Source organism: Pristiophorus japonicus, chromosome 12, assembly GCF_044704955.1.
Source record: "Pristiophorus japonicus isolate sPriJap1 chromosome 12, sPriJap1.hap1, whole genome shotgun sequence".
Taxonomy (NCBI): domain Eukaryota; kingdom Metazoa; phylum Chordata; class Chondrichthyes; family Pristiophoridae; genus Pristiophorus; species Pristiophorus japonicus.
Genome location: NC_091988.1, coordinates 58,328,484 through 58,400,572, shown reverse-complemented (window position 1 = coordinate 58,400,572; position 72,089 = coordinate 58,328,484). Strand labels below are relative to the sequence as shown.

The 72,089-nt window shown below is 47.8% G+C and overlaps 1 pseudogene; it reads right to left on the bottom strand.

Annotated features, from left to right (window-relative positions):
• Nucleotides 1-37,970: 37,970 nt before the first annotated feature.
• Nucleotides 37,971-38,207, bottom strand: LOC139277763 (U2 spliceosomal RNA; annotated as a pseudogene).
• Nucleotides 38,208-72,089: the final 33,882 nt, after the last annotated feature.

Here is a 72,089-nt window from a genome sequence, read left to right as displayed (position 1 = left end):
AGGTCACGTAAGTTTCGGAGGTGCGCTGTATTCAACAGATGCCGAAACTTGGGCCTAGAGACTGTGGCCCCAAGTTTCCACATGATTTGCTCCTGATTTTTAGGAGCAACTGGTGGAGAACGGAGTATCTTAGAAATCGCAATGCTCCACATTTAGTTTGCCCCAGTTCTAGTCAGGTAGAACAGTTTCACTTTGGAACAGAATTTTTTCTTCAAAAGGGGGCGTGTCCGGCCACTGACGCCTGATTTGAAAGTTTCCACAGTGAAAACATACTCCAAACTAACTTAGAATGGAGCAAGTGAAGATTTTTGTAGGCCTGAAAAAACCTTGTCTACACATTAAAAAATCAGGCGCAGGTTACAAATTAGGCGTCCGGAACGAGGTGGGGGGGGGAAGTCATTACATTCTACAATAAATCCTTAGTTATACTTATACAAATATTATACAAATAATTCCAACCTGAATAAAAATGTATAAGCAAAGAAAAGATTAAATAAACCATCTTCCTACCTGTGTGAAAGTGCTTCAGGCAGGGAGAAGGCTGCAGGAAGCCTCACAAGTTGAGGCAGCCGTTCCTGACGGCAGGGGGGGGAGGAGGCAGGGAGGAGGCAGCCGTTCCCGACGGCAGTGGGGGGAGGAGGCAGGGAGGAGGCAGCCGTTCCCGATGGCAGTGGGGGGAGGAGGCAGGGAGGAGGCAGCCGTTCCCGACGGCAGGGGGGGGAGGAGGCAGGGAGGAGGCAGCCGTTCCCGATGGCAGTGGGGGGAGGAGGCAGGGAGGAGGCAGCCGTTCCCGACGGCAGTGGGGGGAGGAGGCAGGGAGGAGGCAGCCGTTCCCGACGGCAGTGGGGGGGGGGGGGGAGGCCCCCCCTGCCGTCGGTCGGGCCCGTCGGGAAACGGCTGCCTCAACTTCTGAGGCTTCCTGCAGCCTTCTCACTGCTGCAAGAAGTCTCAGTGCTGATCATGGAAGGGCAATGTGGTTTTATTAAAAAATGTTAAAAATTGAACAGTTACAAAGAACTACAAAAATGGCCGAGTGCCAATGTTTCCTTCAAACTGCGCATGCGCGAACGCTCCAGGGTTGCCGGCACGAAAAAAACTCATTTAAATGGTACCCGCCCCCTCCTACTTACAAAATCGGCGTGAGTGGTAGGCTCCGCCCCCTGGGTGCTGCTCCAAGCTGATATCGAGCTGCAAAGCACTCGAGAATAGCGCGTTTCTTTTCAGGCGCCGTTTTCGGCGCGAAAAACGGGCGCCCAACTCGGAGGGGTGCCTGTTTTGCCGCGTGTGGAAACTTGGGACCTGTAATTCCTGTATTGGACTGTACAGCCACCTGAGAACTCACTTTTAGAGTGGAAGTAAGTCTTACTCGATCTCGAGGGACTGCCCATATGATGATTACTCCAGGGTCCGGGCTTCAACTCTGTTTGTCTGTTAGTTCAGGTGTTTCACAATATTAGGCTAAGAAACTCCTCATGTCCAATCCCCCGATAATATTCATCGGTGAATGGACAAGATCAGTCCAGACAAAGAAGGTCCTTCATGCCTGTAAAGTATGCACCTGTGAGAATGCTTACAGGTTTGTAGAGCTGTTGAGTTGTGAGTGGCTTAGCCAGTCACATAATGTTCACAAGACTCAATAAAACCCCAGCCAGTTGGGTTCAAGGGTTCCACGATGAGGCATGTGGTTGTGAGCCTGGTGGATGAACTGGTAATGTGTAGTGTGATTGTTAAACCTTTTGCTAATAAACCAACTAATTCTTAATAGCAATGTGTTGCTATGAACTCTTAAGTAACGAACCCATGAAGCAAATACATTACAACGCCCATTTGGTTTCATCCTTCCAGAGCACCAACCCTACCCTTTCCCCCATTACACCATTGATCTGTTTCCTGGCCTCAACTATCGTTTCGTGCAGTCCATTCCAGCTGTACATCAGCTCCTGTGTAAAGAAATACTTTCTGATGTCGGTGCCAAACCTGCTGTTTACGGGGCCAAGTTTTGGCCTGAGTTGCTCCTGTTTTTTTGGAGCAACTGGTTTAGAATGGTGCATCTTAGAAATTGCAATTCTCGGCATTTAGTTTGCTCCAGTTCCAGTCAGTTAGAACAGTTTCAGTTTGGAACAGATTTTTTTTTCAAAAGGGGGCGTGTCCGGCCACTTACGCCCGTTTTGAAAGTTTAGGCAGTGAAAACATACTCCAAACTAACTTAGAATGGAGTAAGTGTAGATTTTTGTACGCTCAGAAAAACCTTGTCTACACTTAGAAAATCAGGCGTAGGTTACAAATCAGGCGTAGGGAATGGGGGGGAGGGGGGAGAGGAGGAGGAGGGGGAGGGGAGGGGGGAGGGGAGGGGGAGGGGGAGAGAGGGGAAGGGGGAGGGGGGAGAGAGGGGAGGGGGAGAGGGGGGGAGGAGGAGAGGGGGGAAGAGGGGGGAGGGGAGAGAGGGGGGAGAGGGGAGGGGAGAGGGGGGGAGAGAGGGGAGGGGGAGAGAGGGGAGGGGAGAGAGGGGAGGGGAAGAGAGGGGAGGGGGAGAGAGAGGAGGGGGGAAGGAGGAACGAGAGGGGGGAAGGGAGGGAGGTGGAGGGAGGTGGAGAGGGGAGGGGAGGCGAGGGGAGGGGAGGTGGGAGGGGAGGGGGGAGAGGGGAGGGGAGAGGGGAGAGGGGAGGGGGGAGGAGAGGGGAGGGGAGGGAAGGAGGCTGAACGGCTGGGCCCAAGACTTCAACGCCGCCCCTTCTAAAGTCAAATCCTTAGTCTTTATGAGCTTCCTGAAAATGCCGGCATGATTAATGCCCTCGATTAAAAAGTCCCTTAAAATCTCTCCCCTGCAGGCATCGGAGGACTTACAGAGACTGGCCAAACGCTGCAGTTCCGCCACGAAGTCCGAGATATTTTGACCCTCCCGACCCTGGTGAGAGTAGAACCGGTGCCGGGCCATGTGTACGATACTTGCCAGCTTGAAATGCTCACTGATCAGCTGGCTGAGCTCTTCGAAGGACTTGTCCGCTGGCTTTTGGGGTGCGAGCAGGTCTTTCATCAGCGCATACGTCTGTGGACCACAGCTGGTCAGTAGATGCGCCCTCCGCTTGTCAGCCGCTGCCTCTTCCAGCCAGTCCTTTGTGACAAAGCTCTGCTGGAGTCTTTCCACAAAGTCGTCCCAGTCCTCACCCACACAGTAGCGTTCCTCTGTGCCACCGGTGGCCAGCCTCGTGGTTCGATTATTCCCGATTCTCGTCGCCAGATGTCATGTCTCTGCACCTTGTAACAAACTCACACGAGGCATGGATATATCAGACACGGTCACTCTGTGACCTTCACTTTATTTCCAGGACTGAAGAGTGTTGATCCTGGGTGGGACCTCCCCTTTTATACCTGGAAGCCCAGGTGAGGAGCTCACTCCCTGTGGTCAGGGTGTGCATTATAAGGGTACAGGTACAGTATGCATGAGTTACATACAGTTACATGCAAGATGGTGAAATACATGACAAACTGGCTGGAGTTTTATTGAGTCTTGTGAACCATCACATGACTGGCTAAGCCACTCCCAACTCAACAGCTCTACAAACATGTGAGCATTCTCACAGGAGCATACTTTACAGGCATGAAGGACCTTCTTTTCTGGACTGATCTTGGATGTGAGGAGTTTCTAAGCCCAATAGTGTGAAACACCTGAATTAACAGACAGACAAGGGTTGAAGCCACCAGACCCTGGAGTAATGACTGTATCCTAACTGCTGACTCATTTCACTCCCTCACGTTGCCAGGAGACTGAGAATTTCCTCCACAGCAGTTGCCGCCAGTGATGTCACCAGAACTGGCTCTTTAAACAAAGCTATTCCAAAGATCAACAGCAATAAATGAGCATTTTACTTCTTGAATGTTGCTTTTGTTTAGGATTGTTTCATAATTTTTCCAGTAATTCCTGCGAAAATGTCCATGTTTGATGTGTGCGGCATTGACAGAGAGCCATTCAGATCTGACATTTCGCTGACTGTCTGATAAGAAGTCGCTGGAAATGGAAATAGAAATACAGGCCCACTCTGGGCTGATCCAGCCTTCGATAATCTGAATGGACTCATTTTACAAACAGCTTTTTAATCTCGCCCTTACAATTTGATCGCAAAGTGGAGGAACTCCCACCTTTTCCCTTCTGTACTTATCAGTGTGAGAGATGACTGCTTAATACTGGAGCACTTTCCTGTTACTTTAGCTCCCAATGTCAGCATTAAGTACTCCCAAGTTCTGATAGACTGGATGAGCTGTGACCTAAAGCTTCATCTATCATTGCTCTTGTAGCCGTCCCCCTGCTGTGTTAGCCGTGGCTTAGATGGTAGTGCTCTTGCCTTTGAAGTTAGAAGGTTGTGGGTTCATGTCCCATGAAACGTTAAATTGAATCCCCATTTATCCTCTCGGCTGGACGTAAAAAATCCCATGACACTATTTTGAAGAAGAGCAGGGGGAGTTCCTCAACAAACATCACCAAAATTGATTGTCTGGTCATTATCACATTGCTATTTGTGGGAGCTTTGTGGATGAAATATTAAACTGTGGCCTCATCTGCCCGCTCATGTGGATGTAAAATATCCCATTCAAAGAAGAGCATGGGAATTCTCCCCGGTGTCCTGGCCAATATTTATCCTTCAACCTACTTCACTAAAACAGATTACTTGTTCAGTATCCCATTACTGCTTATGGGAACTTGCTGTGTGCAAATTGGCTGTCGCGTTTCCTACATTGCAAGAGTGACTACACTTTAAATGTACTTCATTGGCTGTGAAGTGCATTACGACATCCTGAGGTAGTGAAAGGCGCAATATAAATGCAAGCCTTTCTTTATTGCGCCAATGTGACATTTACATTTACCGTACCAGCCATCTTTGTGTCACTCCTGAGCGAGGCCAATTTTTGCTGGATTATAGGCAGTTTTGGACTTTTGACCAGCATGAACTGGCCTGAGACTGCACAAAACCCTTTCATGTAGAACCCTTCCAGCTATCAGAGATAACATAATAAGAACATAAGAATTAGGAGCAGGAGTAGGCCATTCGACCCCCTCGAGCCTGCTCTGCCATTCATCATCATAAGATCATGGCTGATCTTCTGCCTCAACTCCATTTACCTGCACTATCCCCATATCCCTTGATTCCCTTAATATTCAAAAATCTATCAATCTCTGTCTTGAATATACTCAACAACTGAGCATCCACAGCTCTCTGGGGTACAGAATTCCAAAGATTCACCATCCTCTGAGTGAAGAAATTTCTCTTCATCTCAGTCCTAAATGGCCGACCCCTTATTCTGAGACTGTGACCCCTGGTTCTCGACTCCCCAGCCAGAAGAAACATCCTCCCTGCATATACCCTGTCCAGCCCTGTATGAAAGAAGGTGAGGAGACACGTAGAGAAAATAAAAATGATTATTTAAAGAAACGTAAACGTGTTTTAATTTCTGTTGTGAGATTTTGTTTTGCCAAGAGTGGTCCAATTACCTGCAGGGACACCAGAAGATGTACTGACTGTGAGCACATTGTCTTACTGTGGTTTCAAATGGTTAACAAAAATAGACTGCAGCATTCATGTCTGAATAGCTATATAGCTCATTCTCTATGTTATATATGTAAACTTGTAAATACAATTTTTAACCACCAGAGGGTTCATCCCCTGGAGTCCCAAGGGATCCCACAATCTCTTGGGAGCAACTGTACATAAGGAGGCCTCGCAGGCTGGAGAGACACTCTGGAGACCTGAATAAAGGACTAAGGTCACACGTTACTTTGAGCTCACAGTGTCTGGTCAGATTCTTTATGCAAGACATAACAACTGGCGACGAGATACAGATAAGGAACAATGCAGAGAACCGTGGAGAAATTTTCGGAGGGAGATGATTGGGAAACCTTCATGGAGTGACTCGACCAATACTTCGTGGCCAACGAGCTGGAAGGAGAAGCGAACGCTGCCAAACGAAGGGCGATCCTCCGCACCATTTGCGGGGCACCAACATATGGCCTCATGAAAAATCTGCTTGCCCCAGCAAAACCCACATAGAAGTCGTACGATGATTTGTGCACACTGGTCCGGGAGCATCTAAACCTGAAGGAAAGCGTTCTGATGGCGAGGTACCGGTTCTACACGTATAAGAGGTCTGAAGATCAGGAAGTGGCGAGCTACGTTGCCGAGCTGAGGCGCCTTGCAGGACATTGCGAATTTGAAGGACACTTGGAGCACTTGCTCAGGGACTTCTTTGTTCTTGGCATTGGCCATGAAGTAATACTTCGCAAACTTTTGATTGTAGAGACACCAACGTTGAGTAAAGCCATAGCGATAGCTCAGGCGTTCATCACCACCAGTGACAATACCAAACAAATCTCCCAGCACATGAGTGCTGTTGCAAGTACTGTGAACAAAGTAATGTTGTTTTCGAATCGTAACATACAGGGCAGGACTCACATGCCTGCAGCTGCACATCCGCAGATGTCTCAGAGTCCACCATCAAGGGTGATGAATGCAAGGCCATTAACACCTTGTTGGCGCTGTGGAGGTGATCATAACTTCCATTCATGCCACTTCAAAGGATACGTTTACAAGGACTGTGGAACAATGGGACACCTCCAACGTATGTGCAGGTGAGCTGCAAACCCTGCTAGTCCTGCAAACCACCACGTTGCAGAGGAGGACAGATCCACGATGGATCACGATGAACCAGAGCCTCAGACTGAGGAGACAGAGGTATATGGGGTGCACACATTTACCACAAAGTGTCCCCCAATAATGCTGAAGGTTGAATTAAATGGACTCCCGGTGTCAATGGAGCTGGACACGGGCGCGAGCCAGTCCATAATGACCAAAAATACTTTCGATAAACTTTGGTGCAGCGAGGCCTCAAGGCCAGTCCTGACTCCCATTCGTACAAAACTGAGAACATACACAAAGAAACTGATTCCCGTAATTGGCAGTGCTACCATAAAGGTCTCCTACGATGGAGCAGTGCACAAATTACCACTCTGGGTGGTACCGGGCGATGGCCCCCCGTTGTTCGGCAGGAGCTGGCTGTGAAAGATACGCTGGAACTGGGACGACGTCCAAGCGCTCTTGTCCGTCGACGACACTTCATGTGTCCAGGTCTTAAACAAGTTCCCCTCGCTGTTCGAACTGGGTATCGGGAAGTTCCAAGGAGTAAAAGTGATTCCGGGGGCGCGACCCATCTATCACAAGGCGGGAGCAGTACCGTACATGATGAGAGAGAGGGTGGAGATCGAGCTGGACCGGTTGCAACGAGAGGGCATCATTTTGCTGATCGAATTCAACGAGTGGGGCAGTCCGATTGTTCCAGTCCTCAAGGAAGACGGCATAGTCAGAATCTGTGGTGATTACAAACTAACCATCAATCGTTTCTCCCTGCAGGATCAATACCCGCTACCAAAGGCAGACGACCTATTTGCGATGCTGGCGGGAGGAAAAACGTTCACGAAGCTGGACTTGACCTCAGCCTAAATGACGCAGGAGCTGGAGGAATCATTGAAAGGCCTCACCTGCATTAACATGCACAAAGGTCTCTTCATTTACAACAGATGCCCGTTTGGGATTCAATCAGCCGCGGCGATATTCCAGAGGAACATGGAAAGCTTGCTGAAGTCGGTCCCGCGCACCGTGGTCTTCCAGGGCGACATCTTGGTTACAGGTCGGGACACCGTCGAGCATCTGCAGAACCTGGAGGAGGTTCTTAGTCGGCTTAATCGTGTGGGTCTCAGGTTAAAACGCTCAAAGTGCTTTTTCCTGGCGCCTGAAGTGGAGTTCCTGGGGAGAAGAATCGCGGCGGACGGCATCGGGCCCATCGATTTGAAGATGGAGGCAATCAAGAATGCACCGAGACCACAAAATGTGATGGAGCTGCGGTTATTTCTAGGACTCCTGAACTACTTTGGTAACTTCTTACCAGGTCTTAGCACAGTTAGAACCACTGCATAAAGGAGATGAATGGGTATGGGGTAAAAGCTAAGAAAATGCTTTTGAAAAAGCTAGAAAACGGTTATGCTCAAACAAATTGCTTGTGTTGTATGATCCATGTAAGCGTTTGGTGCTAGCATGTGAACCGTCGTCATACGGTGTCGGGTGTGTATTGCAACAAGCTAATGAATCTGGGATTATGCAACCGGTTGCTTATGCATCCAGAAGTCTGTCTCAGGATGAGAGGGCCTACAGCATGATCGAAAAAGAAGCGTTAGCGTGTGTTTATGGGGTAAAGAAAATGCATCAATATCTGTTTAGGTTCAAATTTGAATTGGAAACCGACCTTAAGCCACTTATATCTCTCTTTTCCAAAAGTAAGGGGATAAACACGAAGGCATCGGCCCGCATCCAGAGATGGGTCCTCACGTTGTCTGTATACAACTACACCATCCGCCACAAGCCAGGCACAGAAAACTGTGCCGATACTCTCAGAAGGCTGCCATTGCACATCACAGGGGTGGAGATGGCACAGCCCGCAAATTTAGTTATGGTAATGGAAGCATTTGAAAGTGAGCAATCAACTGTTACCGCCCAACAGATTAGAACCTGGATGAGCCAGGACCCCTTACTGTCCTTAGTAAAAAAAACTATGTGCTCCACAGGAGTTGGTCTAGTGTCCCGTTAGAGATGCAGGAAGAAATAAAGCCGTACCAATGATGCAGAGATGAAATGTCCATTCAGGCAGACCTATGGGGTAATCGGGCAGTGGTGCCAAAAAAGGGCAGGGACACTTTCATTAGTGACCTCCACAGTATCCACCCAGGCATTGTAATGATGAAAGCGATAGCCAGATCCCACGTGTGGTGGACCGGTATCGATGCAGTCTTAAGAGTCCTACATGTACAAATATAACACATGTTCCCAGTTAAGCAATGCACCCAGGGAGGAGCCACTAAGCTTATGGTCCTGGCCCTCCAAACTGTGGTCCAGGGTCCATGTCGACTATGCAGGCCCGTTCTTGGGAAAAATGTTCCTTGTGGTTGTAGATGCGTACTCCAAATGGATTGAATGTGAGATAATGTCGGCAAGCATATCTGCTGCCACCATTGAAAGCCTGCGGGCCATGTTTGCCATGCACGGCCTACCAGATGTCCTTGTGAGTGACAATGGGCCGTGCTTCACCAGTCCCGAGTTCAAAGAGTTCATGACCCGCAATGGGATCAAACATGTCATATCTGCCCCGTTTAAACCAGCGTCCAATGGTCAGGCAGAGCGAGCAGTGTAAACTATCAAGCAGAGCTTGAAAAGGGTAACGGAAGGCTCACTGCAGACTCGCCTATCCTGAGTCCTGCTTAGCTACCGCACAAGACCCCACTCACTCACTGGGGATCCCCCCGCTGAACAGCTCATGAAAAGGGCACTTAAGACAAGGCTCTCATTAGTCCACCCTGATCTACACGAACAGATAGAGAGCAGGCGGCTTCAACAGAATACATATCATGATCGCACAAATGTGTCACGCGAAATTGAGATTAATGATCCTGTATTTGTGTTAAACTATGGACAAAGTCCCAAGTGGCTTCCCGGCACTGTCATGGCCAAAGAGGGGAGTAGGGTGTTTCAGATCAAACTTTCAAATGGACTCACCTGCAGGAAACATTTGGACCAAACCAAACTAAGATTCATGGATTACCCAGAACAACCCACAATAGACCCTACCTTTTTTGACCCCCCAACACACACACCAGTGGCAATCGACTCAGTGGTTGACCATGAAGCAGAACCCATCACCTGCAGCAGCCCAGCAGGACTCACCACACACAGCAGCCCTGCAAGGCCAGCTGCGCAGCAGCCCAGCAAGGGCCCAACAAACGACTCACCAAAACCAGCATTTGCACCGAGACGATCAATCATGGAAAGGAAGGCCCCAGATCGACTCACCTTGTAAATAGTTATACTGTTGACTTTGGGGGTGGGAGTGTTGTTATATATATAAATCTGTAAATACAATGTTTAACTACCAGAGGGCTCATCCCCTGGAGTCCCAAGGGATCCCACAATCCTTTGGGAGCACATGTACATAAGGAGGCCTCACAAGCTTGAGAGGCACTCTGGAGACCTGTAATAAAGGACTACGGTCACACGTTACTTTGAGCTCACAGTATCTGGTCAGATTCTTTATGCAAGACATAACCCGCCCCTCCCCCCCTCCCCCCCCCCCCACACACAATTTTCTCCCCTCCTTTTCTGATGGTACTGACTCAAAGGCAATTAAGGATTGGCAATAAAACGCTAGCCTTGCCAGCAACAACCACATCCCGGAACGAATTAAAATAAAATGCTGGGGTATGGTGACACAAGCTCTCCAGTTCTCCCCCAAGTCACCAGTCTTTATGTTTGAGGCTGGACAGTGAGGTCTATAAGACATGGGAAGACAATGCAGCCCAATCCTGCCCAATACATGCACTTTGTAAACAATCAGCAGTGGCTTTCACTGGCTGATTTCTCCAAATCCTAGCCCAGGAGGGCCGTGACCACCCTTACTGCTGCTCTCGCTGAGCTCAGCTAATCCAGTGGGGATTGACCCTGGAACGTTCCGATCACTCAATGGTTATGGAATAACTCCATTCCACACTAGGCAATGGATTTACCAAATGAGCCATCAAGGAAGCCTCCTGACATATGCAATTTAAGCAATAAGTCGGTTTACTTCAAAATATCCAAATTGCAGAAGTATTGAAACAAGACTACTGGACAAATGAGCACCAGGGAGCAACTAGTGAGCTGAAATCCTGCCCCTGCCATCTTATTGAACGTCTGATTGGCTCAGTTGGTAGCACTCTCGCCTCTGAGTCTGAAGATTGTAGGTTCAAGCACCACTGGTGGTCTTGAGTGTTTTAGTGCTGAGGGAGCGCTGCATTGTCATAGGCGCTATCCTTCGGGTGTTAACCCAAGGCTCTGTCTGGCAGTTCCAGATTTAACATCTCAGGGAGTCACTCGGGAAAGATCAGGGGATTCTCCCTGTGAACTGGCCCAGCACTTCTTTCGCTCAGCACCAACAAACCGAGCGTTCATCTCAGTTACGTTTGTGGGATCTTGCTGTGTGAAATGTGGCCGCTCTGCATTGTGATTCATTGTGCACTTCTGAGAGCCCTGCTGCGGTGCGATCAAATTTTAAATCACATAATGAATTGAGTTGAGTCAGTGTTGCTGTTCCAAGTTCTAAATACTGTGCATTTGGACGCAAACCCCTACAGCAAGCACTGAGTTAACAGAGAGAGAGAGGGAGAGAGAGAGAGAGAAAAGAATGATAGTTCCCATTTGTTCTGGAAACAGACCAACGAAAACTGCCTTCAACGTTGGGCAGCAGACGCACTCCGCAGGTGTCCTCACGGCCATCTTCACCGAAGCGTGTCCTCTTGAATTCCTCCTGTAGGAAATGGTGTCTCCTGGGCTCTGTGGAGCAGGCCCTGCTGAATGGGGCTTTTTTTTTTCTCTCTGAACAAATGAATCTTAGACGAGTGGAAAAAAAAAAAAATTGCCACCTGGAACACGTCTTGGGGAAGCACTTGACATTCAGAGCAATTACCTGCAGAGAGTTCTTCTCCTTTAATACCCACAGAGCGTCGCCTTACTTTAATCGCCGGGCCTGGTGAGGGAATTAGCTGCGGGCCTGCACAGCAAGCCTGGCGCCGAGAAGCCAAACTGTATCTGTGCGTCTGGAAACCGCATCGAGGGGGGGGTGGGGAAAATGGCGTCTGCCTCTCATTTCTCACGCAATTCAACCGGCAACTTCCTCATGGGTGAAGCCAAGGAATTCTCGATACCTCCACCAGAATGGTCAATGAAGGCCTTGTCCTCAAGAATTTCTTTCAAAAAAATGCAGACCTCTGTTCAATTTAAAATTAAAAAAAACATACATCAGAGTTTTGAAAACAAAATCCAACACATCTTGATGCAGCTGGCCTTCCGATCAGGGCCCCTGTCTTCTCCGTCATTTATTTTATTTTTTTGGCCTCCGGTTAGCTCCCCCCTCCTGAAGGTGCCCACTCATGCTGGGTATGGTTCCAAAGCCATGCCTTCCTAATAAAAAAATAAGAACTTAAGAATTGGAAGCAGGAGTAGGTCATTCGGCCCATCGAGTCTGCTCCACCATTCAATGAGATCATGGCTGATCCTCTACCTCAACTCTACTTTCCTGCACTGCCCCATATCCCTCAATTCCCTTTATATCCAAAAATCTATGGATCTCTGTCCTGAATATACTCAAGCCTCCACAGCCCTCTGATTGAAGACTTTTCTCCTCATCGCAGTTTTAAATGGCCGACCCCTTATTCTGAGACTGTGAGCCCTGGTTCTAGACTCCCCAGCCAGATGAAACACCCTCCTAGCATCTACCCTGTCAAGGCCTGTAAGAATTTTGTTTGCATCAATGAGATCATCTCTCATTCTTCTAAACTCTAGAGAATATAGGCCTAGTCTACTCAATCTCTCCTGCAAGTGGATGCTCTTTGTGTGTGAGCCAGAGCAGTGCCAGTCCGCACAGTGTTGGCACCCAACCCCAATCCTTTCTTCAAGTGACCTCCTTGCGCACAGGTACACTTTCCGAGAGAGCGATTGTAACTCGGAGGGGGAACCTTGGCTGACTTGTTTTATTTTCTTCTCTGTGGAGTGCTGAGACCAAATGCAGGACCCCCTTCTGCAGCCCTGACTGAAAGGATCTAATTCAATCAGAGCCCAGGGATTGAATTTGAGAGTGGTCTGTTGTACATCGCTCAGCTCCACATTGGACAGTGCGTCTAGTCAGTGAGCTATCGGGGGATGTTTCTGAGAATGAGTGAGACAGGGCATAGATGACCCATCCCTGCCGTCTGTAGTCCCACCCCACCCCACCCCCATTGAGTTCAATAGTTGTTGGAAACTGAGGTTGAGTGACAGAACACAGGAAGTTTCTTTGTCTAACTTCTAGATTTATTATATCTGATCTCAGGATGTGTGTGTGTGGCGCTGGCAAGGTCGCATTTCTTGTCCATCCCTTGGCTGAAGGCGGTGGCGTGCCTTATTCTTGATCATCTTTACAACCACTTCAGAGGCGGGGTCAACCAAGTAACGTAGGATTGGATTCTCCTACATCAGTGAACCAGCTGGGATTTTACATGGCCATGTTTTACCCGGCGCCGGCCCACAAGTTGCCAGACTTTATTCAATTCACAACTTACTGTGGTAGATTGGAACTCTTGGCTTCTAGATTGCTAATCCAGCACCATAACCATTACACGGTGGTAGAAAACGCTTCAAGGACACCCTCAAAGCCGCCTTGAAAAAAATGTAACATCCCCACCGACTCTTGGGAGTCCCTGGCCCAAGATCTGCTCAAAGTGGAGGAGTAGCATCCAAGAAGGCGCCGAACACTTCGTCGGGCACATGTGGAAGTCAAGCACAAACAGCGGAAGGAGTGCACGACAAACCAAGCACTCCACCCACCCGTCCCTCCAACCACCGTCTGCCCCACCTGTGACAGAGTCTACAGATCCCGCATTGGTCTCATCAGTCACCTTAGAACTAATTTTAGTGTGGAAGCAGTCTGGGGGTCTGCCTAAGAAGAGAAGAAGACACTGTGGTATCTTCGAAGAGTATAATATACCATAGGGTTAGCTTTCTGGCAGCGGGACGTCTCGCCCATGATTATCAGGAATTGGTGGGCACGCTGTCTGTGATCTTCCACCCAGGAGCAGAAAATTCAGATAGTGTGCCTGCGATCTCCAGATATACACACCTAGCAAGGAGTCAGAAAATCAACCCTGCATCGTCTCTTAGATCGTCATTCTTAAATTACGTACTTCAAACAAACACTTTGCTTTTACGCCATCATAAGGCCTTAGCATGCAATATTGCTTTAAATGTTATCGCTGTCAGCCTTGGCTCACTGGCCGCGCTCTCGCCCCTGGGTCAGATAGTTTCGAGTTGAGGTCCCACCCCAGTTAAACTGGAGCTGGGGAACTTTCCCACCCTGTTCTGGTCGACTGAAATTTTAATTTACAGACAGCAAGGACACCCGCCCCGAGCCGTGCAGGGTCCTCTTTAAATATGCGGATCCAGCTCCGATGATGTAACTGGGGTCTGATCTGGCATTTTAACCTGAGGCCTGAGCGTGGCTTCCCCACCAGGCCAAAGCTGTTGGCAACAGCAGCCAAAAGAGGCCCAGTAGGGTGAGTTTTTTTCCTTCAGTTTCCTTGTGGGCAAAATATCAAATATATAAGTGGGCTGCAACATCAAATTTCGATGTTTATCAAATAGATTTAATCTAATCAACAAAGAAACCGATCCTGTCATCTCCATGCATATAGGGCCAGTGTGAGAGCAGTGATTCCACACAGAGTGCAACAAACATGAAATAAAGCAATTTCAAAGTGATTTGACTTCCAATGCACATGTTTTTATTTAGTGAAATACTGCACTTTTCCCTCCAGTTTTGCCCCCTCCAGCCTGTACAACAACACCCAACAACTTGTATTTATCTAGCGCCTTTAACGTAATAAAATGTCCCAAGGTCGCTTCATAGGAGTATTATCAGACAAAATTTAACGCTGAGCCACATAAGGGAGATAGTAGAACAGGTGACCAAGAGCTTGATCAAAGAGATAGGTTTTAATTAGCATCTCAGAGGAGGAGAGAAAAGTGGAGAGGTGGAGAGGTTCAGGGAGGGATTTCCAGAGCTCTCTGCTTCCTTAACCAAATGGCCATTTATCATGTGTGAACTTAGACTGTTGTTCGACAGACACAGTGCACCGAACACTTCAGCCACCTAGGCCTGGATACATCGGAACATAAGAAATAAGAGCAGGAATAGGCCATTCAGCCCCTCGAGCCTGCTCCACTATTAGTGTCAGCTGTGGCTCAGTGGGTAGTACCCTTGCCTCTGAGTCACAAGGTTGCGGGTTCAAATCCCACTCCAGAGACGTAAGTGCATAAATCTAGGCTGACACTCCAGTGCAGAACTGAGGGAGTGCTGCACTGTCAGAGGTGCTGCCTTTCAGATGAGACATTAAACTGAGGCCCTGTCTGCTCTCTCAGGTGGACGTAAAAGATCCCATGGCATTATTTCGAAGAGCAGGGGAGTTATCCCTGGTGTCCTGGTCAAAATTTATCATTCAATCAGCATAACTAAAACAAATTATCCGGTCATTATCACATTGCTGTTTGTGGGAGCTTGCTGTGTGCAATTTGGCTGCCGCCTGACTCACTTTACAACAGTGATTACACCCCAAAAGTACTTCATTGGCTCTAAAGCGCTTTAAGATGTCCGGTGGTTGTGAAAGGCGCTATATAAATGCAAGTCTTTCTTTCTTTGGCTCTGCTCTCTCAGTGCTTTTTGCCTTTCCCTGTGCTTTATCTCTCTTTCGATGCATTTTCAACTCTTTCCCTGCGGCTCTCTGTCTTCCCGTTCCCTTCCTACGATCCCTCTCTCTCTCTCTTTCTGTACATTCTCTAACTATCACCCTCTATTTCTTGGACACGTTGGTCTTCACTGAGCCAGAAACTGTGGGGGGGAAAAAAAGGACTGGGTGGGGTTAATTGGACCACTGCCTCCCCCAGTGTCAGCCTCTTCGATATCTCTGTGATTTATATTCCCAGATGTAGCCACAAAACATTTGTAAAAATAAATGATTCAGGTATCGGGGGATTGACCACTCGTCTGCCGGCCTCTCGACTTCTCTTCCCACCACCCCCCTCGCTCTGATTCACATTGGCCCATCTCGACTAAAAGTAGCATCTTTGCTTTCAGTATCATCTGTTCCTCAGAAGGCTGGTAACCCCTTGTGCGCCGAAGGCCCATCGCAGCTTCCCTCAACCTCCACGCTTTCTCTCACATGGCCAGTTGTCTTTGAAATTGCCTGTTTATTTTTTAATAATTGGCTGGGTTTTGGCCTCGGGTTGCGATCCCCGGATAGCGAGGCACTGGAGCTGTCAGCTGATGCCGCGGTGGGGGAGGGGGGATCGCCTTTCTGTGTTTATGCTGGAGGTGTGTTGTTGGAGGCCGCCGGCCCCACTCCCCCACCCCCCCCCCCCTTTACCAATCCACATCTCACCCGTGCTGCACTTGCCCTGGGAATACAAGAGAGGGAAGAAGGCAGGGAAATGCTTCACTCATCACCCTGATGTCCTCAACTTAATTAGGAATTCACAACAACAGCCGTCTCTCAGCAGAGAGTTGTTGTCCTGGTTAAATTGCAGAGATGTCAATCATCGGGTGTTTGTAAATGGATACGTGAGCTGTCACCGTTGTTGACACAGTAGTGTAATTTGTCACTGATCATCCCTGCGCTTATTCTCCTCACCTCTTTGGCCCTTCCACTCCTCAAGGCATTGATAGTGCTGTGTAATGGCTCCAGGCGTGCTAGGCACACTCTGATAGCTCATCCACATCATCATCATAGGCGGTCCCTCGTATCGAGGATGATTTGCTTCTACGCCAAAAAGGGATGAGTTCACGGGTGTTTCAATGAAGGACCTAATATTCCAGGTCCCGAACTGCATGTTGAAGGGTGGAAGATGCCTGTGCGTGGATTTTTTTAACGTGTGGTGGCCGTTGCACACCGGCCATCACACGGGCTTGACAAAGCTAGGTCTTGTTCCAATGGCAAAGGTTAACCAGGACGACTGGAGACCTGCTCTGCCTCACGGACCTAGTGCGCACACATATCGCAGTGTGCTGCCCCTGGGCCCTCGCCTCTTCTGTGTCCCAAACTCACGCCTCCCCTGGGCCCCGATCAAGTCGGTCCATGATCACTTGCCACTCCTGCGCCCCAACCTCGCCGCTCCTGCTGTACCCGCCCACGCTCCAATCAGTGACCTGGACCTTGGTGACGTCCAATCCAGTCGCCCTCTTCATAGCCGCTGCTCTCCAGCACGTGCGGAAGCATATCACTTCAAGGCGCAGCGGTGTTATTTACATACCGTGGCTCAGTGGGTAGCACTCTCGCCTCTGAATCAGAAGGTTGTAGGTTCAAGAATTGCTCCAGAGACTCATTTGCAAAAATCTAGGCTGACACTCCAATGCACTACTGAGGGAGCGCTGCACTGTTCAAGGCGCTGCCTTTCTGGTGAGATATTAAATCGGCTGGACATAAAAAGTCCCATGGCACTGTTTTGAAGAAGAACAGGAGAGTTCTCCCAGATGTCATGGTCAATATTTATCCCTCAACCAACATCACCAACCTAGATTAGAAAGAAGAAAGAAAGGCTTGGAATTATATGGTGCCTTTCACGACTACCAGACGTCTCAAAGTGCTTTACAACCAATGAAGTACTTTTGGAGTGTAGTCACTGTTATCATGTAGGAAACATGGCACCCAATTTGCGCACAGCAAGCTCCCACAAACAGCAATGTGATAATGACCAGATAATTGTTATATTGATTGAGGGATAAATATTGGCCAGAACACTGCGGATAACTCCCCTGCTCTTCTTCGAAATTCTGCCATGGGATCGTTTACATCCACTTGTGAGAGCAGATGGGGCCTTGGTTGAATGTCTCATTTGAAGGAGGGGTCATTATCTGTATGTGTTTCCTGCATTACAGCAGTGACTACACTTCAGAAGCACTTCATTGGCTGTAAAGCACTTTGGGATATCTTGAGATCATGAAAGGTGCTATATAAATGCAAACTTTTCTTTTATTTTCTTGACGAATGAACATGAATGTTGGTGAGCTTTTCAAACAGGAAGTGCATCACACCCGAGCCTGGTACACTGCCCTTGCCTGGTACCTGCAAAAGATGCACTTCTTCATAGGGTCGTGGGATAGCGTCGATATAGCAGATACCCGGAGGTGCTGAGGACAATAATCCTATCTCCACTGATGCTTCGACTCAACCCCAAGTTCCACCGCGACCAAGAGGTGCAAAGAATCGAAACAGTGGCAGCTGCGGGCTATTGTTCAACCTCCAGTTCAAATCCAATTGGGCGGCTGTGGAGCCGGAATAATTGGGGACCTCCTGCAGCAGGAAGTGAGCGTGCTGAAATAGAGGTCCCCCGACAACAATGGCCCTTTAAATTGTTAGGTATTTAACCCCTTGTAACCTGTATTACACTACCACCAGAGGGCCTACCTGTTGGAGTCCCAAGGGATCCCAGCATCCCTTGGGAGCACGGTATATAAGCAGGCCACCCACGAAGTACCTGCACTCTGGAGTCTTATTCAAGGAGCTAAGGACACACTTGCTCATTGTACAGAGTACTCAGTTTCATCCTTTATTTTAAACATATCATAAATGATAACATAGGGGTTATCCTCGGGGAGAGCAATCAGCTTTCCAATAATTTGCTGTCCATTAATAAGGTGGACGAAAAATCCTGGAGAGTGCAACTGTAATTTTACGTTATGTGCTATTGCCTGGTACAACAGCAAGAGCACCCTTCAGAAAATCAGCCTCGGGGAGCTGTGTTATAAATAAACTAATACCCAGCATCGAAGCACTGCACACTCGACCAGCTCCGTTGTCCGCATGCCCGACACAAGATTCCCAAAGCAAGCGCTCTACTTGGAACTCCTATACGGCAAGCGATCCGCAGGTGGGCAGAGAAAACGTTTCAAGGAGACCCTCAAAGCCTCCTTGATAAAATGCAACATCCCCACCAACACCTGGGAGTCCCTGGCCAAAGACCGCCCTAAGTGGAGGAAGAGCATCCGAGAGGGCGCTGAGCACCTCGAGTCTCGTCACCGACAGTGTTATATATTTAACCCCTTGTAACCTGCATCACACCTAACCATCAGAGGGCCCACCTGTTGGAGTCCCAAGGGATCCCAGCATCCCTTGGGAGCACAGTATATAAGCAGGCCACCCACGAGGTACCTGCACTCTGGGACCTTAATAAAGGAGCTAAGGTCACACTTGCTCATTGCACACAGTACTCAGTCACACCATTTATCATGAGTGTAACAATTGGCGACGAGGTAACGAACAACCACGCGAAAATGCAAAGAACAGTTGGCATCCTGGAGAAGTTCTCAGAAGGGGACAATTGGGAGGCCTTCGTGGAGAGATTCGACCAAAACTATGTGGCCAACGAGCTCGAAGGGGACGAGAACGCCACCAAAAGAAGGGTGATCCTCTTAACTGTCTGCGGGGCAACGACCTATGGCCTCATGAAGAATCTCCTGGCCCCGGCAAAACCAACAGAGAAATCCTACAAAGAATTGTGTATGCTAGTCCGGGAGCATCTAAATCCTAAGGAAAGCGTTTTAATGGCGAGATATCGGTTCTACACATGTCAATGATCGGAGGGCCAGGAAGTGGCAAGCTATGTCCCCGAACTAAGGCGCCTCGCAGGACACTGTGAGTTTGAGGGATTCCTAGAACAAATGCTCAGAGACTTTTTTGTACTTGTCATCTGACATGAGACAATCCTTTGCAAACTGCTGACTGTAGAAACTCCGAATCTGAGTAAAGCCATAACGATAGCCCAGGCATTTATATCCACCAGCGACAACACCAAGCAGATTTTGCAGAACAAAGAAGCTTCGGCCAGTACTGTGCATAAAGTATCGTCATTTTTTTAGCAGAAATGTACAGAGCAGAATGTACACGCCGGCTGCTGTGGCCTGACTTCAATTGACCCAGAGTCCGCCATCCTCTGTTAATGCGAGGCAATAAACCCCCTATTGGCACTGCGGAGGTGATCATCGGCCCCGCTTTAAGCACTATATGTGCAATGGTTGCAGAACAATGGGACACCTCCAACGAATGTGCAGGCGAGCTGCAAACCCTGCAAACCACCACGTTGCAGAGGAAGATCGATCCACAGTGGATCAGACTGAATTGGAAACTTGTACTGAGGAGGCAGAAGTGTATGGGGTACACACGTTTACGACGAAATGCCCACCAATAATGTTGAAAGTTGAACTGAATGGCATTCCAGTATCTATGCAGTTGGACACGGCGGCAAGTCAGTCCATAATGAGTAAAAAGGCCTTCGACAGGCTGTGGGGAAAGAAGGCACACAGGCCCAAGCTCAGCCCTATTCACACCAAACTAAGGACTTACGCCAAGGAATTTATCCCTGTAATTGGCAGTGCTGATGTCAAAGTCTCCTATGATGGAGCAGTACACGAACTCCCGCCATGGATTGTGCCAGGGGATGGCCCCACGTTGTTTGGCAGAAGCTGGCTGGGGAAAATCCGCTGGAACTGGGACGACATCCGAGCGCTTTCGTCCGTCGATGAGGCCTCATGTACCCAGGTTCTAAGCAAGTTCCCATTGCTATTCGAGCCAGGCATTGGAAGCTTCTCGGGGGCGAAAGTGCAGATCCATTTGGTTCCCAGTACGCGACCCATTCACCACAAGGCTCAGGCGGCACCATATATGATGCGTGAAAAAGTGGAAATCGAGCTGGACAGGCTGCAACATGAAGGCATCATCGCGCCGGTGGAATTCAACGACTGGGCAAGTCCAATTGTCCCGGTACTCAAGGAGGACGGTACGGTTAGAATTTGCGGGGACTATAAAGTAACGATTAACCGTTTTTTGCTGCAGGACCAGTACCCGTTACCCAAGGCAGACGACCTGTTTGTGACCCTGGCTGGAGGGAAGACGTTCACCAAGCTGGACCTGACCTCGGCCTACATGACGCAGGAGCTGGAGGAGTCTTCGAAAGGCCTCACCTGCATCAACACGCACAAAGGTCCGTTTATCTACAACCGGTGCCCGCTCGGGATTCGGTCGGCCGCAGCGATCTTCCAGTGAAACATGGAGAGCCTGCTAAAGTCAGTTCCTTGCACAGTGGTCTTCCAGGACAACATATTGGTTACAGATCGGGACACCATGGAGCACTTGAGGAATCTGGAGGAGGTTCTTAGTCGGTTGGATCGCGTGGGGCTCAGGTTGAAACGCTCGAAGTTTGTTTTCCTGGCGCAGGACGTCGAATTCTTAGGAAGGGGAATCACAGCAGACGTCATCAGACCCACCACCGCCAAGACGGAGGCCATCAAGAACGCGCAGCAACCACAGAACATGACGGAGCTGTGGTCGTTCCTGGGACTCCTTAACTATTTCGGTAATTTCCTACCTGGGTTAAGCACCCTGCTAGAACCCCTACATGCACTCTGCAAGGGAGACAACTGGGTATGGGGGAATTCACAAGAGGCTGCCTTTAAGAAAGCCAGAAATTTATTGTGTTCTAATAAACTGCTTGTCCTGTATAACCCATGTAAACAATTAGTGTTAGCTTGCGATGCATTGTCATACGGTGTGTGTTACAACAGGCTAACGAATCGGGGATTTTGCAACCGGTTGTGTATGCATCCAGGAGTTTGTCCAAGGTCGAAAGGGCCTACAGCATGGTTGAAAAAGAGGCTCTGGCATGCGTTTACGGGGTAAAAAAAATGCACCAGTACTTATTTGGCCTCAAGTTCGAGCTTGAAACTGACCACAAGCTGCTCATATCGCTATTCTCGGAGAGCAAAGGGATTAATACCAATGCCTCTGCCGCATCCGAAGATGGGCACTCACGCTGTCGGCATACAACTATGTAATCTGCCACAGACCAGGCACAGAGAACTGCACAGATGCTCTCAGTTGGCTACCATTGCCCACCACCGGGGTGGAAATGGCACAGCCAGCGGACTTGCTCATGGTCATGGAGACATTTGAGAAAGAGAAATCCCCCGTTACGGCCCACCAGATCAGGACCTGGACCAGCCAGGATCCTTTACTGTCCTTGGTTAAAAACTGTGTCCTCCATGGGAGCTGGTCCAATGTCCCAGTGGAGATGTAGGAAGCGATTAAGCCGTTCCACAGACGTAAAGACAAGTTGTCCTGCAGGCGGACTGTCTTTTGTGTGGCAATCGCGTGGTCTTGCCCAAGAAAGGCAGAGACACATTTATTTGCGAACTGCACAACACCCACCCAGGCATCGTAATGATGAAAGCCATAGCCAGATCTCACGTCTGGTGGCCTGGCACCGACTCAGATTTAGAGTCATGCGTGCGCCAGTGCAACACTTGCTCTCAGTTGAGCAATGCACCCAGAGAGGTACCGCTAAGTTTGTGGTCGTGGCCCTCCAAATCATGGTCGAGGATCTATGTAGACTATGCGGGCCCATTCCTAGGCAAAATGTTTTTGGTTGTCGTGGACGCTTACTCAAAATGGATTGAATGTGCAATAATGTCTGTGTGCACGTCCACGGCCACTATTGAAAGCCTACGAACCATGTTTGCCATGCACGGCCTGCCTGATGTCCTAGTCAGCGACAATGGGCCATGTTTCACCAGTGCTGAATTCAAGGAATTCATGACCCGCAACGGGATCAAACATGTCATATCTGCCCCGTTCAAGCCCGCATCCAACGGCCAGGCAGAACGGGCAGTTCAGACCATCAAGCAAAGCTTGAAACGTGTGTCGGAAGACTCCCTGCAGATCTGATTGTCCCGAGTGTTGCTCAGCTACCGCACCAGACCCCACTCACTCACCGGGATTCCCCCAGCTGAGCTGCTCATGAAAAGGGCGCTTAAAACAAGGCTCTCTCTTGTCCACCCTGATCTCCATGATCACGTAGAGGGCAAGCGGCATCAACAAAGTGTGTACCATGACCACGCAAATTTGTCGCGCGATATTGAGATCAATGATCCTGTGTTTGTGCTCAATCATGGACATGGTCCCAAATGGCTCGCTGGCAAGGTCACAGCCAAAGAGGGGAATAGGTTGTTTCAGGCCAAACTGACCAATGGACAAACGCACAGAAAATATTTGGACCAAATCAAATTGTGGTTCACCAACAGCTACGAACAACCCGAAGAGGACACCACCAACTTTGACCTTCCAACTCACACACAAGTGGCAACTGACATCATAGTTGACCATGAAACCAAACTCATCATCCCCAGCAGCCCGGCAAGGCCGGCTGCCCAACAACCCAGTGAAGAACTGACCAACCCACTCACACCAGCATTTGTACTGAGACGATCGACAAGGGATCGCAAAGCCCCAGATCATCTCACCTTGTAAATAAGTGTATTGTTGACTTCACGGGGGGAGTGATGTTATGTATTTAACCCGTTGTAACCTGCATCACACCTGACCACCAGAGGGCCCACCTGTTGGAGTCCCAAGGGAACCCAACATCCCTTGGGGGCACAGTATATAAGCAGGCCACCCCCGAGGTACCTGCACTCTAGAACCTTAATAAAGCAGCTAAGGTCACACTTGCTCATTGCACATAGTAATCAGTCTCACCATTTATTATGAGTGTAACAGAGGGGATGCAGAAAACCAGTGCAGACAGCGGAAGGAGCGTGCGACAAACCAGACTCCCCACCCACCCTTTCCTTCAACGAATGTCTGTCCCACCTGTGACAGAGACTGGAATTCCTGTATCGGACTGTGCAGTCACCTGAGAACTCACTTTTAGAGTGGAAGCAAGTCTTCCTCGATTTCGAGGGACTGCCTATGATGATGATGAAGACAATTCTAAGGTTTTTTTTTCTCAAGAGGTGTAATTAAAGTGGCAATGATGAGTGTATACAAAACCCTAATAAGACCTGAGTCCGAATACTGTGTACAGTGTTGGGCTCCACACGATACAAAGTATATTGCAGGATCAGCTGTGACTCAGTGCGTAGCTGCTCTCCAACCTCTGACCCTCCCACTGCTCTCCGACCTCCCGCTGTCCTATTCATGATCTACAGAGCAGTACTGATACCCGCCCTCCTATATGCTTCAGAGATATGGGCTAAGTACAGCAGGCACCTCAAAACACTGGAGAAGTACCACCAAAACTGCCTTGGCAAAATCATGCAAATACATTGGCAGGATAGACGCACCAATGTTCCCATTATCGAAGCATTGACCACGCTCGATCAGCTCCGTTGGGCGGGCCACATTGTTCGCATGTCCGATACGAGACTCCCAAAACCAGTGCTCTGCTCGGAGCTCCAACACGACAAGCGAGTCCCAGGTGGGCAGAGGAAACGCTTCAAGGACACCCTCAAAGCCTCCTTGAAAAAGTGCAACATCCCCACCGACACCTGAAAATCCCTGGCCCAAGACCGCTCAAAGTGGAGGAAAAGCTTCTGGAAAGGCGCGGAACACCTCGAATCGCTTCGTCGAGAGAAAGCTGAAGCCAAGCGTCGACAGCGGAAGGAGCGCACGGCAACCCAGACACCCCACCCACCCGTTCCTTCAACCACTGTTTGTTCCACCTGTGACAGAGACTGTAGATCTTGCATTGGATTCTTCAGTCACCTGAGAACTCATTTTTAGTGTGGAAGCAAGTCATCCTTGACTCCAAGGGATTGCCTATGACGATGATGATGAGTGCGTAGCACTCTCATCTCTATGCCAGAAGGTTGTGGGTTCAAGCCCCCTTCCAGAGACTTGAGCACAAAATCCAGATAATGATCAGATAATCTGTTTTTTTGTTATGTCGATTGAGGGATAAACATTGGCCAGGACACCGGGGAGAACTCCCCTGCTCTTGTTTGAAATAGTGGCCGTGGGATCTTTTACATCCACCTGAGAGAGCAGATGGGGCCTCGGTGTAACGTCTGATCCGAAAGATGGCACCTCCGACAGTGCAGCGCTCCCTCAGTACTGCACCGGAGTGTCAGCCTGGATTTTTTGTACTTAAGTCTCTGGAGTGGGACTCGAACCCACAACTTTCTGACTCCGAGGTGGGAGTGCGACCCACTGAGCCACAGCTGACAATAATCACAAACCCGGACTGTTTGAATGGCATGTTTTCGTGTTGTAATTTCTACGTATTTATTTTTATGTTGGAGCGTGCATTCAGAGAATCAGGTCCAGTGGAACTGTACTTACCTTTTAGTAACGTGCATCAAAATTGGAGACATTATTAAAACAAAAATAGTGTTTCTGATAAACCTGGACAGGTCTGGAGGGGTTATAGTGATTCTTCTATCACTTACTCCTGTTTCTTTATACTGAGTTCTGTTTATTGTGAAGTATTCCACTCCCTACTGTTCAGTTACGTTATTTAGGGGTATAGTCTGCGTGTCAAAGGATTGTAGAAAGCTGGCACTCTCTCCCTCAAAAAGCTGTTGAGGCTGGGGGCTTCAATTGAAAATTTCAAGTCTGAGATTGATAGATTTTTGTTAGGCAAGGGTATTAAGGGTTACGGAACCAAGGTGGGTAGATGGAGTTAAGATACAGATCAGCCACGATCTTATTGAATGGCGGAAGAGGCTCGAGGGGCTGTATGGCCGACTCCTATGTTCCGTGTGGTAGGTACCCCAATCTCCCAACAAGCTAAAGCAATAAATGACCATCGTCAGAAAGGGTTCCTGGCACATTCTCAAGGGTTAAATCTGTTTAAAAAGAATGAAGTTTAATCTCGCAAGGCCCCAAGCTCTTGCAGCCAGCTGGAAGCTATTTATCGGCATGGTTTAGATGTCATTTTAACAATGACAAGATGTCTGTTTGTAATCCAGTACCACAATGTATCCACCAAAAGCTCCTTTCCCCTGACCTCCTCCCCTCCCCCTAATTGCGATATACAGTACAGTCACAAGATTTATGTCACACATCTCATATCCTCTGCGTTCGATGTATCTCTGGGTGTTGATTGGAAAGGAGAGAAACAGATGGAGTTCAGATTTCCTTTTTAAACCTGAAAACAATGAGCAATGCGCAGATAAAGCATTTATCACCTGAAGTAAACGCGCCCTGTAAAATTAAATTAAAAGGGGTTGAAATTTTTGAGGCAGTGCTGATTTTACCATCAGGCGTTAGGTGCAGGCTCAAACTGCCAAATTCAGTTTTTAAGCCCAAAGATAGAGAGCTATAAAGTGGCGTTGCACACTCATCCTCAGGCGGGAATTCATGAGGCAGACTGAATCTCGCCTCGGGAGGCTGCCGCCATGCTAGCTGGAAAACGGGAAGAAAAGGGAAGAAAGAAAAAGAACTAAAACTTTTCCGATCCACACAAACACATTTCCCCACTCTTAAAACTAATGAAGATATGCAGAAATAAATAAAGAGAAAAACTTACCTTCCTTTCTGGGCGATTCTGCCCGAGAACTACTCTTTATCTACCACTTTTTTCAGGCTGTACGGCCGCCTGCCGGTATAGCAGCCATACAAAGCAAATGTCGCGACAGAGGCGTCAAAGAGGCGTGTTATGCTGGATGACATCACCACGCGGGTGGCGTTAGCCAGTGCAGCATTGCCTCTTGGCGCCTTTGCCAAAGAGCCGACTGAATTTCAGCCGGGGCATGGACGCCGCTTTACGATGGCAGTAGGCCTTTGCCGCCCATTTGCTGCCCATCGCTCGGGGTAACAGGCAGCATCCACAACCGAATTTCGATCCCAAAGTGGGTACCTGAAAAATTAAACCCATTAAATATAAATTCAATTAAATAAATCTGGATTTTTTTTTAAAAAGCTAGTATCAGTAATCATGACCTTGGGGAAGGAAATGTGTCATCCTTACCCGATCTGGCCAACACGTGACTCCCAGACCCACGGCAATGTGGTTGACCCTTTTGGGCTATTAAGGGATTCAAGGAATACGGGGATAATGCAGGAAAGTGGAGTTGAGGTAGAAGATCAGCCAGGATCTTATTGAATGGCGGAGCAGGCTCAAGGAGCTGAATGGCCTGCTCCTGCTCCTAATTCTTATGTTCTGATAAAGAGCCTTAAAGAAATAAAGAATTGGCATTTCTATAGCACCTTACATGACATTAGAATGCCCCAAAGTTCTTTAAGTACTTTTGAGGTGCAGCCACTGTCGTAATGTAGAGAACACAGCAGCCAATTTGCACACAGCAAGCTCCTACAGTGTGACCAGATAATCTATTTTTAGCGATGTTGGATGAGGGATAATTATTAGCCAAAATACCGGGGACAACTCCCATGCTCTTCTTCAAAATAGTGCCATGGGATCTTTTACATCCAACTGAGAGAGCAGATGGGGCTTCGGTTTAACATCTCATGCGAAATACGGTGTCTCCAACATTATAGCACTGCCTCAGTTGTGCGCTGAGGCGCCAGGTTAGATTCTGTGCTCAAATCCCTGGAGTGGGACTTGAACCCATGATCTTCTGACGCAGAGGCGAGAATGCTACCCACCGAGCCACAGCTGACATATTTCAGTCTTTCAAACCTCTTGCACCCTCATCATTGTGTTTTTATTTGTCTTTGTGCTCTATCCCCAATTGTGTAGGCCTTCAACGATATGACCTTGGGCTCAAGGGTCACTAATCCTCCTAGATATCCCTGTACTTTAATTTCGCTCTCTTGCTCTCTCTTGCACCTAGCTTGACCCCTGACCCCTGGCAGGAGGGCATGGCCTTCAACTACTTACAGGAAATGGGACCTGTTGATGGACAGCTTTCTTCACACTTGGGCTCTCTCTCAGTGCTAGTTTACGACAAAGCCTTTTTTAGAGTGTATTACACCCCCATAGCTGTTCCGCGAAACAAAATTTAAAAATCCTGATTGAAAGCTTTGAGCAATCAGCCATATCTTTTAGTCAGCCATTTGCTTCAGACGTTGAAGGAAGTTGGCTATAACTGATAGATCTGAATCTTAGCATCCAGAAGATTCTGGCAACGATAGCCATCTCCCTCAATTAATTTCTTGCTCGAGTTTCTTTTGCAGGCTGTGAGCAGGGACATTTGTTACTTTCTGGTTGCCGGGTTTAGCGGAAGGCTTTGGGGTTGTGCTGAATGTTCATTAACAGGTGTTGCACATAAGGCATGTGGCATAGCTGGCCAAATCCAGACTTAACGTACAGCGGTAGAATTGTCTGCACGGCTGATGAATAGGTTTTCATGTTCATAGGCTGGATTAGAGGGTCCTCACCTTCATGAGGACTTCTACACTTCTCTCAGTCTCTTAATCTTTTTCTCTTCTGTTCCTCACATCTCTCTTGCCTGTGTTCCCGCTACCCGCTCCCCCCGCCCCCTCCCCTCCCCCCCCACCCGGTCTGCACTAAGCTTGTTTGTGTTTCAGCTCCCGAGCTGATTTCTATCACTCACAAGAGCGGACGGACAGCACGTTACACAAGAGACCAAATTTTAAACCTTGAACCTGAAGGCTTACAGGATCCACAAATATTTATTTCAAAGTTGAAAGAATGGCGGTGCTCGACAGGCAATTTAATGATCTGTTTGAGACATGGTCGCACAAGGGAGCGTTCTTGGCCAAAATTCCGTGCGCGATGAGGTTCCGGCCTTACCTGGTGTGCACTAGGGGGAAATGAAAAAAAATTCAGATCTATCAATGTCAGTTGTGGCTCAGTGGGTAGTACACTTGCCTCTGAGTCAGAAAGTTGTGGGTTCAAGTCCCACTCCAGAGACCTGTGCATAAAAATTCAGGCTGACACTCCAGTGCAGTACTGAGGGAGTGCTGCACTGGCTGAGGTGTTTGTCTTTTGGATGAGACGATAAATCAAGGCCTCTCTCAGGTGGATGTAAAAGATCCCATGGCACTATTTCAAAGAAGAGCAGGGGAGTTATCCCTGGTGTCCTGGCCAATATTTATCTCTCAATCTGCATAACAAAAACAGATGATCTGGTCATTATCACATTGCTGTTTGTGGAACCTTGCTGTACGCAAATTGGCTGCTGTGTTTCCCACAATACAACAGTGACTACACTCCAAAAGTACTTCATTGGCTGTAAGCCACTTTGGGATTTCCAGTGGTTGTGAAAGGTGCTATATAAATGCAAGTCTTCCTTTCTTTTACTATGTAGATGTGGAAAGAGAAATGCGAGGATGAGGTGCCACTCTCCAGCCCCGTTGAAGTGACGTATTAAAGCCCTCCCTGAATGGGAGCAACTGAATTTTTACCTCAATATCACTTCAGTAATATAAAAGGATGCAAAAACAAATAGGAAATTGTTATGTTCAGAATAAATCCACAGGACTATATCGCAAGCTCAAACTGTTGTGACCTTGGTCTCTTTATTTCAGACTCTAGAGTGAGGAAGCAGCGTGGCGAGTCACCTTTTATACCTGCTTGCCCAGAGTGCACAGGTGACCCTTAGGTCTCCCACAGGTGTGCCCCCTGGTGGCAAGTCTTACAGTTGGGTAAGGTCTACATACATACATAACATCACTCCCCCCCAAAGTCTTATTGTGTAAGTTATTTGCAAGTTGAGGTGATCTGGCGCCCCGTGCCTCCGGGTCGATCGCCTGGGTTGAAGTCTTGACATGGTGGGTTCGTCCTTGTGATTGATCGTGTTGGTGGGTCGCTGGGGGCCCAAGTCCTTACGGTGTGGTTCCTGATTGTCTGTCGTTCACAGTTTGGTCTTGTCCCACTGCTTTACTCGTTAGCAGTATGGGGGCCCCGGACCACCGACTGCGTGTAGCCGCCCTGCCTTGCTTTGAAATGTTGGGATGGGTCTATTGTCTTTTTGGCGGATCGGTTGCCACATCCCGTCTAGCAGTTCACCTTTGGCAGGTGGTAACATGGGATCCTGGCTAGTCCAGGTCCCCTCATTTTCTAACACTTCCACAACCGCGAGTGGGTCTGCAGGCTGCGCCGTTTCCACCCCGGGGGTGGGCAACAGTGGCCAAGTGAGAGCATGGGTGCCGCTCTCTGTGCCTGGCCAGTGGTGGATCATGTTACAGTGCAAAGACAGTGTTGGACATTCTCGAAACAACGCATCGATAATGGTGCCTCTGCTCTCCCAAGCTTGTGGGATGGGCGGCTTGTCTGACTCGAGCACATATTGGGACACTCTTTGGTACGTCTCTTTAGTCCCGTGAACACAGGCTGCTGCTTTGTTTAACTTATTTGATACATGTTCAATCGTTTGGGGCTCGCCCGCTACTTTGGTCTGCTGCACAACACTCCCGACCCCGTGCGGTAACATCTCACTTGCTACGAATGCTTTGTTAGATACATATAAAACTGGTTGGGGTTCGCCCACTACATTAGCTTGCTGTGCAACACACCCGACCTCGTGTGATAACACATCACTTGTTACAAGTACTTTGTCAGATACATATACGACCGGTTGGTGTTCGCCTACTACTTTGGCTTGTTGTAAGGTGCCCCCAACTCCATACAGTGGTACATCATTGGTCGCGAAAGACCGCACGCACGGGTTACATGGTGCACACAATTTATTTGAGCGTGGTGGGTTCCTGGCCTTCACCGCGGCTGCCCCTTTATCTTTGCCCCGAAACCAGTCGTCTTCCTTGCTGGGCGACACATTCCTCCGTTCCGTTGCGGCAACCTTCCGTGGTCTGGACGCTCTCTTGTCCTGTGGTCTGGACGTTCTCTCGTCCCGTGGTCTGGGCGCCCTCTCATCCATGTCCGTGATGCTGACTGCCGTGATCTTCCTCCCCAGGTATTTTGCCTCTGGCATCGGGAAGATGAATTCGGATCGTTTCGGCCGGATTCCCACTCTGCATGGTCGACCTGGAGCCTCTTCCATTGTCGCGAAGGGGTCGTCGGCTTCGGCAGGCATCTGTACCTCTGCTCGGTTGAACTTTACCTCCTCGTGGTTGTGATGAGCGGCCTGTGATCTGCACTTCGATGCCTGGTTCAGCTGGAAGAGGGGGTTTGCTCGATCTTTGGGAAAGGGAGGCCTTGTTCGCCAGAGAGGGTATGCAGAGGTCTTCCCAGTTCCATCGAACCTTCCCCATCCACCTCCTGCCAAGCTGCGTTGGCCCATCACCTGAAACAATCCACAGTGGTAAATCATGCACCGCTCCCTCATGGAATACTCTTATGTCCGCACTACCAAGAACTGGTATCAGTTCCTTGGTGTAGGTGCGCAGCTTTGCCTGAATCGGGATCAGTTTGGGTCGCTTGGCTTTGTCGCTCCACAGCCTCTCAAAAGCCTTCTCGCCCCCGTGTCTAGTTCCATGGAGACTGAAGTGCCGTTAAGTTCAACTTTTAATATTATCAGAGGGCTTTTGGTGGCAAAGGTGTGTATCCCATATACTTCCTCTCCATCCTCAGGTTCAATTGCCTCTACTGCTCATTCATCGTGATCCTCGCTGGATCGGTCATCCTCTCCTGACTCTGCCACGTGGTGAGTCAGAGATCGTTTGCACATTCGCTGGAGGTGCCCCATTGTTCCACAGCCCTTGCACACATAGAGCTTGAATCGACATTGATGAGCTCTATGGCTACCCCTACAGTGCCAACATGGTGCTAATTGATACGTATTCATGCCCCACGGCAGACTCTGAGTCACTCTAGTCCTAGGTCTGGCCTCTGCAGCCATGTGGGCCCTGCCCTGTGCTGTTCTGCCTGCTGCAAACATTATTTTGTGCTTAGTGCTCGCCTGGGCTATCGTGATGGCCTTGCTCAGATCTAGGGATTCGGCAGACAGCAGTTTGCGAAGGATGACCTCGTGGCCAATTCCAAGCACGAAAAAGTCCTGCAACATTTCCCCCAAGGATCCTGCAAAGTCGCACTGACCCGCGAGGCGTCTTAGGTCGGCGACAAAACTCGCCACGTTCTGGCCCTCGGAGTGACGGTGTGTGTAAAAGCAGTACCTGGCCATCAGGATGCTATCCTTTGGCTTGAGATGTTCCTTAGCCAGTGTACACAGCGTAAGATTTGTCCGTTATTTTGACTGGTGCCAGCAAGTTTTTTAGGAGGCCATATACCGATGACTCACATACAGTGAGGAGAATCGCCCTGTGCTTGTTCCTCGTCTCAGCCTTGTCCAATTCGTTGGCCACAAAGTACTGGTCGAGGTGCTCAACGAAGGCTTTCCAATCATCACCCTCAAAAATCTCTCAAGAATACCAATGGCAGCCATTATCGCGTGAAAGTTAGTGATCTGTTACTCACCGCCAATTTGTTATGTTCAGAATAAATCCACAGGACTATATTGCGAGGTCAAACTGTTGTGACCTTGATCTCTTTATTTCAGACTCTAGAGTGAGGAAGCAGCATGGTGAGTCATCTTTTATACCTGCTTACCCAGAGTGCACAGGTGACCCTTAGGTCTCAAACAGGTGTGCCCCCTGGTGGCAAGTCTTACAGTTGGGTAAGGTCTACATACGTACATAACAGAAATAGTGGGGTAGAAATTGGTAGAAAGAAAGAATGGCTTGCATTTATATAGCGCCTTTCACAGCCTCAGGATGGCTCAAATCACTTTACAGCCAATGAAACACTTTTTGAAGTGTAGTCACTCTTGTAATGTAGGACTCACGGCAGCCAATTTGCGCACAGCAAGCTCCCACAAACAGCAATGTGATAATGACTAGTTAACCTGTTTTAGTGATGTTGGTTGAGGGACAGCGGAGATAACCCCGCCCCACCCCGCCCCGTTCTTGTTTTAAATAGTGCCGTGGGATTATTTACGTCCACCTGAGAGAGCAAGCGGGGCCTCAGTTTAACGTCTCATCTAAAAGACAGATTGTACGATCGGGCGTAAAGCGGGGACAAAGTGAGATAACCTGCGCCCAATCTGCTAAATTGATTTTTTTAACATTTTTTGACAAAATATGGGTTTCAGTGGAGCCAGATGAGCAAGAGTGCTTCTCTGACTCCCCAGGAGTCCCGATCCGCCACCTCCCTCCCGCCTGTGAAGCCACCAGCAGTGACAGCTCGCCCCATATCTATAGATATGTAAAGAGAAACAGGTTAGTAAAGACAAACGTAGGTCCCCTGCAGTCAGAATCAGGGGAAGTCATAACGGGGAACAAAGAAATGGCAGACCAATTGAACAAGTACTTTGGTTCAGTATTCACTAAGGAGGACACAAACAACTTTCCGGATATAAAAGGGGTCAGAGGGTCTAGTAAGGAGGAGGAACTGAGGGAAATCCTTATTAGTCGGGAAATTGTGTTGGGGAAATTGATGGGATTGAAGGCCAATAAATCCCCAGGGCCTGATGGACTGCATCCCAGAGTACTTAAGGAGGTGGCCTTGGAAATAGCGAATGCATTGACAGTCATTTTCCAACATTCCATTGATTCTGGATCAGTTCCTATGGAGTGGAGGGTAGCCAATGTAACCCCACTTTTTAAAAAAGGAGGGAGAGAGAAAACAGGGAATTATAGACCGGTCAGCCTGACCTCAGTAGTGGGTAAAATGATGGAATCAATTATTAAGGATGTCATAGCAGCGCATTTGGAAAGAGGTGACATGATAGGTCCAAGTCAGCATGGATTTGTGAAAGGGGAATCATGCTTGACAAATCTTCTGGAATTTTTTGAGATTGTTTCCAGTAGAGTGGACAAGGGAGAATTTGGTGTATTTGGACTTTCAGAAGGCTTTTGACAAGGTCCCACACAAGAGATTAATGTGCAAAGTTAAAGCACATGGGATTGGGGGGTAGTGTGCTGACATGGATTGAGAACTGGTTGTCAGACAGGAAGCAAAGAGTAGGAGCAAATGGGTACTTTTCAGAATGGCAGGCAGTGACTAGTGGGGTACCGCAAGGTTCTGTGCTGGGGCCCCAGCTGTTTACACTGTACATTAATGATTTAGACGAGGGGATTAAATGTAGTATCTCCAGATTTGCGGATGACACTAAGTTAGGTGGCAGTGTGAGCTGCAAGGAGGATGCTATGAGGCTGCAGAGTGACTTGGATAGGTTAGGTGAGTGGGCAAATGCATGGCAGATGAAGTATAATGTGGATAAATGTGAGGTTATCCACTTTGGTGGTAAAATCAGGGAGACAGACTATTATCTGAATGGTGACAGATTAGGAAAAGGGGAGGTGCAACAAGACCTGGGTGTCATGGTACATCAGTCATTGAAGGTTGGCATGCAGGTACAGCAGGCGGTTAAGAAAGCAAATGGCATGTTGGCCTTCATAGCGAGAGGATTTGAGTACAGGGGCAGGGAGGTGTTACTACAGTTGTACAGGGCCTTGGTGAGGCCACACCTGGAGTATTGTGTACAGTTTTGGTCTACTAACTTGAGGAAGGATATTCTTGCTATTGAGGGAGTACAGCGAAGGTTCACCAGACTAATTCCCGGGATGGCGGGACTGACCTATCAAGAAAGATTGGATCAACTGGGCTTGTATTCACTGGAGTTCAGAAGAATGAGAGGGGACCTCATAGTAACGTTTAAAATTCTGATGGGTTCAGACAGGTTAGATGCAGGAAGAATGTTCCCAATGTTGGGAAGTCCAGAACCAGGGGTCACAGTCTAAGGATAAGGGGTAAGCCATTTAGAACTGAGATGAGGTGAACCTGTGGAATTCTCTACCACAGAAAGTTGTTGAGGCCAATTCACTAAATATATTCAAAAAGGAGTTAGATGAAGTTCTTACTACTAGGGGGATCAAGGGGTATGGCGAGAAAGCAGGAATGGGGTACTGAAGTTGCATGTTCAGCCATGAACTCATTGAATAGCAGTGCAGGCTAGAAGGGCCGAATAGCCTACTCCTGCACCTATTTTCTATGTTTCTATGTAAGTGCACTTGTCAGGCCTGCAGACCAATTCCCACCGAAAACTAATGTCCACGGTGGCACAAGGAGCCTTAATTTGAACATAGTTCGGATGGAGGGAAGAGGAGGAGTGTGTGGGATGAAGCTTAGGAGGTAAGGGAGGAAAACTCGGAGAAGCAATGGCCATTGTACTTTTGATCAAATAGAGACGAGAAGGATTGTGACAAGTAAGTGTTACAGATAAAATCTATTATGATCAACAATGTGAAGAGATAATTATCTGTCCTCATGTTAATTATAAAACTCCTATGATATGGTCACTAATGAGTTATCAGTGTCATTGGAGAGAGTGCAGTCACTCCTGATTTCCACAAAAACAGTGCAAGGAAGAGGTGAAGCTTACTATGATGGTGCTATGATAAACGTATAAATAAGGGAATAAGGGGTCGGCCATTTAGGACTGAGATGAGGAGAAACTTCTTCACTCAGAGGGTGGTGAATCTTTGAACTGTGGAGGCTCAGTCTTTGAGTATATTCAAGACAGAGATCGATAGATTTTTGGATATTAAGGAATATTGGGACAGTGCAGGGAAGTGGAAATGAGGTAGAAGATCAGCCATGATCTTATTGAATGGCGAAGCAGGCTCGAGGGGCCAAATGGCCTACTCCTGCTCCTAAGTTTTATGTTCTTATGTTCTTATGTATGAATTTTAACAACAGCAATTTGACTGGAGTGATAACAGAATGGCAGTACAAAGCTTTACAGCCCTATGCACCACGCCTCCGACATTGCGCCAGGAGAGAGGGAGAATTGGAAGGGAACATGAACCAAATTGGCTGTCACCTGCTCCACGGTAAATGAGTACCGCTCGGGATCACACCCTGTTGCTCGAGAAACAGTCCCGGGGAGATTGAGAGGCAAAAAGGTAAGAAAAAATAATGAAGGTTCAAGAGAATTGATGGACCCGTTGAAGGAAGATATCAGCTAGAAATACAAAAGCAATCAAGAATGATCTCTCGTGCCCTGAGATTGTTGCATGACTCCTTAAATCCTATCAGTAAGTGAAGCAAGCAGCAGCACTGTGAGGCTGGCTCCAACAATCTTATCAAAGAACTGATTTTTATTTTCAAAGCAGCTGCTGGTGTCTCATGTAATGACTCGAGGAGGATACACTGTGTGTCATCAGCTCATGTTTATCTGTCTCGACTCCCTTCCTGAACTCTCGGGACTGGATTTTCAGCTCTGCGCATTTCGGGGCGGTAACGGCGGCGGGGCGGTAAAGTTTGCGCCTGGGAACAGTTTGCGCCTCGGTCAGCAAAATTCATCAGCTGGGCCCTGAGTGTGGGGCGGAGCGCTAAGGGAGGCGTTCCACTCCTCTTTTAGGGCGCAAGGATGGCTGAGCAACCGAAAATCCGTTGCAAATGAGTCGGCCTCGGGGTGCCCTAAGAAAGGTTTTTGTGGAAAAGAAAATTGTACCTACAAACGTAACAAACATTCCCAATACCTTAAACACCCCACAATCAGCTACATCGCAAAAATAAAACTAAACAAAGCAATCAGACTCACCTCGTTCATTAATTGCATCACTCAATGCCACCAGGACAGCTCTGGTTTTCCAGGCAGTCCCAGCAGGCGCTACGAGGCGCTATAGGGTGAGCACGCAACAAATCTCACCACGCAATCAGAACCGGCGGCGTTGCATGCCGGCTCAACACTCCTGGGTGGTGCCACTAATTTTCAGCTAATTTCCGGCGCCCACCCTGAAACCATTTCTGCCGCCATTACCGTCCCTCCAGGGTGCGAACAGAGGCAGCAACATAAGGAATATCCAGCCCTCAATGTAGGTGATATTCTTGACGGACCCGTGACTGAAAGTTGCAGGGGTCGACTCTAACCATCACTTCTGTTCTAAGAGGAATCATTTTGGTGAGTGAGTAAAGAATGCCTGTTCAAATCTAAATTGCCTTCCCCCAGGGAGGAAAGGTACACTTTGTATTGGGGGAGGGGGAGGGGGCGCTGGGGTGGCGGGGGAGAAAGTGAAATTCAGACTCCAGTAGAGGGTCAGCAGTTTGGTGATGAGATAGGTCAGTGTACACACAGCTCACCATTATTCTGGGAGAAACCATGGTGAATTGAAATCGGAAAGTGTGTGGGAATTGGAGTTGAGGAGGCCCGAAGAGATCAGGAAATTGAGTTTCATAATGGCAGTCCAACTCCTCACCGTGGAGCAGGGCCAGCTGTGTGCTGAGGATGGAGAGGATTACCTGTGGAACTGATCAGTATAATCCCAGTCAGAGCCCCAATGGATAACAGACGGGGCGATCAACTCCAACGCTTACAGGCGCCCGCAGCTCACTGATCATCAGACCTCCTTTGGTTTGATTTTGAACTTTGCCTGAACCTGCTGGCTGACCCTTCAGAGAAATTAGATTGAGGGTATTATCCCATCTCCATCTTATCCGCCTGCTGTGTTATCCTACACCAATCGAGCCGATCTATGTTAAAGAGGCATTGTTGTCAGTTAAAGTGACATTTTGCCAGGTTTATGGTTTTGCAGAAGATAATTTGCCGTGCAATGAATTGACTAAAAAATATATTTCTGTACAGTTTATGAACCATGTTGTGATGGGGACATATAGTGGTGGTGCCGTCGATATATTTGCTGATTATTGAGAGTAGAACGTTTAGCTTCATCCAGGACACCTGCAATATGATGTCAACTCCATAGCTAGATTAAAAGCCACAAACACAGGAGAGTATGCAGAATGCATATACCCACAGAGTCCTGCCTTCAGAATAACACCAACCTTTACACAAATACCCACACCAACCAACCTTCACACGAATACCCTCACCGACCAATCTTCACTCTAATGCCCTCACCGACCAACCTTCACACTAATACCCACACCGAACAACCATCACCCTACTAGCCTCACAGACTATCTTCATGCAATAGAACCCCTGATTCTGTGTCAGTCATTTTGCACACTCGGCTAGATATTTGGTATCACTCGCTGTGAAGAGTGACACTGTCGGTGCGCTATCTTTAGCACCGGGCAATGTCTGCCGCCTCAAAGTGGGATATTCAGTTGTATTGCTCCAAGAAGAGAGTGGAGCACTGAGAGAAGCGTTCCACACACCTCTTTGCGCACTAACGGAGCAATAGCGCAGGAGGCCCACTCAAATTTCTGGCGCTAGGAGGCCCGGCTTCCTAACACCTGAAGATGAAAAAAAAAATCCTGCTGAAAAATTCAATGAACCTCACCCACATTTCCCCATGACTGCAACAAATAAATAAAAGTTGAAAAAGTGCAAGTTCAGCACTGACCTTGCCCTCTGGACGATATTGCCCCGGGATCATCGCTGGACCAGCTGCTCTCCCCTGCCTGTCTCAGTGCCGGGCGGTACGGCAGGCGAAAGAGTCAATTTTGCAAACGCAGTGATGTCACTGAGTGGGCGGGGCTAGTGAGCACAACGCAAACTGTCAACGCCGCCGCTAAACCTTCACTGACATTTGCGGCAGGCGCTGACAGCGCCGCGCTCGGGCGGGAGGTACTCAGCCGAGCGATTTTTTTTTAATCGTAGCCAATCTTTCCAATTCTTTGTCAGATCACAAACGCCAGAGGTCACCTTGCACACATCAAGGATCACCCTGCGCTAATGCTCTTAGCCAAAAGGCCTAGAGCCCAAGCACCGTTCCTGGAAGTACTGCAATACCAGGTTCGTGCCATGGAGGTGGATGGGTCAGGCCCCCCACCACCTCCGTGGAGGTGGATGGGTCAAACCACCCCACCCACCTCCTATTTCCAAAAAGCATAGGAGAACCACCTTCCTGATCCAGGGAGAACCACTTTGGGGTCATGGTTACTCCCCTGTCAGGTCAGTTACGCATGATCTTAGCCAAAAGGCCGAGAAGCGATCAGCCGAGCGAATTTCTCTCCCCTCAGGCCCTGGTGCAGTGTAGAGGTAGAATATGAGTAACATTTACTTTCTGAGAATAGACCCTGTCGCAGTGCTGTACCATTCATGTGGTAAGTGAGAGTGAAAGCCAACCGGAGGCCCGAATGAGCAAAACAGATCAATGAAGGCCAAGTAGATTTATACAGCTCACAGCTTGTCAACGGCAATCAGCTATCAGGGACAACACATGTGTGCTATGGTGTGGAATTAGCACAAGTTAGAAAGATGAAGAGCATGTATCCAAACCCCCCCCCCCCCACCTTCAATAGAGCAATTTACCTTCCGTCCCATGACACACTACACACAGGCCCTCATTATTGATATTCAATGACTTGTGTCTGTGAATGTCAAGTCAAAGTCGGCAGTCGAGGTTCTGAATAGGAAACAAATGAGAAATACTTGGAGGGAGAGAAACATTTGCCCCTCCCCCACTCTCCTGGGATATATCTCATAGGTGTACAGCAGTGGTTCAATGATTGCAAAGAGCTGTTGGAATTCCGGTCCCTTGATCCTGATGAGAGGATTGAACAAAAGAAGCGGATGAAATGTTCTATTTATCCAGAGTGAATGGAGGGGGAAGGGAAAGTAGCAGGAGATTCCAACTATTATCTTAAAGAGAAATTGTTGCCCATTTTTGTGTTGCAAGACAGGAACACAGATAATTTGATGTACAAAACCTTACTAAGGGAATACCCACCCTGAACAAAAAGAGAAGGCTGAGGGCTGACCTAATAGAGGTCTTTCAAATGATGAAAGGTTTTGATAGAGTGGATACAGAGAGAGTGTTTCCACTTGTGGGGAAGAGCATAACTTGAAGCCATCAATATGAAATAGGCACCAAGAAATTCAATAGGGAATTCAGAAGAAACTTCTTTACCCAAAGAGTGATGAGGATGTGGAACTCGCTACCTCAGGGAGTGGTTGAAGTGAATAGTATAGATACATTTAAGGGGCGGTTAGATAAGCATGTGAGGGAGAAGGGAATAGAGGGTTATGCTGATAGGTTTAGATGAGGAAAGATTGGAAGAGGTTCGAGTGGAGCATAAACGCAGGCATGGACTGGTTGGGGTGAATGGCCTGTTTCTGTGCCGTATATCCTAGTAATGGAATATACCTCTATTTGAGACTACCCAAAGGCATTACACTCAGGATCCCTATAGCTGGCAGAGACAAGGGACTTTCATCCTGTTATTATAAGCTGGATTCAAGCCAGGTCCCTGAGGTCAAAGTGCTCGGAATCAAACCATGCCACTAACTGCGTCACCCAGTCTCCCTTCCCCTCATATATCGCAACAATAATTCTTCCATTTTTTTAGACTCGCCCCGTACTGTGCATCATTCTTGCACAAAGTTCGGACAAGCGACTTGCTCACGGTCCTCCGTTTGAACTGTCCTGTGAGTAGCCACGGGGAAGTACGCCGGAGCATAGTCCATTTGATTAACCTTCAATTTTCCCCTCTTCACTGTGATGAAGTGCCTCATCTGTTGCATGGCAACCAGTCCATTCCCGCACACCAGGTCAGGAGGGGAATCACTTTTATGTAACACTTGAGTTGCTTCAATAAAAGCAGATGCGATTATGACGTACCTTTAAAAGATGGAAGAGTGAGATGTCTTGTGTTGAAGTGAATCGAGATCACAAAATATGTACAGATGAGGGTAGCCATTCAACGTATCTTAGCTCATCCAACTAAAAATACCCTACAGCTCCCCCTATCATAGACCCACTGGAGACTCTTCATGTCGATCAAGCGCTCAGCTGCTGTCTGTTCTTAGAAAGGGTTTGAACAGTGTAATATATCTCTTTACAAAGAGTGATCTTTCCCCCATTTAAAAAGGGGTCACACAGCATTCCTGTACTGGCAATGTTTCCCTCTTTAAAGGGAGATCTCCAGTTATGATACTTAGAATCATGGGCCCCAAACTTGGTGGAAGCTAAGTTCCGACCCAAAGGAATGCTGAGATACCTGACGGCACTTTGGGTGGAAGTTTCATGAAAAAGTCCTGGAAAGACCACCCGGTGGCAAAAAAGGGACTTACGCCTTTAATGTGGCCGGCAGCAGGCGGTAGCTCCCATTCTTGGCGGCAAATGTAATCCTTGGCAAAGTACCGCCGAGGATTGAGTCGGGCCCGGCGGTGCGGGGGGGCAGATAAAAGTAAAAATTTCTAACAAATAAAAAAAAACACTAGAAAACCTTCAGGGGACCCCATCCACCTGAAAAAAATAAAGAAGTTTACTAACCTTTTTTTGCAGGTCTTCTTACTTACCGTTGAGATTAGACCTGCCTCCATGCAACGGTCCTTCCCCCTGCTGCCGCTGACTCCCGCCCGGACCAAACTGGCAGCTCGGTGGGCGGGAGGACACTTACGCGCATTGCACACCAGCAGACGTCAGCGGGCGGTCCCCAGCGGTCTTCCCTCCCTGCCGGCGGGAGGCCTCCACCAAACTCACTCGGAGGGAAGGCCGCCCAGAAAACTCGGCGGCACCGGGCAGCAGGCGGTAAGTCCACCAAGTTTGGTCCCATAGAAATTTACAGCACGGAAGGAGGCCATTTCGGCCCATCGTGTCCGCACCGGCCGACCAAGAGCTATCCAGCCTAATCCCGCTTTCCAGCTCTTGGTCCGTAGCCCTGTAGGTTACGGCACTTCAAATGCACATCCAAATATCTTTTAAATGTGGTGAGTGTTTCTGCCTCTACCATTCTTTCAGGCAGTGAGTTCCAGACCCCACTGCCTTCTGGGTGAAGAAATTTCCTCTCATATCTCCTCTAAACCTCCCCCCAATTACTTTAAATCTATGCCCCCTGGTTGTTGACCCCTCAGCCAAGGGAAACAGGTCCTTCCTATCCATTTTATCTCGGCCCCTCATAATTTTATACATCTCAATCAGGTCTCCCCTCAGCCTCCTCTTTTTCAAAAAAAAACAACCCCAACTATGCAATTTTTCCTCTTAACTAAAATTCTCCAGTCCAGGCAACATCCTCATAAATCTCCTCTATACCCTCTCTAGTGCAATCAAATCTTTCCTGTAATGTGGTGACCAGAACTGCACACAGTACTCCAGCTGTGGCCTAACTAGTGTTTTATACAGCTCAAGCATAACTTCCTTGCTCTTGTATTCCATGCCTCGACTAATAAAGGCAAGTATTCCGTATGCCTTCTTAACCACCTTATCTATCTGGCCTGCTACCTTCAGGGATCTGTGGACCTGCACTCGAAGGTCCCTTTGTTCCTCTACACTTCTCAGTGTCGCACCCTTTAATGTGTATTCCCTTGCCTTAACCTAAGAACATAAAAAAATAGGAGCAGGAGTAGGCCATATGGCCCTCGAGCCTTCTCCGCCATTTAATAAGATCATGGCTGATCTGATCATGGATTCAGCTCCACTTCCCTGCCCTTATCCCCGTGTTAGAAAGATGGGAATATTCCACTTTTTTCCCCTTTTTTTCTCCCCTCCCCTCCTTAAGAACTCTGACTTGGTCTGTTGTGCGGTTCCACAGGCACTCGCCAACCCTTCAGTGCCTCAGCTAAATAGCCATCCTTTATGTGAGAGCAGAGAGAGAGTTGATGTCTATTCCTCCATGGGGAGCATCACAGCTGAGCTATTCCTGCTGTCACCTGAAGTCCACACACATTCTTTGGATGCTGCTCAGGAACGGCAACTGTGGCTGATTTCTCACTCTGGAGGCCAGGGAAGCTGAAGCCAATTGTAGCGCCCCGACTGCATCCCCCGCTGAGAGAAGTCAATTCAGCACTAACTGTGGCCCCCCTGGTGTAGACGGCTTAAGGCACTGCGCCAAGTGATACCTTTACCAACTGAACTATTGAAGGAACTGTCTATATTTTCTCTTTCAAAGGAAGTCTCCACTTTAAAAGTTGTCTTCGGGAAGAAAAGCTTCTCTTTCAAGTAGATCCCGACAATACAACAAATCCTTCTATTAAAAAAGTGTGCTGATTGGAGAGACCAGAGAAGCTGTGGTTCTCCTTAGAGCAGCGAAGGTTAAGGGGAGTTTTAATAGAGGTGCTCAAAATTATGGCTTTGATAGTTATTCTAGGGAGACTTTATTTTCACTGGCAGGAGAGTTGGTAACCAGAGGATATAAATTTAAAGTAATTGACAAAAGACCCAGAGGGGAGATGAGGAGAATTGTTTTACGCAGCGAGTTGCTATGATCTGGAACGCACCGCCTGAAAGGACGGTGGAAGCAGATTCAACCGTAACTTTCAAAAGGGAATTGGATAAATGCTTGAAGGTAGTGTCCCCCACCGAATTAAAAATTTGAGTGCGCGGACCCTTTAATGGGCTGTGCAGCCCATTCAAAGTTTTGCGCATGCACGGAATTTCACATTGGAAAAGCTGGCCCTGGGCTGCGTGGGAGCAGCAGACAGCGGCACAGCTTTTACGGGTAAAAATGTGCAGGATGATGGCGAAAGAGCAGGGGAGTGGGACTAATTGGATAGCTCTTTCAAAGAGCCAGCACAGGCACGATAGGCTGAATGGCCTCCTTCTGTGCTGTTTGATTCTATGATTGTACGTTTTCCTCTTACAAGAAGGGCCCTGATGATTTAAATTTGCTTTAAAAGGGGGTTTTAGTTGCAGCTACCCCCATCCCAATTAAAATGGAGTCCTGGGGGCTAGCTGATCTCTCCCTCCACTCCATCCCAATGAAGTAGTGCTGTTGTACCTGAGGTACAAGCCTGAGAAACTCAGGGACTGAGTCTGAGTGTGCTCCTCTGAAATTGGCTAACAATGTATGGGTAATGTATGCACCTGTGAATATGCTCACAGGTTTGTTGAGCTGTTGATGGCGTACCATCTTGCCGTCTGGAGGAGACGGGGGTCCCCGATGGAGTGCACTCTACGCGGGAGTCCTCTTGTTATTTATCGGGGACTTGGCCTGGAGGGTGGTGCACGGAGCAGTCCCGTGCAATAAATTTTTAAGCCGGTTCACGGGCTCCCAGGCCGCCTGCAATTTCTGCGGTCTGGAGGAGTCCGTGTTCCATGTTTTTACTGAATGTGCGAGGTTGCAGCCCCTGTTCCAATATTGATAGGGGCTGCTCCTGAAATTCATGTTGCACTTTCAGTCTCACACTCCTGATCTTTGGGCACCCTGTGCAGAGGGGAGCGGGTAGATCCGAGGCCTCCTCGTAGGACTGCTCCTGGGCACGGCCAAGGGTGCCATCAGCCGGTCCAGGCAGCGGGCAGTCGAGGGGGTCGTTCAGCCTGACTGCCTGCTTCTCTTCCGCGCCTACATCCGGGCCAGGGTGTCCTTAGAGATGGAGCACGCGGTGTCCACCGGTACGCTCGCGGCCTTCCGCGAGAGGTGGGCACCGGAGGGACTGGAGTGCATTATTACCCCCGGCAACCAAATTTTAATTTGATTTTATTTGTTTTAAAGTCTAATTTATTTTAAATGCCGGTTTTAGTGTCCCCCTCCCCTTTTATAGGGGGCACTTGGAAAAAAAAACTATGATTTTAGTGCCCAAAAAACCCCCCAAAAAAACAACACAAAAATCACCAAAAAACCCCCCCCCCAAAAAAAGAGGGCTGTTATAAGTGTCTGGAGTGTCCCCCAGATCGGGGGGCACTCGATCTAATGTTATTTTGTACTCCCCAAAAAGAGTTGTTGAGCTGTTGATGGCGTACCATCTTGCCGTCCGGAGGAGGCGGGGGTCCCCGATGGAGTGCATTCTACGCGGGAGTCCTCCCACTATTTATCGGGGACTTGGCCTGGAGGATGGTGCACGGAGCAGTCCCGTGCAATAAATTTTTAAGTCCGTGTTCCATGATTTTATGGAGTGTGCGAGGTTGCAGCCCCTGTTCCATTATTTAAAAGGGCTGCTCCTCAATTTCTGGTTGCACTTCAGTCGCACACTCCTGATCTTCGGGCACCCTGTGCGGAGGGGAGCGGGTAGGTCCGAGGGCCTCCTCGTAGGACTGCTCCTGGGCACGGCCAAGGGTGCCATCAGCCGGTCCAGGCAGCGGGCGGTCGAGGGGGTCGTTCAACCTGACTGCCTGCCTCTCTTCCGCGCATACATCCGCGCCAGAGTGTCCTTAGAGATGGAGCAGACGGTGTCCACCGGTACGCTCGTGGCCTTCCGCGAGAGGTGGGCGCCGGAGGGACTGGAGTGCATCATCACCCCCGGCAACCAAATTTTAATTTGATTTTATGTTTTAAAGTTTAATTTGTTTTAATTGCCTGGTTTTTTAGTTACCCCCTCCCCTTTTATAGGGGGCACTTGTAAATTATGGTTTTAGAGCCCAAAAAAAACCACAAAAAAAATCTACAAAAATATATTTTTAAAAAAAGGGCCTTGCGAAATGTTTGTAGTGTCCCCCAGATCGGGGGTCACTTGACCTAATGTTTATTTGTCTTCTCTAAAAGAGTTGTTGAGCTGCTCCTGGGCATGGCCAAGGGTGCCATCAGCTGGTCCAGGCAGCAGGCGGTCGAGGGGGTCGTTCAGCCTCTCTTCCATGCTTACATCCGGGCCAGGGTGTCCCTGGAGATGGAGCACGCGGTGTCCACCGGTACGCTCGTGACCTTCCGTGAGAGGTGGGCACCGGAGGGACTGGAGTGCATCATCACCCCCGGCTACCAAATTTAAATTTGATGTTTTTGTCTAAAGTTTAATTTGTTTATTGTGCCGGTTTTAATGCCCCCTCCACCTTTATGCAAGGAGGCTCTTCTATAATTTGTGTGTAGGTGCCGTCAAAAAAAATACCAAAAATTTAAAAAAATGGGGGCACCTGAAACGGTTTTAGAGTGCGCACCCCCTTTAATCAGTGGGCACTTGATTCAAGGTTCTATTCAAAATAGTTGTAGAGCTGTTGAATTTCTCCTGGGCATGGCCAAGGTGGCCATTAACCAGTCCAGGCAGCAGGCGTTCAAGGGGGTCATTCAGCCCGACTGCCTGCCTCTCTTCTGCAGTTACATTTGAGCCAGGGTGTCCCTGGAGATGGAGCACATGGTGTCCACCGGTATGCTCGCGGCCTTCTTTAACAAGGGGGCACTTGATTTAAAGTTTACTTTAAAATAGTTGTAGAGCTGTTGAGTTGGGAGTGGCTTACTCCCACTCAAGACTCAATAAAACCCTAGCCAGTTGGGTTAAGGGGAGGCAGGTGATTGTGAGCCTGGTGGATGAACTGGTAATGTGTAACGTGATTGCGAATAAACCAATAGTTCTTAATAGCAATGTGTTGCAATGAACCCATGAAGCAAAAATACATTACAGTGTGGAAGATAAGGGGAGATTTATAGGGCTAGAACCTCCACTTTTTTTGCATGCTTAATGCCCACTTAACGCCCATTTTACCACTGAAATGACGTATAACGCCCATATATCACCCATTTTGGCACAAAATGAAAACTGACAGGCTTTTTTTGGAGACTTATCGCCGAGCGTTATTTTCCCAATGGGCTTAATGCCAGGAAAAAATATTATCGCCCGCCCACTTTTTTTGGGTGGAATCAGCAGAATGGGCGAAATCAACGCTCATAATATCGCTCAGTGATATTTTATGCCACCCCACTGTTTTTTGTCATAAAGAGCATATTTACCCAAATTAGCAGCCATTCATCAATTTCACCACCTCGCACACATATCGCCTACAATATCGCTCGCTCAAAAAACCGCCCACAGAAAGTGAAACTAACCGGAACAAACGCCAGTGGTGTGGCTGGCATTTGTTAAATCCCACTCTTATGTGAGGAGCTGATATCGGAAAGATTTGCCTGAAAGAGCGCTGATGTGAGTGACAACGCTGACACACTGCTGTGTGTGTGCAGCTCAGCCATCAATGGCGCCCATCACCTTGGTGCCAGTTAAAGTTTACATTGATTGATGTTAAGTTGTATTTAACCCTTTCATGGTAAGGAATCACCAGTGTGTAACGGTCCAGCGATCTGAGACAATGCACATCAAGGTTATGTTCAATAACAAAAGTTTAATACCAACATTGGTCTGAAATCGGAAGTATCACAGTCAATAATACCCAACCCCGCCCACACCCAACTTTTTCCACTATTGACATAAATCACATGTTCAACATGTCCAGGAATACAGAATAAAAAGTCAAAGCAGGAGCATAGTCTCCAGCCCCCAAATTACATACACCCAGATGGAAATATAACACAGCCATCACCTGCGCACATGCATCTCACTTTCTTTCCCCCCTCTCCTTCTTCTCCCCACCTCGTTCCATGGGCCTGGCCGAGGAGCTCCTCAGGTGGTGCCTCATTGGGGGGGATGAAGGCAGATGCATCAAGAACAGATCCAGCGGATTGACGGGCGACAATCGGAGCTCCTCAGCACCAGATGTAGTAGGATTGTCCACCGGCTCCTGTCCCGCGTCCCCACCTTCTGGCCTCTGTGGTCTTGCCTGGGGCCGTGCTGCTGGTTGAGCTGCAAGACACAAATGAGGTTATTAGAGGAGAAGGGGGTGCTAGGATGACAAGGTGAGTCCAGCGCTACACACAGCATATGCACGACAAAAGCACCACCGCTCTCAAAATCATCGCAGACATTACATTTCATGACCATCAATGCAATGAGTTTCATTAGGCCAGCATTATTTCGATGACACTTTTAGAAATCATCTATCATATATGATTGGTCGGATATGAGTTGGTGTGACATCTATTGAATTTACATCATGCAATGGTGTTAGCTTTACTCACGTGGCATCACTTCAGGGTCTGCAGATGCGTCCGTGGCTGTCCGGGGGTGCTTCCCCACGAGTGCGAGCACTCGCTCCTCCATCTCAGTGATGTCGCTGGGGACTGGTGGCCCCCCACCCGTTCGCCTTTGCACGGACCTCATCGTCAATAGCTTCTTCTGTAAAAGGTGACAGGATGACATGGCATGAGATAATTGCATGATATCATTGCTAGGTACTGTCACAGAGATTGATACAACACATAACCGACGGATGTAATCATGATTAATATGATTATTATCATTCTTTACCTTAAGACGTACACCGTGACCGCAGGCTTTGAGTAAAACATTCCCGGTAAAAGTGCAAGACCTCATATCTGCTGATCGTCACTCATGATTGTTACAAATCAAATTATATAAATACATAAGTTCATGTAAGTCAATGTAATACTGCTCTTGCGGATCCCACAAGGTCGTTCCATCATTTGCGACATTGGTTGCCCTCGTACACCTTGTTGGTCGCAGACGAGACCACCTCTGCTATCTCGGTCCATATCCTCTGATAGAACTTTGGGGTGGGCTTCCCATACCCTCCCTGTGTCAAACTACCCCAGCGTAACTCGACCTCCTGCAGGAGGGAGGCATTTGCCTCATCCGAGAACCTCCCGGCTCTTTTTCGGCCTTCAATGTGCTCCTCCCCCACCTCACTGCTCTCTCCAGCGTCAGTCTCCACAGCATGCTGTGATGCCTCCTCCTCTCCCTCCATTATAGGGCAAATTCGGTCAAATATGTGGCTGATAACAGCTAATTTTTGTTTGCCTACTTGCTGTGAAGCTCTAAAGTCTCCCTCCTTCCTCCCAAAGCAGCCACACCACACCCAGCCACGCCTTCAGTTCCTCTGAGCTCCCTCTCTCTCTGTCTCCTTTTCTGCGCAAGTCATGATGACCCTTGCCCTCCAGAATCGCGGGAATCGCGCGTTGCCATACAGCTGCTAAGGACGGCCACACTTTACAGCAGAAGGTCAAAAAAAATTTAACGCCTCCACCCATTTGATATCGCTCGTGGTAATGCCCATTTTCAAAAATGTAAACTAGGTGTTTTGAGAATGGGTGAGAAGCCGGCGATCTGAAAACCCTTTTTTACCACCCACGCCATAAATAACGCCCATTTTTGGGCAATAAGCACAAAAGTGGAGGTTCTAGCCCTATGTCTTTACTGCTTGGGCTGAAGCATCTGGGCAGAGCTTAGAAAGTAAAATGTGGTGGGAAGGATCACAAGCTCCTTACAGAACCTGCCATTCAGATGAATGGACAGGGGTAGTGGTTGGGGGGTGGGGGGGGGGGGGGTGGTCTGTGAGGGGCAAGCGATCCTCCCCAACTGATTTTCTTTTCTGCACTGCGTCCAATCAATGGTTAACGCCTAGGCAGTAAAGGCGACAATCTATCCTATTCTGTCCTGGGGTGGGGGCTGGCGAGGTTGGTGGAAGACAGCGAGTGTTGAATGAGGTCCAGAAATCCAGAATGAGCGCATGTAAAGAATAACTGAAGAGGAAATGAAGTGGGACTGCTGCCAGTTATTACAGAGATATACAGCTCTGATTTCAGCCATTTAGAGTGGCTTTCAGCGGAAAGCCCCACGGGTTGGCTGAGGCAAGAGCCTGGAATTAGTTATGAAAAATTCATGCTCGACCAGAAAGTGCCCCGGGAGCATGAGATGTAAAAGCAATAACTGAGCTAAATAAAACACAATGAGGGTAGCGGACAGATTCCCGCTGGAGGATTTATAAAGAGACAGCTGCACAGATGAGCATTCACTCAATCACCTTCCTACAGGAAAAGCAATCTGTACAGTTTAACCCACAATACACTAGTATAACCTCCCACGTCATTGTTCACAAGAATGGGTCGTCACTCCAGATATTCTCAAGCTCCGCATATCCTTTGGCAGAGAACAAGAGTTGCTGACATCATCCCAAATCCTCTCAACTACATAGAAGTTGCAACAGGGACACAGATCATACCGCCCAACCAGTCCATCTTGGTGTTTATCCTCCACGCGAGGAAATAGTCCTAATTATATTTAGACACCGTGTTCCCATATCCCTTCATCCACTTTTCCTTCATCAATCAATCCAATGTAATCGGATTTTCTCCGCACCTGAAATTAACATTGACAGTGATTCCAAGTTCCTTTCCAAGTCTCCCAATGCTAACTCTGTTGCATTCACTGCATCTGACAAAAGACAAAGCTGCCCAGCTTATGAACGAACCTAAGACTGAACATAAGAACATAAGAAATAAGAGCTGGAGAAGGCCATTTGCCCCTTCGAGCCTGCTCCGCCATTCAACAAGATCAGGGCTGATCTTCTACCTCAACTCCACCTTCCCACACTATCCCCATATCCCTTAGTTCCCAAAAATGTATCGACCTCTGTCTTGAATATATTCAACGACTGAGCATCCACAGCTCTCTGGGGCAGAGAATTCCAAAAATTTACAAGCCTTTGAGTGAAGACATTTCTCCTCATCTCTGTCCAAAATGGCTGACCCCTTATTCTGAGACTGTGACCCCGTGTTCTAGATTCCCCAGCCAGGGGAAACATCATCTCAGCATTAAGCCTGTCAAGTCCCTTAAGAATTTTATATGTTTCAATTAGATTACCTCACATTCTTTTAAACTCTAGGGAATATTGGTCTTGTCTACTCAATCTCTCCTCATATGGCAATCCTCTCATCCCAGAACCCGTCTAGTGAACCTTCGTTGCACTCCCTCTAAGGCAAGTGAAGGACGCCAAGAGTAAACTCGTCCATTTTATCTATGCACCAAGCCACTTACGAGGAGTTCTGATATCTGCTGCTCACCTGGTGAGGTCTGAAACCCTGCCTTGTCAGTTGCCTAATGACCAACTAGTGACTACAACAACATCAACAACAACTGGCAACTATATTGCACCTTTAATGTAGAAAAATGTCTCAAGGTGCCTCGCAGAGGCATAATTAGATAAAATGATGATTCTGCCATTGCCATTTACATCCTATCTAGACTCATCTTTTGTTCCTTTACTTGTCCCATTACCATCTCCTTTTCCCTCGCACCATCATCCCTTTTGTCTTTTAATCTCTCCTGCCTTCCATCCTATCACAGGCCTTCCCTTTTGTTCTTTCCTCCCCGACCCTCTTTCCCTGCCTTGCACCTGCTTAAAATCTGTTACATCTCTAACTTTTTCCAGCTCTGATGAAAGGTCATCGACCTGAAACATTAACCCTGTTTCTCGCTCCGCCTATGCTGCCTGACCCACTGAGTATTTCCAGCATTTTCTATTTTCATTTCAGATAAAAATGAATGTTGATCCAAAGAAGGAGATATTGGAGGAATGAATTTTGCTTGACCAGAATCGTATTAGAAGGACAGTCTGAAAGGAAGATAAGGAGGTGGAGAGGCGGAGGGGGTTAGGGAGTGAATTCTGGAGTTTAGAGCCTGGATGGCTTGATGCACGATTGCTAATGGTGGGGCAAGGGAGGAGAGAGCGATACACAAGAAGCCAGAGCCGGAGGAAGGCAGAGTTTTTAGAGGGTTGTAGGACTGGAAGAGGTTACAGAGATCGGGAGAGGCAAGGTCATGAAGAGATTTAAACACAGGATGGGAATTTAATATTGAAGACAGTGGGGAATCAGAAACCAATGCAAGGACAGGAGTAATGGGTGAAAGGGACTTATAGAATTATAGAGTTTACAGCACAGAAACAGGCCATCTGGCCCAACTGGTCGATACCGATGTTTAGGCTCCACAAGAGCCTCCTCACGCCCGACTTAGCTCAACATCAGCATACCCTTCTATTCCTTTCTCCCGCACATGCTTATCTAGAAGAAAGAAAGATTTGCATTTATACAGCGCCTTTCACGACGTCCCAAAGTGCTTTACAGACAATGAAGTACTGTTTGAAGTGTAGTCACTGTTGTAATGTAGGAAATATTGAAGACATTGGGGAACCAGAAGCCAATGCAAGGACAGGAATAATGGGTGAAAGAGACTTATAGGCCCTCAAAGCCACCTTGATAAAGTGCAACATCCCCAACGGCACCTGGGAGTCCCTGGCCCAACACCGCCCTAAGTGGGGGAAGAGCATCCGGGAGGGCGCTGAGCACCTTGAGTCTCGTCGCCGAGAGCATGTAGAAACCAAACGCAGAGAGTGGAAGGAGCGTGCGGAAAACAAGACTACCCACGCATCCTTTCCTTCAACCACTGCCTGTCCCACCTGTGACCGAGACTGTAATTCCCTTATTGGACTGTACATTCATCTGAGAACTCACTTTTAGAGTGGAAGCAAGACTTTCTTGATTTCGAGAAACTGCCTATGATGATGATGATGTAGGTAATGCGGCAGCCAATTGGCACATAGCAAGGTCTCACAAACAGCAATGTGATAATCTGTTCTTGTTATGTTGATTGAGGGATAAATATTAGCCAGGACACCAGGGATAACTCCCCAGCTCTTCTTCGAAATAGCGCCATGGGATCTTTTACGCCTACCCGAGAGAGTAGACAGGGCCTCATTGTAACGTCTCATCTGAAGGACGGTAGATGTGCTGCATTGGAGTGTCAGCCTGGATTTATGTGCTCAAGTCTCTGGAGTGGGGACTTGAACCCATACCTTCTGACTAAGAGGCAATGCAGATAGTACACAAACTGACCGATAACACAATACCTGCTCGTGTTGAAGGGAAATCTATTAGTAAAGATATTGTAGGATTATGGCTATTCACGAAAAAATTCAATGTGAAGTTCTAATGAATACCAAGCTGCATCGAGTTTAAATGAGTGGGAAAAAAGTCGCGGATTAAGGTTAATTATAATGGTGCTGTATAAATGCAAGTTGTTGTTATTTTCGTTGCTGGACACTAATGCAGAAAAGGTTTTGGTGCAGGATAGGATATGGGCAGCAGAGTTTTGGATGAGCTCAAGTTTGCAGAGGGTGGAACATTGGAGGCTGGCCAGGAGAGCATTAGAATAGCCCAGTCTGGAGGTGACAAAGGTATGGATGTGACTCCCAGCATCAGACGGGCCAAGGCAGAGGTAGAGATGGGCGATATTATGGAAGTGAAAGGAGGCGGCCTTTGCAATGGAGAAAATGTGGAACTGGAAGCTCAGCTCAGGGTTCCATTGGGCGGCAAAGTTGCGAACAATATGGTTCAACCTTGGGACAGTGGCTGGGGAGGGAGGTGGAATCGGTGACAAGGCCACAGAGTCTGTGGTGGCAGACAAAGAGAACGGCTTCAGTCTTCTCAATGTTGAACTGGATGACAAGCAGTTTGGCGGCACAGACAGTGGAGGGATCGAGAGGTGTGGCAGAGAGGGAGGGTTGGGCGTGGTCAACGTACACGTGGAAACTGACCCTGTGACGCCAGATGATGTGGCCAAGGAGCAACCTGTGGATGAGAAAAAGGCAGGAAAGTACACTGTGGTCACAGTTACCGAGGAAGTAATGTGCGACTGATTAGTGTTGTTTACAGGCTGCATTTGCATCCCGCATTGCATCTACTGTAATTAACTAATATTTTTCAATGACAATGAAGGTAATAACACAAAATTCCTGTCTCAGGAGGTTGCACTGTAATAGATATACACCATCAGCCAACACAATAACATTCTCCACTTGGCCAAAAAAGTCTCCATTAGGATGAGACCATCTCTTTATGATTTCCCTAATGTGGAGACTCAGCAACAAAGGCTTTTCCCATCTTGCTGCGAGTAGACTGCTCGTTGTCCAAAGAACAAAATCAAGCATGATTGAGAAACTGATTGCAGCTGTCCTGTAGCAGTGTGTTGGCAGGATGCGAACAGATGCTTAGATACAGTTTGGCAGCTCTGCTCCAATCAGCAAATCATGCAAGAAAGATCTCAATACTGTGTCAACAAACTCCTTTCCCTCTTAACTTTTATTAAACCAAATATTTTTGTTGTAGACGATTAACCCTCGAAGTACTGAGCGGTGTCAACCTGGGATTTAAAGCTCAGGTTGCAGACAGCATTTGCGTGTCTGGGATTGGGATGAAGGCCAAGTGCGTGTGTGTGTGTGTGCCTGAGATGCGTGGTGAAGGTGTGTGAGGGTTATATGTATGGCCAAATATTTGATATCTGGAGGGATTGCAGTAATGAATGAGAAGACTTAGCGTAAAGTAAATCTATCCTCGCTACAAAAGTTTTATTAGTGTCCTGGCCAATATTAATCCCTCAATCAACATCACAAAAACAGATTATCAGGTCATTATCACCTTGCTGTTTGTGGGAGCTTGCTTGTGCACAAATTTGCTGCCGCATTTCCCGCATTACAACAGTGACTACTCTCCAAAAGTACTTTATTGGCTGTAAAGTGCTTTGAGACATCCAGTGGTTATGAAAGGCGCTATATAAATGCAATTAATTTTTTTTTTCTTTCTTGTCCGGTGGTCATGAAAGGCGGTATAAAAATGTAAATCTTTCTTTTTTTTTCTTTTCATATAATCTCTGACTGAGTAAAGCAAGGAAGAGTATTATGGCTCAAGACTTGCACATATATGTTTCATATCATTAGTTCTCTGAGTGGCTTAGAAGTACAACAAATGCAGGTTAGTTGATCAGGTTCAGTCACATCTGATGCTGTGCAGCTCCAGTGTATTAGCTCCTGCAAAGTACAGGCTCATTTCTGACTGGCATTATGTGGCTTGTGAATAGGAAATAGAAGCAGGAGTAGGCCATTCGGCCCCTCAAGCCTGCTCCGATATTCTATAAGATCATGGCTGCCTCCGTGGCAGCTGCTGTGCTCCACCAACCTGACCATGCCACACAGCACTGCACCCCAGCGTGGCCTTGGACAAAGTGGACCAATTTCCATACCTCAGGAGCTTAGTATCAGCAAGGGCAGACATAGGTGACGAGGTCCAACACCGCCTCCAGTGCGCCAGCACAGCCTTCGGCCGCCTGAGGAAAAGAGTGTTCGAAGACCAGGCCCTCAAATCTGACACCAAGCTTATGGTCTACAGGGCTGTAGTAATACCCGCCCTCCTGTATGGCTCAGAGATGTGGACCATATACAGTACACACTTCAAATCACTGGAGAAATACCACCAACGATGTCTCCGCAAGATCCTGCAAATGGGAGGACAGACGCATCAACGTCAGTGTTCTCGGCCAGGCCAACATCCCCAGCATCGAAGCACTGACCACACTCGACCAGCTCTGTTGGGCGGGCCACATTGTCTGCATGCCCGACACAAGACTCCCAAAGCAAGAACTCTACTCAGAACTCCTACACGGTAAGCGATTTCAAGGTGGGCAGAGGAGTCCCTGGCCAAAGACCGCCCTAAGTGGAGGAAGAGCATCCGGGAGGGCGCTGAGCACCTCGAGTCTCATCGCCGAGAGCATACAACAAGCGTAGACAGCGGAAGGAGCGTGCGGCAAACCAGACTCCCCACCCACCCTTTCCTTCAACCACTGTCTGTCCCACCTGTGACAGGGACTGTAATTCCCAAATTGGACTGTACAGTCACCTGATAACTCACTTTTAGAGTGGAAGCAAGTATTCCTCAATTTTGAGGGACTGCCTATGAAGATGACAGCACACACTAGGTAGGAGTGAACTGGTTTCTGCATGGTGCTGTACTGCTTGAGCCTGTGTCACAATGCCACTCCATATATTGTTGATTGGGAGTCCCAGTTCCCTGTCAAAGCTGATCCTTGGAATTGTTGGTGTTTTAGATCAATATCCAGGATTGAGAGGATTTTTTTTTCTGTTGCCTCTAAGTAGTGGTTCATAAGAACAAAAGAGTTAGGAGCAGGAGTAGGCCATACGGCCCATCAATCCTGCTCCGCCATTCAATAAGATCATGGCTGATTTGATCTTGGCCTCAACTCCACTTTCCTGCCTGTTCCCCATGACCGTGCCTGTGCCACATAAAAGGTTGCTGCACAAGATAAAAGTTCACGGGGGTGGGGGTAATATATTAGCATGGATAGAAGATTGGCTCATTAACAGAAAACAGAGAGTCGGGATAAATGGTTCATTCTCAGGTTGGCAATCAGTAACTAGTGGGGTGCCGCAGGGATCAGTGCTGGGACCCCAAGTACTTACAATCTTTATTAATGACTTGGAAGAAGGGACTGAGTGTAACGTAGCCAAGATTGTTGACGATACAAAGATGGGAGGAAAAGCAATGTGTGAGGAGGATACAAAAAACCTGAAAAAGGACATAGATAGGCTAAGTGAGTGAGCAAAAATTTGGCAGATGGAGTATAATGTTGGTATGTGTGAGGCCATGCACTTTGGCAGAAAAAAATCAAAGAGCAAGTTATTATTTAAATGGATATTTAAATGGGTTATTTAAAAGGTTAGTGTCATGTATCCTACATGGTTACTGTTTGTACTATTACAAGGTGTGCCACCAGAAGGCACTGCAGTGGGAGACTTGTAGGTTTACCTGTACAGGTGTGCCAGGCCTAGTATAAAAGGCAGGCCAACAGGTGTGATTCTCACTCTGGAGTTATCAATAAAGGATTAAGATCACTACAGTTCAAGTACAACACATTGCCTCGTGGAGTCATTATCAGAGCATTTAAAGACATAACAATTGGCGACAAGATTACGGACCTTCACGTGAAAATGGCTACCCTTAGTATGTTGCAGCAGTTCGTCAATGGTGATAATTAGGACGCCTTTGTGGAGAGGCTCGACCATTTCTTCACAGCAAACGACCTGGCAGGCGACAATCCGGCCACAATGGCTGATAAGCGCAGAGCTATCCTGCTAACCAGTTGTGGGCCCACCGTCTATGGCCTCATCAGGGACTTGCTGGCACCAGCGAAGACAACGACCAAGACATACGAGGAGCTTGTTACGCTGATCCAAGAACAACTCAAGCCCAAAGAGAGCATCCTCACAGCCAGACACTGGTTTTACACCCACCGACGGCCCGAAGGCCAGGAAATCGCAAAATACGCTGCAGACCTCAGGAGGCTGGTGGCACCATGTGATTTTGGCAACCACCTCACCGAAGCACTGCGGGATATCTTTGTCATTGGAATCGGCCATGAGGGCCTTCTTCATAAGCTACTGTCTGCGGATACCACAGTCACACTGCAGAAGGCCATCTCTGTTTGCCAGGCATTCATGACCTCGACCTGCGGCTCTAGGCAGATGACTCATCCTCAGGACTCAAACCCGGCAAATACTATGCACAGAGTGGGGCCTTTTAGAGGCTAGACTGTAGAACGTGAACCTTCTCAGGGGAGGGAGAACAGGCCCCCGAGTCCCTTAACTCAGAGTCCGCTGAGGGGGACTAACTAAGTAGCTCCATGCTGGTGTTGCGGAGGGAATCACAGGGCTCACCAGTGCCGCTTTAAAGACTATGTGTGTAAAGGCTGCAGCACAAAGGGCCACCTCCAGTGAATGTGTAAAAGAAATATGACTCACTGTGTTGATGAAGAGTCTGCAGATGGCCATGAATCCAGCGCGGATTATGAAACGATAGGCAGTCAGCTGAGCCCCACGATGAGGTATATAGCATGTTTACCTGCACCACCGAGTGATCCCCATTGAGGATGGAAGTCGAAATAAATGGCGTTCCAGTCTTCATGGAAGTGGACACCGGGGCGAGCCAGTCAGTAATGAATCAAGAAGCCTTTGAAAGGCTATGAGACAATCAAACTGAACGACCCAAGTTGGTCCTGGTTCAGGCAAAGCTGTTCACCTACACCAATGAACTTATCCCAGTCATTGGTAGTGCGGATGTAAAGGTACTCCAGGACGGCGCGGTGCACAAGTTACCTCTGTGGATTGTTGCAGGTGATGGACCAACGCAACTCGGAAGAAGGTGGATGGAGAAGATCCATTGGAGTTGAGAAGATTTCATCCCTCCAGCGATCGACGTCCTCTGTGCTCAGAGGCAAAGCAAGCCCTCACCTGAGGGTGGACTCGGCACCGGAGAGCAGACCAGCACAGCACCCAAGGCACAGACCGTCCAGCACGACTGCGTGGAGATGATCCAAACGCACCTTCCAGGCTACAGAGGCAAGATTCCAGAAAAAGAAAATCTGATCCAAAGGTGACTTCCCAGCTTCAGTGGCAGAACCCGGGGAAAAGAGGATCATCGCAGTCGACATCGTGGATGGAGGAAAGATGGCGCCCAAACCACGAGGTGATGCGCTGAAGAAAAAGATGGTGGCGGCCAGACCAAGAGGGGCAGCGCTGAGGGAGCAACACGTGGCACCAAACGGAGAAGAGGATTGGGGTAAAGATAGCAAGGCTCTCTTAAAGGAGGCCTGCAACCCACCACACTTAAAGGGACAATTCCACTTTCTCAATCAATGTAAGAGCAACTGTGAGTTAGATGTAAAATGTGCAATTGATGATCAGAGTTGTGTACTTAAGGAAGGATATACTAGCTTTGGAGGGGGTACAGAGACGATTCACTAGGCTGATTCCAGAGATGAGAGGGTTACCTTATGATGATAGATTGAGTAGACTGGGTCTTTACTCGTTGGAGTTCAGAAGGATCAGGGGTGATCTTATAGAAACATTTAAAATAATGAAAGGGGTAGACAAGATAGAGGCAGAGAGGTTGTTTCCACTAGTCGGGGAGACTAGAACTAGGGGGCACAGCCTCAAAATACGGGGGAGCCAATTTAAAACTGAGTTGAGAAGGAATTTCTTCTCCCAGAGGGTTGTGAATCTGTGGAATTCTCTGCCCAAGGAAGCAGTTGAGGCTAGCTCATTGAATGTATTCAAATCACAGATAGATAGATTTTAACCAATAAGGGAATTAAGGGTTACAGGGAGCGGGCGGGTAAGTGGAGCTGAGTCCACGGCCAGATCAGTCATGATCTTGTTAAATGGTGGAGCAGGCTCGAGGGGCTAGATGGCCTACTCCTGTTCCTAATTCTTATGTTCTCATGTTCTTATGTTCTTATGTGCATGCAATAAGCAAAGAAAAGTCGCGTGATCATGATCAGAGCTACAGGTTATTTACAATGAGTAATGAAACGTTGTGCGATATAGGATTTCAACTGCATTCAGTCAATGCAGCGGGCAGACATCCATCGGGAGCACACAGGTCCAGTGAACTACCCAATGTAGTAGCCTGCGTTTTTGGGACCAGAGTTATGCACCATGGAATGTGGCCACAAGAAGCCAATACATACAAGATGCAGAGCAAGCGATCTCAGGATGGCAACGGCACCGGTATCGATTCCCTGCCCCTGATCGGCTCCACCTCTCCGGTACCCGATGGCACCAACCGCCATGAACCTGAAAGAGCAAACTGTACTAAGGCGCAGCCCCCTGACCCTATCGCCACCAAGGCCATACCTGGGAACGAAGGGTCACCCGCAACAGTTCTCCTAAATGGGACTGGGACCAGCCAGGATCCCAAATCAAATAATGCCCAGGCAAGCGAGTCAGCAGTTCCCTTTGCATTGCTAGACGACTGCTCCTCAGGGAGCAACAGTGACCCGGGGCTCAAGGAGAGGACAGGGAGGTCACAGGCTTCTGTGAACCTGCCGGAATCTAGGAGCAACAGCAAAAGCCCCGAGAACAGGCAACTTGAGCCAACCGGGTTCCCACTGCCAGCACTGGGCACCACGCCACCACCAGATTACCTGGACACCATCCAGCATTACTGGCACTAGTTTGTCCTCATGCACCAGGTGCTGACCCCAGCACTGACTCCAAGAATATTCCAAGCATGTACCACGAATGCAACACTGTAAATGCAAATTTTTTGGGGGACTTGAATGTATATGAATGTAATGAGCCAACGGCACCATCGATATGTGGTGGGAGAGAGAATGGAGTAGTCATGGACACACAAACAGAAACCACCAGCACTCTACTGCCAATGAAACACCACCCACTCACCCAAGATGGAAACGACCCGCCAACGGTCAACCAGATAGAGCTAAGGCCAGAGCACAGTCAATGCCGAGGCAATTTGCACTAAAGCCTTGGGGGAGAGTGATGTCATGTATCCTACATGGTTATTGTTTGTACTATTACAAGAGGGCACCACAGTGGGACACTTGTAGGTTGCCTGTACAGGTGTGCCAGGCCTAATATAAAGGGCAGGCCACCAGGTGTGATCCTCACTCTGGAGTTATCAATAAAGGACTAAGATCACTACAGTTCAAGTACAACACATTGCCTCGTGGAGTCATTATCAGAGCATCTAAAGACATAACAGTTAGTATGCAGGTACAGCAAGTGTTCAGGAAGACCAATGGAATCTTGGCCTTTATTGCAAAGAGGATGGGGTATAAAAGCAAGGAAGTCTTGCTACAGCTATACAGGGTAGTGGTGAGACCACATCTGGAATACTGCATGCAGTTTTGGTTTCCATATTTAAGAAAGGATATTCTTGCTTCGGAGGCAGTTCAGAGAAGGTTCACTAGGTTGGTTCCGGAGATGAGGGAGTTGACTTATGAGGAAAGATTAAGTAGGTTGGGCCTCTACTCATTGGAATTCAGAAGAATGAGAGGTGATCTTATCGAAACGTATAAGATTATGAGGGGGCTTGACAAGGTGGATGCAGAGAGGATGTTTCCACTGATAGGGGAGACTAGAACTAGGCGGCATAATCTTAGAATAAGGGGCCGCCCATTTAAAACTGAGATGAGGAGAAATTTCTTCTCTCAGAGGGTTGTAAATCTGTGGAATTCGCTGCCTCAGAGAGCTGTGGAAGCTGGGTCATTGAATAAATTTAAGACAGAGATAGACAGTTTCTTAACCGATAAGGGGATAAGGGGTTATGGGGAGCGGGTAGGGAAGTGGACCTGAGTCCATGATCAGATCAGCCATGATCGTATTAAATGGTGGAGCAGGTGCGAGGGGCCGTATGGCCTACTCCTGCTCCTATTTCTTATGTTCTTATGACCCTTGACTCCCCTATAGTTCAAGAATCTGTCTATTTCAGCCTTGAATATATTCAATGACCCAGCCTCCACAGCTCTGTGGGGTAGAGAATTCCAAAGATTTACGACCCTCTGAGAGAAGAAATTCCTCCTCATCCCGTTTTAAATGGACGACCCCTCACTCTGAAACTGTGCCCCCTAATTCTAGTCTCCCCCACGAGGGGAAACATCCTCTCAGCATCTATCCTATCAAGCCCCCTCAGAAACTTATATGTTTCAATAAGATCACCTCTCATTCTTCTGTTCACTGTTGATGCTGGTATGAAGAATAGTGAGGGAAAACAGGCAAGTCAGCCACACCAACAGAGCCTACTGATTAACCTCCCTGAGGCTGTTTAAAGGCTGGTTTTTGGCAGATGTCTGAGAGACGCCCATTTGGCCACTCTCTTGAGTGGTGGATGGTGTGTGGTCTTGCAGCATCTGTGGAAAAGACAGAAAAATGTAAGAGTAAATCTTTCAAGTGCTGTCTTTGCTTCAATTGAGGCATTGTATCCGAGAACTGCACCCCTCGATGTCCTGCACTGGTCTACTGGATAGAGTGGCGCTCCCCATTCCATCTAGCCAGATGTTTCTACAACAGTACTAATAGAAACTTTTAAAGAAAGAAGAAATATTTGCATTTATATAGCGCCTTTCACAACCATCGGATGTCTCAAATCACTTTACAGCCAATTAAGTACTATTGGAGTGCAGTCACTGTTGTAATGTGGGAAACAAGGCAGCCAATTGCGCACAGCAAGCTCCCACAAACAGCGATGTGATCATGACCAGATAATCTGTTTTTGTTATGTTGATTGAAGGATAAATATTGGCCCAGGACAACAGGGATAACTCCCCTGCTCTTCTTTGAAATAGTGTCATGGGATCTTCTACGTCCACTTGAGAGAGCAGATGGGGCCTCAGTTTAACGTCTCATCTGAAAGACGACACCTCCAACAGTGCAACACTCCCCCAGCACTGCACTGGGAGTGTCAGCCTAGATTTTTGTGCTCAAGTTCCTGGGGTGGGACTTCAACCCGCAACCTTCTGATTCAGAGGCAAGAGTGCTATCCACTGAGCCACTAGCTGACAATGGTTTAATCAGTACCATTGGCATCCCCATAGGTTTTAAATTTTTATTTGCTGGCGCTGGAGGGACTGCATACATTTTTTCTCCACTTATTGGAGCCTTGTTGCAAAAGCTGGCTGGTGCACCACATGCTACCATGTCATTATGTGGTATCATTAGTAGGCTAATGATCTGTAAGTATTCTTGAAAGTGATCCCCTGGGGAGGGAGGGGGGGGGCGCGGTCTGTTGCAATGCTGGGTAACTCTCTGAGCTCAGGTTGCTGTGTAGATACACCCTTTTACGAGGCCATTACTCACGGGGAGATACTGGCTGTTCTGTAATGGAGCCTAAATATCACCAAAGACAGGTCAGAAAATGCGCCCAGTTGGGTGGAAACTTTACTTACTTCATTAAGTTGTCGCTTTCACGGTTTCTCTCTGAAGAGATGGCTCCAGCACAACCCCACCCCCTCTCCCTCCCCGCAAGGCAGTGTTTTTACACAGCAAACCAAAACAAGGGGTTTGAATGCTATCAGTCTTCATTGTTACCACTCCATGACCAATATGAACAGATAAGAGCATCACAATGTCGTCGAGAGACGCACACCTGAATTGAAGAGAGATTAGTATTTAGTGTGAGTAATCGGAGAAGGGCCAATAGAAAATGTGATGAAACGTTCTGGGTCCCCGTCAAGAGTGAAGAGAAAACGAAGACTCACAAATTATTTGTCCTTCACCAGACACAAGGAAGAGGTAACTTCTGCGTGCTTCAAATTGTCAGCGCAAAAGGCTATATTTTTTGCTTTTCATCTGTTGCTTAATGGCTTTGACTTAAGGGATGAACTCAAAGTTGGCTTGGAGGCAGGAAAAGAAAATCCAACAAAAGTTGAACTAATTTTTTGCGGTTGTTCATTTGACTCTGGGAGAGCAGTGTGTTTACAGAAGGCCTGACAGTTATAACTGTGATTAGTCTCAACAAACACAAACCATCTTGACACTAATACCCCCCCTTCAACATCGCAGCTACTAATTGGCTTTTGGTCTGCATTCACAGCTGTTCTAAATTAGAAACACTGATTGGTCCCGCAGGCTATTCTGAGGTGTGTTTCATCATCATCATCATCATAGGCAGTCCCTCGAAGCTTCCACGCCGAAAAGGGATGAGTTCACAGATGTTTCAATGAAGGACCTAATATTCCAGGTCCTGAACTACATCATGAAGGGTGGAAGATCCCTGTGCTTGGATTTTTTTAACGTGTGGTGGCCGTTGCACACCAGCCACCACACGGGCTTGACAGAGCTAGGTCTTGGTCCAGTGGCAAGGATTACCCAAAACTAACTGGAGAGCATCTCTGCTGCACAGACCGAGTGCACATACATATCGCAGTGTGGGCTGGCCCATGCTGCCCCTGGGCCCTCGCCTCTTCTGAGCCCCAGATTCACGCCTCTCCTGGGCCCCGGTCACTTCCCTCTACGGACTCTTGCCGCTCCTTCGCCCCTCCTGCTGTGCCTGCCCGCACTGCAATCAGCGAACTGGCTTCACAGCCGTCGCCCTCCTGCAGCAGCACGCTGCTCCCTGCAGTGGTATGCCGCCGCAATATTAACCACAATGTAACCAGACAACTAACAAATATAAAGTGCTGTAGTTCTTTAGTTCACGGTATTAAAATGAATTGAACAAAAACAGATATCCGTATTTCCAACTTCAATCACTTCTATTAATAAACGTTGCCTCTTGAACCAGCACACTCCCTGCGTTTATGTCACCATTGGATACAACCTAGAAGGACTTTTAGGCCTTTTCCAACAGGGTTGTGTTTTTAGAACAAAGCGAGAACAGAGCCAACGAGGGGAGAAGGCGGGTAGACGAAAACCTGTGATGATAATCATGACATTTAGCTGTTTAGTTCAGATTTTTTTTTGCTTGTCAGCAAGAAAAGAGCTGAGCTAGAGGCACTGAGAGGTGAGACAGACCCCATTGTCTGCCTCAATCAAGGCCCCCACTTGCCAACTACACTCCAGTTTGGGCTTATGCTTGGGTTAACTGTTGCAGCCCAGGCCTTCAGAGTTAAGTGAGTTTTTCCTATTCAGTCAGGCATCCCAAACACTTAACTGAACTAAGGCTTTGATCTCCAACATTGCCCAAGTTCTTGAAAGGGAAATCAATTCCTATAGCTCAGACCTTGAAAGGCAATTAAGCTTCTGCCTGCCCTACCTCAGCCCAGACTTAAGGTTAAGCCACTAGCGGCAAGCCAGATCTCGTCTGATCTCGCAAGCAAAGCAGAGTTAGACCTGGTTAGTACTTGGATGAGAGACCGCCTGGGAATACCAGGTGCTGTCGGCTAGGGGAGACCAGTGTGTATCATCACCACCAGAAACAAGATATTGGTTTGATTTGTTATGGTTCATTTGAAATGTTCATCAATTTACAGGTTTTATTGGTTGTGCCCCACATGGTTGACTTTTAATGATTAAAAGAGTCAGCCCAGGCTTAACTCCTCATAGGACTGCTCCTGGACCTGGCCAAAGTGGCCATTAACCGGTCCAGGCAGCGGGCGGGCGAGCGGGTCGTTCAGCCCGACTGCCTGCCTCTCTTCCCCAAACAGTGGCCACCAGAGGGACTGGAGTGCATTATCATAACCCGGAACAAAATGTGAATTTAAGTTGTCACGGTTCCTTTAAACTTTGTTAACTGACAGGTTTTATTGGTTGTGCCCCTTTAAAAAGGGGACATGTGCTTGACTTTTAATTGCCAATTGCCAGTATTTAAAAGAGTCAGCCCAGGCTTAAGGAGCTAAGCCAAACTTCTCTTCCCTTTCCAGTTCTGCTCTTTATAATTAAGGATTTTTTTTAAAGGTTTCTTCTTCCCTCCTTCAGAGGAGGTGCCTTCATTTGATGCCTCCCCAGAACATTACATCCAAGACCTTCAGATGCCACCCTCCCAATGGCCGTAATGAGATCATGCTTAACATTGCCCATTAACAATCTAGCTGAGGTAAGAAACTACACCGAGTGCCTTCTCCTAACAACTTGGATGAGATCAAAAACTCTTTCCCCCAAATCTTGGTCAAGACTAGAAATCAAAGGCATGAACCCACATTCTACTACGACTACTGCAGTTTGCCAACATGCTTGTTTAACTGAACTGCCCATTGCTTGTCTCATTCCTAATTGATAAGGGGTTGAGTTGGAGTGCTGACAAAGCACCCTTTACTACAAAAGTGCTGTTTTTCTACTTTCTTTACATCTGGAGTGAGACCCAATTTAAATACTAGGGCTAGAAATTGGATGCAATTGTGCCCGCCGTTGGAGGCACAAATGCCTTTGCGACCGTGCGCGGTGCTGAGATCGACTCCTGCCGTATTGGCAGGAGCTTGGCGACAGCGCTACAGCGTTGCGTCCATGATGTCATCGCTGTGTGCATCGCCCCGTTAGCGCCCCGGACCCAAAATTCACTTCTGCCCCCTGCAGCATTGCCGGGCAAAAATACCAGCAGCTGCAGGAGGCGTAGATCGGGCGATGATTAAAGGCGAGGAGACCACAGTACGTAAAAATAAAATGTATCTTTATTGATGCCGTTTTCTTCGCAGGTTTCCTGCCCACGATCGCTCAGCCCGGCCTGCATGAGTGCCAGGCTGATCGCGCGTGTTAGCTGCTTCCTGGTAGTTCAGGTAGGTGCGTTATTATTTGCAGAGCCTGCAGCGATGGCTCTTCACTTTCCACCCTGTATTTTATAGCCTCTTGAACACTCTTAGTTCAACTTAATCTTATTTATTTGGGAGATCTCAGACAGCCATGTGGAGATTAAGATGGTGTTCCTTCACAGACTCTCTCTCTCTCAATACAGCTCCCGATACCTCCTAGCTAGAGGGCGCTATACATTATCTCATTACACCCAAGTCCTTTCGCGCTCCAAGAAGGAAGTGCAGCTCCACTTCCTACCTGGGGCGCTAAAGTCAACTTTGTGAGAGCAGGAAACATTAACGCCTGGCACTACGTTTCCTAACTTTCAAAAATTACCGCCCTCAACCAGGCCGATAATTAATTTCTCCCTCTAGGCACTAGTGAGACTGCTCCAAGCTCATTTCACAAAGGGCCCTGATTGCTGGTGGAGAGGGGAGAGTGTCACTGCACCAGTCTAGCCTGGATTTGAAGTCAGATTTTTTTTTGGTGAGGCTGATGTGATTACCCACAGCAACATCAGTTACCAATACTTCCAGCATTGTACTGTAGTTGGATATTTTCTGTACAGACTCCGAGATTGGAATTACAGCCTCATGAACAACTCAACTGCTTCATTACTTTTAAACTCATGCTTTATTTGAATGCCTGCTGTGAAGATGAGAATAATGCAAAAGTTCTAATGTTAAAAGGGGTTTGAAATCACTTTGCGTTTGTTCGTATTATTTAACACATGGGGAGCAGGAATTGCTGTGGTTGCTGTGTATAACAACACCATAAACACTTTCTACTCGAATGCATTTCTGGTATATAGAAACCAGAGCAGTCCATCCCCCTCTCCTCCCAATAAAGTGGTATCGCGCTGTGCACCATTAGCATACGAGTACTTTAATGTGTTGGTATGAAATTCCTTTTCTGCTATTTAATGAAGAGGCGAATTTAACCAGGAAGGCAGTGAATGAGAAGGAAGTTATAAATTTTAAGAGGGTGATGGATACATTTTTGACAGTGAGGGTGTCAGGTTACAGGATTTTTTTTGTCATTTTTTGCCAGAAAAGGTTTGGAAAAGGGGTTACTTTAAATGTTTTGTGTTAAAGCATACATGTATTCATGCAATTTATTTATTTTTTAAATAGGGAGTCTGCTTATATGCTAGATTTGATAATATTCGATACTAAATAAGCAATTTGTTAGCCTATCTCCACAATCAACAAATGCCAACGTCCCTAGCATCCGACCCGTTTTCTATCTGTGAGCCGCAAGAGAGATAAGACTGAGACACAGGACGGCAGAAAAGCTTTTCTGGATCAGATGCTGTGGAACAGTTAGGTTTTTAAAGATAAAGTTGTGGGATTTCTACCAAGACTAAGAGGCCAGAAATGCTGGAGGAACAGTCAGAAGTCATCTTTTTTCAGTTTAGTAAGTCAACCCACTGATGTGGGGAAGTGAGGCATATCCTTTCTTTTGTATCATCATCCAAAGATAAATTGTACTGTTAGAATTAAGTGAGTCAGGCCATTCTGTGTGTTAACCTTAAGAAAGAAAGACTTGCATTTATATATCGCCTTTCACAACCACAGGGCATCCCAAAGCGCTTTACAGCTAATGAATTACTTTGAAGGGTATTCAATGTTGTAATATAGGGAACGCGGCAGCCAATTTTTGCACAGCAAGCTCCCACAGTGATATGATAATGACCAGATAATGTGTTTTAGTGATGCTGATTGATTGATGGATAAATTTTGGCCAGGACACCAGGGAGAACTACCCGACTGTTCTATGAAATAGTGCCATGGGATCTTTAACGTCCACCTGAGAGCAGATGGGACCTCATCTGAAAGACAGCACCTCTGACAGTGCTGCACTCACTCAGTACTGCACTGGCTTGTCAGCCAAGATTTTTGTGCTTAAGTCTTACTGTAGAATAAAGGAGACTATCCATTCTTATTAGTCCTCATCTCACACAGTGCTTGCTTCATCCACCTTCAGAGATATTGAGGAGGCATTCGTGTGAAAGACATAAATTTGCAGTTCAGATCACAAGTGGACGCTATTTTTATGTCTGAGTTATGCTATCGAGCAAGTAGATATGGGGCATATAAAAGTAATACACTTAAACCTAGAAATTCGGTGCATTTGTGCCTCTGGTTAGCGGGCCCAGGAGCCCTAACTGGGCACAAATGCGTTAGCGCCCAGGCGAGCCACTGACAACGACTCCCGCCGTATTAGGCGATAGTTTAGTGAAGGGGGTTATGGCATTGCGCCCCGATCTCCTGTGCCCGGAGATCGTGATGTCATCACTGTGCGCATCACCCCGGCCCCGAAATTGACTTTCGCCCCCTGCAGCAGCACCGGGTGAAAACACCAGCGAGGTGGTCCCCGAGGTAACTTTAAAAAAAACAATGTATCTTTATTTTCACTGTTTCTCTGTTTTCTTTGTGGGGTCCTACCCGTGATCGCTCAGCCCGAAGATCTACTCGCGTGACAGGCCGATCACTCCCCCGCTCCCTTGGTGGTCAGATAGGTGATTCTTTAGTTGCAGAGCCTGCAATGATGGCCCTTCCCTTTAAGGGAGGGACGGGCCCTTTGTATGTGGCAGCGCTGCACGGCATGCGCCCCATTGGTGCTCCAAGAAGGAAGTGGACACTTGATTAAGTGCTCCACTTCATTTCGGGAACGCAAAGCACATTTTTTGAGAGGGGGGGAGACTTTAGCGCCTGGTTCTAGACTCCCCAGCCAGAGGAAACATCCATCCTGCATCTACCCTGTCAAGCCTGTCAGAATTTTGCATGTTTCAATGAGATCTCCTCTCATTCTTCTAGCCTCTAGAGAATATAGGCCTAGTCTACTCAATCTTTCCTCATAGGACAATCTCCTCATCCCAGGAATCAGTCTGGTGAACCTTCGTTGCACTCCCTCTATGGCAAGTATATCCTTAGTTAGGTAAAAGATAAAAAAAGAAAGACTTGAATTTATATAGTGCCTTTCACAACCACCGGACGCCTCAAAGCGCTTTACAGCCAATGAAGTACGTTTGAACTGTAGTCACTGCTGTAATGTGGGAAACGCGGCAGCCAACTTGCGCACAGCAAGCTCCCAAAAACAGCAATGTGATAATGACCAGATAATCTGTTTTTGTTATGTTGATTGAGGGATCAATATTGGCCAGGACACCAGAGATGAGATAACTTCTCTGTTCTTCTTTGAAATAGTGCCATGGGATCTTTTACATCTACCCGAGAGGGCAGACAGGGCTTCGGTATAACATCTCATCTGAAAGACAGCTCCTCCGGCAGAGCAGCACTCCCTCAGTACTGCACCGTGTCAGCCTAGATTTAGGCCTGGAGTGGGACTTGAATTCACAATCTTCTGACTAAGAGACACGAGTGCTACCCACTGAGCCACAGCTGACACTGTCAGGAGTAACATAGATTAGATTCAGAGTGAAGCTCTCTGTGTAATTAACAATAAAAATGGTAGGGGGAGGGAGGAATTTGCTCTGTTCACTGTTTGAAGTAAAATTATGAGCATGTTCTCCGTCACCTTTACAAAACAGGTCCAACTAGAAAAAGAAGTAGAAAGAAATCAAAAAGTGATGTCACAGCCAAAGGGGTAAGTAATTGGCTGGTGATTGGTGAGTAGCTTTTCTTTATCTTTTTTATATCAGTAAGTAACCTGTTAACATTGTTGTCGCCAAATTAAGTATATCTAAAGGTTAAGTCATGGCAGGAGAGCTCGGACACGTGATATGCTCCTCCTGTACCATGTGGGAACTCAGGGATACTTCCGGTGTCCCTGACGACTACGTGTGCGGGAAGTGTATCCGCCTCCAGCTCCTGACGGACCGTGTTGCGGAATTGGAGCTGAGAGTGGATTCACTCTGGAGCTTCCACGATGCTGAGAATGATGTGATTAGCACGTGTAGTGAGTTGGTCTTACCGCAGGTAAAGGGTCCACAGCCAGATAGGGAATGGAAGACCAACAGGAAGAGCAGTGCAAGGAAGGTAGTGCAGGGTTCCCCTGCGGTCATCCCCCTGCAAAACAGATGCACTGCATTGAGTACTGTTGGGGGGGATGACTCATCAGGGGAGGGCAGCAGCAGTCAAGTTCAAGGCATCGTGGCTGGCTCTGCTGCACAGGAGGGCAGGAAAAAGAGTGGGAGAGCGATAGTGATAGGGAATACAATTGTAAGGGGAATAGCTAGGCGTTTCTGCGGCCGCAACCGAGACTCCAGGATGGCATGTTGCCTCCCTGGTGCAAGGGTCAAGGATGTCTTGGAGCAGGTGCAGGACATTCTGAAAAGGGAGGGTGAACAACCAGTTGTCGTGGTGCACATTGGTGCCAACGATATAGGCAAAAAACGGGATGAGGTCCTAAGACACGAATATAAGGAGCTAGGAGCTAAATTAAAAAGTAGGACCTCAAAAGTAGTAATCTCGGGATTGCTACCAGTGCCATGTGCTAGTCAGAGTAGGAATCACAGGATAGCACAGATGAATACGTGGCTTGAGCAGTGGTGCAGCAGGCAGGGATTCAAATTCCTGCGGCATTGGAACCGGTTCTGGGGGAGGTGGACCAGTACAATCCGGACGGTCTGCACCTGGGCAGGACCGGAACCAATGTCCTAGGGGGAGTGTTTGCTAATGCTGTTGGGGAGGAGTTAAACTAATATGGCAGGGGGATGGGAACCAATGCAGGGAGACAGAGGGAAGCAAAATGGAGACAGAAGCAAAAGACAGAAAGGAGATGAGTAAAAGGGGAGGGCAGAGAAACCCAAGGCAATAAAACAAAAAATAAAATTCTAAAGCGTCAAAGTGTATTAAAAATGCAAGCCTGAAGGCTCTGTGCCTCAATGCGAGGAGTTTTCGGAATTAACTGTGCAGATACCAGTTAACGGATACGATGTGGTTGGCATGACGGAGACATGGCTCCAGGGTGACCAAGGCTGGGAACGCAACATCCAAGGGTATTCAACATTTAGGAGGCGGGATGGCGTTGCTGGTTAAAGAGGAAATGAATGCAATTGTAAGGAAAGACATTAGTTTGGATGATGTGGAATCGGTATGGGTGGAGCTACGGAATACCAAAGGGCAGAAAATGCTAGTGGGAGTTGTGTACAGACCTCCAAACAGTAGTAGTGAGGTTGGGGAGGGCATCAAACAGGAAATTAGGGGTGCATGCAATAAAGGTGCAGCAGTTATCATGGATGACTTTAATATGCATATAGATTGGGCTAACCAAACTGGAAACAATACGGTGGAGGAGGATTTCCTGCAGTGCATAAGGGATGGTTTTCTAGACCAATATGTCGAGGAACCAACTAGGGGGGAGGCCATCTTAGACTGGGTGTTGTGTAATGAGAGAGGATTAATTAGCAATCTCATTGTGCGAGGCCCCTTGGGGAAGAGTGACCATAATATGGTGGAATTCTACATTCGGATGGAGAATGAAACAGTTAATTCAGAGACCATGGTCCAGAACTTAAAGAAGGGTAACTTTGAAGGTATGAGGCGTGAATTGGCTAGGATAGATTGGCAAATGATACTTAAGGGGTTGATAGTGGATGGGCAATGGCAGACATTTAGAGACCGCATGGATGAACTACAACAATTGTACATCCCTGTCTGGCTTAAAAATAAAAAAGGGAAGGTGGCTCAACCGTGGCTATCTTGGGAAATCAGGGATAGTATTAAAGCCAAGGAAGTGGCATACAAATTGGCCAGAAATAGCAGTGAACCCGGGGACTGGGAGAAATTTAGAACTCAGCAGAGGAGGATAAAGGGTTTGATTAGGGCAGGGAAAATAGAGTACGAGAGGAAGCTTGCAGGGAACATTAAAATGGACTGCAAAAGCTTCGATAGATATGTAAAGAGAAAAAAGTTAGTAAAGACAAACATAGGTCCCCTGCAGTCAGAATCAGGGGAAGTCATAACTGGGAACAAAGAAATGGCAGACCAATTGAACAAGTACTTTGGTTCGGTATTCACTGAGGAGGACACAAACAACCTTCCGGATATAAAAGGGGTCAGAGGGTCTAATAAGAAGGAGGAACTGAAGGAAATCCTTATTATTCGGGAAATTGTGTTGGGGAAATTGATGGGATTGAAGGCCGATAAATCCCCAGGGCCTGATGGTCTGCATCCCAGAGTACTTAAGGAGGTGGTCTTGGAAATAGCAGATACATTGACAGACATTTTCCAATATTCCATAGACTCTGGATCAGTTCCTATGGAGTGGAGGGTAGCCAATGTAACCCCACTTTTTAAAAAAGGAGGGAGAGAGAAAGCAGGGAATTATAGACTGGTCAGCGGTAGTGGGTAAAATGATGGAATCAATTATTAAGGATGTCATAGCAGCGTATTTGGAAAGAGGTGACATGATAAGTCCAAGTCAGCATGGATTTGTGAAAGGGAAATTATGCTTGACAAATCTTCTGGAATTTCTTGAGGATGTTCCAATAGAGTGGACAAGGGAGAACCAGTTGATGTGGTGTATTTGGACTTTCAAAAGGCTTTTGACAAGATCCCACACAAGAGATTAAAGTTAAAGCACATGGGATTGGGGGTAGAGTGCTGACGTGGATTGAGAACTGGTTGTCAGACAGGAAGCAAAGAGTAGGAGTAAATGGGGACTTTTCAGAATGGCAGGCAGTGACTAGTGGGGTACCGCAAGGTTCTATGCTGGGGCCCCAGCTGTTTACATTGTACATTAATGATTTGGACGAGGGGATTAAATGTAGTATCTCCAAATTTGCGGATGACACTAAGTTGGGTGGCAGTGTGAGCTGTGAGGAGGATGCTATGAGGCTGCAGAGTGACTTGGATAGGTTAGGAGAGTGGGCAAATGCATGGCAGATGAAGTATAATGTGGATAAATGTGAGGTTATCCACTTTGGTGGTAAAAACAGAGAGACAGACTATTATCTGAATGGTGACAGATTAGGAAAAGGGGAGGTCAACGAGACCTGGGTGTCATGGTACATCAGTCATTGAAGGTTGGCATGCAGGTACAGCAGGCGGTTAAGAAAGCAAATGGCATGATGACCTTCATAGCGAGGGGATTTGAGTACAGGAGCACGGAGGTGTTCATACAGTTGTACAGGGCCTTGGTGAGGCCACACCTGGAGTATTGTGTACAGTTTTGGTCTCCTAACTTGAGGAAGGACATTCTTGCTATTGAGGGAGTGCAGCGAAGGTTCACCAGACTGATTCCCGGGATGGCAGGACTGACATATCAAGAAAGACTGGATCAACTGGGCTTGTATTCACTGGAGTTCAGAAGAATGAGAGGGGATCTCATAGAAACGTTTAAAATTCTGACGGGTTTAGACAGGTTAGATGCAGGAAGAATGTTCCTGATGTTGGGGAAGTCCAGAACCAGGGGTCACAGTCTAAGGATAAGGGGTAAGCCATTTAGGACCAAGGTGAGGAGAAACTTCTTCACCCAGAGAGTGGAGAACCTGTGGAATTCTCTACCACAGAAAGTTGTTGAGGCGAATTCACTAAATATAGTCCTTACT